At 36.9% G+C, this 54616-nt stretch overlaps 2 protein-coding genes and 1 long non-coding RNA gene across 3 annotated transcripts; 1 reads left to right on the top strand and 2 right to left on the bottom strand.

Annotated features, from left to right (window-relative positions):
- Nucleotides 1-20110: 20110 nt before the first annotated feature.
- Nucleotides 20111-48849, bottom strand: epsti1 (epithelial stromal interaction 1). The gene is made up of 10 exons (XM_055015633.1): nucleotides 48628-48849; nucleotides 46925-46983; nucleotides 46767-46850; nucleotides 46614-46687; nucleotides 46380-46463; nucleotides 40599-40672; nucleotides 36001-36079; nucleotides 29224-29300; nucleotides 28709-28878; nucleotides 20111-24455 (listed from the first exon to the last, which is right to left on the bottom strand). The coding sequence occupies exons 1-10, from the start codon at nucleotides 48780-48782 to the stop codon at nucleotides 24310-24312; spliced, it is 1002 nt and encodes a 333-aa protein (XP_054871608.1). The 5' UTR covers nucleotides 48783-48849; the 3' UTR covers nucleotides 20111-24309.
- On the top strand, nucleotides 31263-43433 carry LOC129350105 (uncharacterized). The gene is made up of 4 exons (XR_008603346.1): nucleotides 31263-31717; nucleotides 33735-33891; nucleotides 35493-36290; nucleotides 40421-43433. It is a non-coding gene; the product is annotated as an uncharacterized LOC129350105 (long non-coding RNA).
- Nucleotides 48850-50896: 2047 nt separating the features above from the next.
- On the bottom strand, nucleotides 50897-53153 carry LOC129350075 (epithelial-stromal interaction protein 1-like). The gene is made up of 4 exons (XM_055015528.1): nucleotides 52924-53153; nucleotides 51223-51281; nucleotides 51065-51148; nucleotides 50897-50985 (listed from the first exon to the last, which is right to left on the bottom strand). The coding sequence occupies exons 1-4, from the start codon at nucleotides 53076-53078 to the stop codon at nucleotides 50897-50899; spliced, it is 387 nt and encodes a 128-aa protein (XP_054871503.1). The 5' UTR covers nucleotides 53079-53153.
- Nucleotides 53154-54616: the final 1463 nt, after the last annotated feature.

Below are 54616 nucleotides of genomic sequence, written 5' to 3'. Positions count from 1 at the left end.
GGAACATGGTGGTGGCAGCATCATAATGTGAAGCATGGTGGTTGCAGCATCATGATATGAAGCATGGTGGTGGCAGCATCATGATGTTAAGCATGGTGGTGGCAGTATCATGATGTGAAGCATGGTGGGGGCAGCGTCATACATGAAGCATGGTGGGGGCAGCGTCATACATGAAGCATGGTGGTGGCAGCATCATGATGTAAAACATTTTGGTGACATCATGATATGAAGCATGGTGGTTGCAGCATCATGATATGAAGCATGGTGGTGGCAGTATCATGATGTGAAGCATGGTGGTTGCAGCATCATGATATGAAGCATGGTGGTGGCAGCATCATAATGTGAAGCATGGTGGTTGCAGCATCATGATATGAAGCATGGTGGTGGCAGCATCATGATGTTAAGCATGGTGGTGGCAGTATCATGATGTGAAGCATGGTGGGGGCAGCGTCATACATGAAGCATGGTGGTGGCAGCATCATGATGTAAAACATTTTGGTGACATCATGATATGAAGCATGGTGGTGGCAGCATCATGATATGAAGCATGGTGGTGGCAGCATCATGATATGAAGCATGGTGGTGGCAGCATCATGATATGAAGCATGGTGGTGGCAGTATCATGATGTGGGGTTTCTTCTTAGCAGCAGGTCCTCGAAGGCTTGTAAAGGCAGAAGGTAAAATGAATGCAGCAAAGTCTAGAGAAATCCTGGAGGACAACCTGATGCAGTCTGCAAGAAAACTAAGACTTTGGAGTAGATTTATTTTCCAGAAAGAGAATGAAGTGAAACAAGCAGACAAAACTACACAGAAATGGTGAATTGACAACAAGGTGAATGTTGTGGAGTTGCTTTGTCGGAGCAAAGACCTCAATCCAACTGAGAATTAGAGACTTGAAACGAGCTGTTTACTCATAATCCATGTGCAACCTGACAGAGATTAAACAAAGAACTCTGACATGAGGGAGTCTTTTTTTTGTGCATTTTTGTCAAAAAAAGTCACAATAAATTGATTTTGAAACACAATTAAAGGGGAAAACTTCCAAAGTGGATGAAAACGTTTTATATACCCTGTACATTCACATTCATACACCTGTTAAATCCAAATAGCTTTCACTTTAACGGAGCTTCTACGGATTACCGGGAAAAGTCTTATTGAAATAAACAAACTCTTTAACAAGAGCGTCCCGGCCAAGACAGGCAGCGGCACCATTTAACAGGCTACAGACACAGAACTATTTAAAAGAGGTTTACATAAAGCTTAACGGTGCATTACAGTATAATAAAATCACCAAACTATATGTCATAAGGCATCAGCGTCAATGACCCTGCAGTGTCAATGTGAGTCAGTCGTAGCGTGTTCAGCTCAATGTTCCTCCAAATCGTATAAACTTGCTTTGAATCCATTTAGTGAGATCAGCTCTTTAGGATTCGGGCAGTTTTGCAACTGATTCCAAGCAAAGAGGGCAGCTTAACTTAAATGCCCTTTTCCCCAGTTCACTCCGTCCTCTGGGAGCAGGTTACAGAAATAAGTTCTGTGGGTAAAGACAATGGTTTTCCATATTTTTCTGACGGATAAAGATCTGTACATATGAAGAATGCAGACCAAGACAAGCTTTGTAAATAACAACATACCAATGACTCAGAAAACAGGAGCTCAGTCGATCACCAACACCCACCATGAATCCTTAACAAACATGAAGCAGAATCATTTAAAAATGTCAGCAACTTTTTTGCATCAGCTGGAAAGCAAAAACACACAAAAAAATATTTTTTATTTAATTGTAAATAAATTCAGACATCAAGGGGTTAATACAGCATCCAGACAGGCTGTGATTTAGTGCAACAATGGAAGCGTTGGTGGTGAAATCTGTGTCTCTTCGTACATTTTTTCATTAATTAGTTAATTGAGAAAATAGTGACCAATCAATCAACAATGAAAATAGTTCATAGTTGCAGTACTAAAGTGCCGTTGATTTAAAGTTAAAGAGCAAACATCACAATGTGCTTCTAAAAAAAAGACAAAACCACAACAGAAAGAGGAGCAGAAACCATAAACTGAGATTTAAAGCTGTAGAGAAGTATGTATATAAATCACACATGCAGAACTGGATTTATCTGTAATACAAGAGATTAAAATATAATTAATTTAATTGGCTCATTGGTACAAGATTTAGTAGCAACCCCATTTACACAATCAGAGAACAATTAAAAAAAATAGTATAAGAAATGTACAAATATAAAAATACATTAAAAATATGTTCAAGTGTACAATGTAATAATGTTTTTTTATTAAGATTAGTAATGTATTGTGAATTTATACATACACACACTGTAAATATACCTATACACCCTATATATATATATATATATATATATATATATATATATATATATATATATATATATATATATATATATATATATATATATAGTGTGTGGATATACATGATGCTGCCCACCATGCAATATACCTGTTATTCAGTTTAAGAATTATGTGTATACATAATAATGTGGCATATAAATGTCACATCCCAGATATAGAATATCAGAACCAGGATATTATTGTCCATACAACCCTATAAAAGATGATTCCTGCAGGGTGAACTCTCCCCAGGAAAGAGTTTGTTTGAAATAACATGGAAAACCTTCCACACCCATCCACTAGAAATCTGCACAAGTGTCTCCATTTTCCCCTCAGACAGACCCTCACACAGAGACAGCAGTCTACTGCCCTAAATATCTGATTTAGACAAACAATAACCACACAAATAAACACAGCAAAGGGACAGAAGGGAGGGCAGACAGTGAACACAATTTCAAAACTCATCAGCATTCTTAACAGAAAGTATTTGCATAATGTCGCCAATCTAGTACTGGTGAAATGAGACCGCAAGAAAATATACATCACAATTATGCTGTAACATTTGTGATTTATTGTATGAGATGGATTCGGTGGAACGAGGCTCTTTGTGCAGAGCAGTTGGACAGACGGAGTCTTCGGAGACCTGTTTTTGGTAGGAAGACCATAATTGCTTTGCATTGGCTCTTGCGCAAATGTAGCCGGCTACAGTATGCTGAGAAAGCATTATAGTGTGTGTGTGTCCGTTTGGGGGTGTGTGTGTGTGTGTGTGTGTGTGTGTGTGTGTGTGTTTTGTTGTGCAGTCTCCTGACTTGATGAAGTGGGTCCACTGAGCCAAAGCGTTGCTGAGAGTTCAGAGTCATCAGTGAGGATCCTAGTGAGACAGCAGGCGACCACAGGTTTGGTCAGGACATGGTCAAGCCTGGGTCAGGGCAGGGTCCGAGGGGAACGGCTATATTAAGTCACTGAGTTTGTTTCAGGGAATGTTTTTAGGGAAAGGAGCTGACCCATGTTTTTGGGTTCATTGTACTGTAAGTTGTTTGTGCTATTCTTTCTCCTGCTCCTGGGCTGCCTTTCGATCTCGCAAATCATTTAGAATTTCAGGGTGAGCGATTCTGGACGTTTGGAAATGTTATCAGGCTTCTGTACAAGAGTATTTGTGCAGTTCTAAATCTTTCTGAATCATTTCTGCTTTCACCGCAGAAACTGGGCAAATTGTTTTCCCACAGAGGTTTTTTTTTTCGTCTTCCATTAATCCTTCATAATGTGCAGCCTGATATGGAATGTTTCTGCTGTGCCACACCGCTGTTACACAGGGAGAAATTAGCCTTGTTTCAACACAGGAGATGACAGCAGGGTAATTTGTCATCTTTCTCTGTTTTAATTGAACTCCTTTTTAGCCACATTTTCATATAATAAATGCAACAAAAATGCGGTTTTCTTTTCTGACTCATAGAAAAAGTTTTTTTTTTTAAAAATCTTGTTTCTGTTGTTATTGTTGCCATTGAATTAATCCACACCCAGGTCAGGTGTGGCTGACAAAGAGCAGATAACCTGATATACACTGTTTTATAGAAGGATAAATTAACCCTCTGAACCCCAAACGGAAGTGTTTTTCTTTTGTTCCTGCCACAATTTTTCCTCAGTGTGAGCTTATTTTTCACAGCAGTATAAAGTTCTGCACCTCTATGGAAACAGCAACACCATGACTAGACGTAGGGAGAACTGAAGAATGTCTTTAAAACAGTATGACACAATTAGAATGTCATAAATCATAAAAAAAATGAAATAATTAAAGTTGAATTTCTTTAATTTATTTTACAAAAAAAAATAATCCTGGAATCACATGCACAAAAGCTCTACATGCTATGAATATTTTACTATTCACATTTTTATTTGTGTCCTCATTGCTATGCCTGCACACACAGCCTGCAGTTCAGCCAAAAAAAAAAATCCCAAATTTTTGTTTGGTGACTGTTGGTCAAACCTGAGTCACTCAGTGTTTTAGTTGCAGTGAGGAGTGTAGAATTTTTATTTTTATTTATTTTTTTTTTTTTTTACAGAATGTGGTTATTGCAAACTATTTATTTTTGGCATTTTTAAAAACTGAGACATGTAGAATAAAGCTGTATTTATTAAATCTCATGATTTGAAGCCTAGGTTTAGTACATTTATCCAAAGGATGTGTGACTAATGCCGGAAACTGGAATCACGAAATTCTTTCAGTTTTTACAGTTTCTGGCTAAAATAATTGGTGCATTTGTGGTGGTAAGAAGTTACCATGCCTTTCAAATCCACCACCTGGTTTTGGGGTTCAGGTGGTTAAAATGCAGGTTCTTTCAAATGACATAAATGACAATGAAAAAGACAAGAATGAGCTGTTGTCATTCTGGATTCTGCCATGTTTGTAGGGCCACTTCAATGTCCACAACTCCACCATTTGTCACCTAAGAAATCGTGTCAGACGGCATTGTACAACAGACAATCTGCCACATCATCTTGAGAATACCTAGTAATTGGCAGCGTTATCAATCTACAGTCAATTAATCATTAAAACAGATGAAGTACAGTACAGTGAACCTTATCCTAAATGCCTATAAAGCCATATATAACAGCAGAGGAGTGGTTGTGTTAGCCCCTTCCCATAATAAAGTCATTCTCTTAAACTCTGGTTTATCTTGAGTACATGAGTGCAGCCATAAAGTCATTAACCTAAAAGTCTTTGTCATGGTGTCCCTTGCTAGCTTAACCCTCACAATGGTGTCTGCTTTCCAATACAAAACTGCCTGTATAGTGTGAGAGACTGCTTCCTCTTGTTGTTAGAGTAATAAAACACAGAGGGCAGCCCACATAGGTGTAGGACTTATGGCATAGGATTTGCCACTGACAAGATACATCTGTGTTTTTGTAATCATTGAAATTGATAAAGAACAGTAATTATAATTCCATATTTTTAGAGCTGTTTGTACTACAGACACATAGTTGAATTAGCCCTTTGGCTACAGTAACACCATCCCTTTAGACCCTAGCCAGCAGTCATTAACCACCACAAAAGACTTTGTCTTGATGCCGTGTTGCTAGCTAGCAACTACCTTTGTGTGTCACTACTGTGTTTAACTGAAACGGACTGTTGTCGTCTGTCTCATTAAACAAAAAGAGGCCCCACCTGGTGGTGCAACCAGTTACTACAGCAAATCTACAGTGCATTTTTTGACATGCACATCCTTATCATCTTCTACCTTCTTGGCTAATATATTTAATCAATCAAACTATCAATCAGTAACATCCCTACACTCCAGACTTGCCACCCATCTTACATCTGTGGGATACTCTAGATGTGCGACAATGTCCGACAGCTTCACCAGGACCTTCAAAAAAAAAAAAAAAAAAAAAAAAGGGACAACAATTCACAAGCAGCATCGACAACAACATGAACTCTATGGCCAGACGTCTCATGACGTCTACTCTGTGTGTTGGAAGAACAAATACCTACGTCCCTACGTTTGAAAAGAATGGATAGAATTTAATGAAATATCCCATGCTGTGTTTGTATTTTTCTTCGGTATATTTGAGCTGCATTGCATAATTCCAGCTACCAAACGGCGAGCACTGTTATCTCTAAAAATATGCAGTGTGTCAGTGCAACAACCAGCTGTGTGCTTCATGTGCACATTTGCATCCCGTGGGATTTTCCCAAACTTCTTTCCCAGACTCGAGGACAGCTCGTGTACATTACTCGCTGCAGTACAGTAGGCAAAATGCTCATCCATTCATGAGGAGGACCTCCAGTGTTGTCCTAACCTCCCATTACACGCCATCAATCTGTCACCGTCACAGCCTTGTTACTGTAAGGTCTGTTCCACTTGAAACAAGCCTCTAATTACACTCCCAGTCAACTCCCACTGGACCACATACTGTACGCTGCGCTAACCAGCCACACTGCACTGTAGGTCTGCATCCATAGTCGCTGTGCAAACGTTGTCGTCTCACTTGGCCTTTCCCAAAACTCCACTCAGAATAGCATATAGGACAACACACATTAACACCCTCCTCAACAGGCTGATGATTGAAACAACATATGAAAAGTCGACCACCGTTTTCTATGTTTGGCTCTCTAAGGATATGAAGACTGGTTAAACAGAACAAACAACTCTCTCTATGTCTTTTTTTTGTTGCCATGTTTCTCTCGGCCTAAAGAGTGGGAATTGACACAGTGGCCCTGAAATGATTAGTGGTTTAAGTCATTTTCATCCCACCGCATGTGTGTTAGTGTGTGTTTGTTTGTGCCTGAGTGTAAGCAATAAAATAGGCACCGGGCAAACCAATCTGTGGGTGGAGGAAACTTAGAACCAAAGCGATGATGACATTGCCTTTGGTCGCCCTGTTGACAGTTGCTAAGCTGGAAAGATGTTATTTTGGCTTTCTTGCATGAGGGGTAAATTGCGAGAACACGTGTTTCTCCAGTATCAGCAGAACATGTTGACCTTGTGTGAAGCTTTTGTCGCAGCGTGCATGTGTGCGAGCGTGAACCCGGCAGCCTTTAACCTCTGTTTAACCGCCTCGAGTATTTGCATCTTTTAAGGACCTGAACTTGTAAACCTGCCTTAATGCCGAAGATTAGCCTGGAGTCTGCCATTATAAACAGGGTGACTCACGTTCATTAGAAGTGAATGGATGCACAAATCAGTCTGAGGTCAGGGCACCGGCGATTAAAAAACACCCGTTGACAGAGCAGCTCCCCGTCACCGCTTCTGTTATTCTTGATCCCCGCACAGCCGCCTACCGTTTGTGGGAACTTTGCTATAAATGCAACAAGGCCAAAAGGTTCTCGTTTTATTTCCTAGGGTTATGTCGTATTTCTTATGGATTTTTAGCCGTGAAACTGCACTTGGACGCATCCGAGCACCAAAAGATTCAGCGAAAACAGATGAGCATGTATTATCTTACTGTTCTGCATTTTCTGAGATGTCACAGCGTTATGAATTAGCCCATAAATCATCATTACGAGGGTAATATCTGCGCTCTGACCCCGGTTTCATCTGTGTAATGGGTGCTGGATGAGACGAGGCCTGTGTAACGCGAGACATAAAATATGGACCACACAGGAAACCGGGGAGGACGAGGAGCCACAAACTCTGCATACTTTTGCTTCAGGATCCGTCGCATCGCTCCAAACTCCAAACATGACCTCCTCATGTTTACTGTTCATGTGGTTTCTTGTGTCTTATCAGGCTCGTGTAAGAGTATTTTTTTGGACTATGTTGCAGATGCTGATGATTTATTTATTTTGAAAAATTATTATATACACTGAATAGGTGTGTAACTGTACACTGTAAAAAAAAAAAAAACAATTGCTGGGAAACTGTCAGGAAGTGGGCTGGAAAAAATATGTAAATAGAAAAATGATGGAATAATGTAACATTCAAACACTGGGGAAAACACGGTAAAAATAAGAGCAAATATGAGTAAAATGACTTTAAATACAGTAAAACTGCAGTTTTACAGTCACAATATGAATGAAGAATACAATATTAGTAAAACATAGTGCAAGTTGATTTGGACATTATTTACAGTTTTACTTTTAAAATTTTTTTTACAGTCAATGTATAAAAAATACTTTTTTTCAATGTGATTTACCAAATTTAACATTATAGACTAAATCTATGAAATACCAGTTTAAATTAACTGGTAAAAATGTTCCCATTTTTCAAACCTGAATATACTTAATTTTTACTTATTTTTTTCTACATAATTTATTACATTATTTACAGTTTTGGCCTTATTTTTCTTACAGTCAACATGTAAATTAATCCTTATTTTCTGTGATTTTACTATATATGCTCTGTAATTTCACAAAACAGGGCAAATCTGGAAAATAACAGTTTCAGTTCATTATTAAATTATTTACCATTTTCCTTAAAATACATAACTTTCTTAATAAATAGCGAAAACTATCTGTAATATAATATTTTCGCAGACTTGGTTACAGTAAAACGAGTGTAATTTTATGGTCAAATGTTAGAATAGAATGAATTATCATCACTATACCACATCAGTTACCAAAATGCATCTTTTAATGCCACAGTTTGGCCTTTTTTCTTTCAATTAACTTTTTTTTCTCTTTTTGGACAGACAAGGAGGGAAAATCTGTAAAGTAACAGTCTAAAATAATTTATTATTTTAAAATTCATAATATTCATACTTTTTTATTTCAGATAGGCAACAATCTGTAAAATAACAATATTTTTGCTCTTTTAATTGCAATTTGCACTAGTGTATTTTTACTGTCCAACATTTTAAAAGAAGAAATTACAAGTTTTGCCCTATTTCCTTGTGGAGAACATGTAAAGTAATACTTTTTTGTGATTTTATTGATTGTCATCTGTAATATAACAAAACGGAGGAAAACTGGACAATAACATTAAACTGTTCAAAAAAAAAATACAGTTGAAAGCTGTTATAAACTTTCATTTTTCTTCCAATGTACTAAAAGTAAAGTGGTGTTTCACCTTGTTCCAGGGATCTTGGAAAAGCTGCCAGGCTTCTGTTGTGGATTTATTCTGTTTCACCGTCTTCTATGTCTACATGTAATCCCAGACTGACATCCCAGACATGATGATGAGATCAGGGCTTGGTTTCCACTGTATCATCTGCTGCAGTATTTCTTCTTTTGGCTCGAGATGCTTTATGACTCTGGCTGAATGTTTTGATCAGTGCTTTGCTGCAGAAAGAATTTTAAATGATCAGAGGCTTCCATGACGGAAGAGGAATCTAAACATCAAAACCCCCTGTAACTTCTACATGGTGCTAGAGATGTCCCGATCAAGTTAATTAATATTTATCATTTAATACGTAGTATCTACTTATAACTGTTTTTGTTGATAATACACATTCAATTGTTGTAGATCACCTGTAGTTTTGTACTGTACAACCAGTGGAGGTGTTTCGTTCCATGTTGGCAAATGGAGAGCATTGTGAGGGTTTAGCTAGTAAAGGGGCACCATAACAAAGACTTACATGACCTTTAATGACATCAGACCAGTGCAGAAGCACATTTGTAGCTCTGTGGGATTTTCCAGACTTCTTTCCCAAAGGTGGGTAGTTCCATGTTTGCAAATAGAGAACAGAGTGAGGTTTTACTGAATAAGGGGGACCATGACAAAGTCTTCTGTGACACTTAATAAGCCAATGCATCGACATTAATTTAAGTGCTGTGGCAATGGTTTCGCATACCAGCGACATATGATATAGTTGGTACAAGGGCACAATGACGAAGTCCTCTGTGATGCTTAGTGACGACCAACTAGCACAGAAGTGTTATACAAATATTATTGTGGCTTTTAAGGGTGTTAAGGGTGTCTTCTGTGATGCTTAATGACGTCCAACCGGCACACAAGTATCATACAAGTATCTTTTTGTGTGCTAACCCAACCAGTGGTTTTACAAGATCTGGCTTAAATTTCTGCTGATACTGATCAATTAAAATAGCTGGGATCCTCTTAGCTACCAGCGGAGGCAGCCAGTTCCATATTGACAAGCAGATTGCACTGTAGGGGTAGTAAAAGGGCACCATGAAAAAGTCTTCTGTGGCACTTAATGACGTCTGACCAGCACACAAGTGTTATTTTAGGTGAAGACAATAACTTTACATCGCAGTGGCACATGAAACAACTGTTTTTGCAGCTTTTTCATGTACTTGACTTCACTTTTTGCCAATACAGATCAATTAAAAGCATGTTACATCCTTGCATGTTACTACAAATTTAGAGTTCTAGGCCGTACATGAACACACGGATGAGGAGTGCCTTCGCTGCCCTCCTTGTGGAGCCAGTTTCCCCTGAGGAAGCAAAGTGACTCAGTTGTGGTTTGACATTGTTTGCGAGTACATATTGTGTATATGTGTGTGAGAACCAGAGGAAAGAGGGAGGGAACGCACAACGGCAACGGCAGCAGCGTCTGTATGCGCATCGCATGCTGGCATTCCTGTGTGCGTCTATTTGTGTGCTCAAACATTTTCAAGTGATTACACGATGGAGCTGCATGGACTGGCATGCTGTTCCCAGGTCAGCCTGAGGTTTCTCCTGAAATATTCCTCCCATTCCTCACTGCAGGACATGTTTATGACAGTTGGTACAGACTGCTACGCCCCGTATGTAAAGTCTGAGAGCAGTAATGCAGGGTGCTGTCAAAACCAGACAGCACAGAGCAGGACTTGTCTGCTGGACGCAGAAATACTTTGAATGTAGGCCGCAATCAGTCAGCTACAACCTAAATAATTTAAAGGGTCAGTGCATGAATCACACAAAAAAACAAACATATTTACTTGCTTGCAGCTAGCGATGCAGATAGTTTTGGTTTTTATGTGCTGAAGTGTTGAAATATCCTCCTGTGAGTTTTCTTGTCACCACCCCCGACGCAATGATGGAGGTGCCTGGAATTCTGTTTTTGTGGTGTTCAAAGTGTTGAAAAATTACAATTGAAAAACTTTAGAGGTACATCTATTTGTAGAAAGAATGCCTCGGTCGCTCTGGATAATCCACAGACCTCAATCCGAACAGTTTTCGTTGGACCTACTTTCTACTAAAGAAATAGTCCCAGTGAAGCTGTCCAGTGAGGTCTGTGGATTAGCCAGTGCAACCAGGACATTGTTTCTGGGAACAACCGTTGCTGCTGATGTTTTTCAAATGTCATGTTTTTCCACTTCTGTGTGTTGTGGTGGAAGTGTAAGAGGCTGATATCTTAAGAACTGGACTCTAAGACCTAGAAAACCTGCTATTATCTGCACGGATGGACATCGCTACGCTACAGGAACCCATTCAAAACCAACATATTAGCAGACTACTGGCTCTTTTCTGGTACTTTGAAGAACTTATTCAGGATGGAAACTTTCTCTCTGTCACTTAAACATGTTGTATTAACCCTGTGAACTCCATGCAGCAGTTTCTGGGTGGTTTTTCTTTGCTCCCGTCACATTTTTTCCTCACTGTGGGGTCATTTTTCACTGCAGTATAAACTTCTGCACATCCATGGAAAAAGCACAATCATAGCTAGACGGAAATACAACTCAGAAATGTCTTTTGTGCAGAATGACAGTTAGTGACAGAAATCATCCAAAAGATTAAAAAATCTGAATTTGTTTGATTATTTGTTCCACAAAAAATGCAAAAAAATTGATATTTTGATAGTTTTCTGTTGTGTTTTTGATGTTTTATGTCATTTTGTGGTCATTTTCTGTCCGTATCCTATAGATTTTTAACAATTTACTCATGCATAACTTTCATGACCTTTTTCTCTCTACTCTTCTATCAACTTGCTCCTCTGTTTTTGAGCCATGCTGCTTTTATTTTATTGATCCAGTACATTGTATTTTTCCTCTGTCTTCCCTTCATCTCCGCTCTGCTTTGTGGAAACACTGCATGCAGTTCAACTGAGAAGTCTTAGAATTTTTGTCACCTCAATGTTGGCCGCAGCTTCGTCAGTCATGGCTTTACAATTTCAATAAGAAGCACAGTTTTTTCAGTTTTTACAGTTTCTTACTCAGATAAATGATGTAATTTTGGTGATTTTTTAAAGAAAGCACACCTTTGAAATGCACTAGCAGGTTTAGGGGTTCAGAAGGTTAAATTAAGTCATCTTCTTTTGCTGTTTAATAAGGTTCTGTTTATTTAATCTGTTCTTCAGATTCTTAACATCAGGTGTGAGCAGTTAAGAATAGTTTTAGCAGCATTTTGGATAAAACCCTTCAATCATTTCAGCGATAAGTCAACTGTTGACTGTAAAACAAAGGGTTCAAAGTTTTTTTGTGTGGAAAAACTGATTTGTGGAGATGATAACTCCACTTTGTTAAACCCACATACTGGTCTTGTATACTGCTGTGACTGCTGGGATCTTAAATCTTATCTTTCTTTGTAGCTTTGCTGCTGATTCACCTTCGCTGACCTGCACACAGTGATTTTCTGGCAGTCAGTGTGTGACTTTGACATCACTGGTCACACATGAGCTCATGCAGTAACTGGGTGCGCCATAGCCTTTCAAATAAGCGATCTCTAGAGCTGTAAAAACAAATGGGGGTGATTTCCGACATATCAAGATACTTTATGCTTCTCAAACCGATATTTAATATTCTCCAGAGCTGCGGGGTTGAGTGTGACTGTCGGGGTGTATCTGAAGTGGACATATTTCAGCGTATTTTTCACCCAGAAGTTTTGGGGTGTGTGTGAGCAACACTCCAGCTCGAGGTGACCTCATTCTCAGTGTGAACCACCCTCTGGGAATCCCCCGACTCTCAGCCTCACACATGTTTGCAGGCCTCTGCATCCATGCCTGTGTGATTCTGAGCCATGCGCTGAGGTAATGGTCGTCCTCGCGGGACGGTTCATCCTCAGACAGCCGCTGGGTGGTCGCAAGACTTCACAGTGACAATAGCCTGAAGGTGGAACAAACACAGGGAAATGAAGCTTTAAATGCTGCTGCTGTAAGAGTAAAATATGCACTGTTAAAAGCTAATCCTGTTAATAAAAAAAAGTTTGAAAATCTCGCAGCAAGGGTGTCTGAAAAAAGGTGGAATCTGTAAAATAATACTTTGAAAAATGATTTACTATTTTTCAGTCTTTCATTTTTCAACAGATAAAAAATAAATATAAAACTTTTTTCTAATTTAAATATCCTAACAATAGTGTCATTTCACTGTCAAACATTGTAAAATAACAAATTGCCATTTGCAAAAATAGAGATTTCTGACAGACTATGTACATTGTTGGCAATATTTTTTTCTGTCAACATCAAAAAATCTGTAAAATTAAAAGTACATTTTTTAAAACCGTCTTTCAATCTTTCATTTTTCAAGATCTTTAAAATAACAGGATTTTTAAAAAACAATTTAAATACTTAAAAAACACTGTCATTTCATCGTCCAGTGCAGATTTTTAATGGGAATGTTGTGTACAGTTTTAGCTGTCAGTTAACTGTCAATTTGTAAATGAATACTTTTTCTGTGATTTTACTCAGTATTATCTGTAATATAAAAAAAAAACAAGGGCAATCTGTAAAATAACAGGTTTATTTAAAAAAATAAACAAAAATTTTTCATATTCCAGTATTTGTAAAATAATACTTTTTACTGATTTAAATAGAGTAGAAAATGTGTAATTTGTGTTCAGTTGCTGTAGAAAAGTGCCAAAAATACCATCTATAAAAATACAGTTTTTTGATGCAGATTTTCATTAAATTAATATTTTAGGTCTGTGATTTTACTAAATATTACCTGTAATTTAACAAAATGACAAACACAGCAGTTTTTAAAAAAATACTATTTTTTAAATCTTTCATTTTTCAATAAAAAATGCGAAATAATGAATCAACTTGTGTAGAAATATTTGTTTTGGTTAAGGGTGTTATTTACAATTTCTTCTTGTTTTTTTTTTTTTTAACAGTTAACGCATAAATTGCACTTTTGTTCTTGGGATTTTGTCTGCAATTCAACACAACAGGAGGAGTTTTAATATATATAATTATTCTTTTAAATAATGGCAAACATTTATAAAATAATGCTGTTTTTGTTGATTTAAACACTGTTAAAAAATAATGTATTTATAGGCCACTCATTGTAAAAGGATGAATTGCAATTTTTAGAAATCCAGATTTTACAGTTACATGTATATAAACTAGGGCTGCACAGTGGCTCACTGGTTCATGTCCGGGCCTGGGACTGGCATCTTTCTGAATGGAGTTTGCATGTTCTCCCTGTGCTTGCGTGGGTTTTCTCGGGGTACTCCAGCTTCCTCCCACAGCCCAAAAACAATTGATAATTCTGAATTGTCTGTAGGTGTGAATGTGAGTGTGATTGTTTGTCTCTATATGTAGCCCTTTGGTGGACTGGTGACCTGTCAGTCAGCTGGGATAAACTCCAGCCTAATGAGGATTAAGTGGTGTATAGATACTGGATGCATGGATGTAAATTAATACTTTATATATGATCTTATTGTTGTCTGCAATTTAACAAAAGAGGGATGATCTGTAAATCATCGGTAAACTGTAAAAAAAAATTACACTCAAATTTAATTTTTTAGAGTGCATTAAACTGAAGCTAATTCCTTAAACAGACTAAAATGTTTGCTTTCGCTCTCAAATCCACAGTGAGGAGCTCAGCTGCGATGGTTTTCACAGCTGTGAGGCCTGACAGAGATGCATGTAGGTAATAAATGCAAGTTAAAGCCTTTGAGTTTATTCAAATAAATTCCACTTTGTTTTGATCTCACTGGAGTCCATTTATCACACGCACACACACACCAACAGACGGAAACGGAAGAGCTGAGTATTAGCATGAGAGTGAAAAGGCAGTTCATCCTGTGCATTGACTCATCTGAGTTCAACAATAACAGAGTACCAGCACCGGCCAGCAGACAGGAAAGGATCAGTATCCTTCACTCCGCTGGGACTGCTGTGGGTGTTTTTGTGTGTTTACCTCCACGTGTGTCGGCGCTCTACATGTGTGTCAAACATGTGTTTGTTTTGTGCAGTTTGGATGTTGTGCAAGCAAAAACCTCCAGCTTTGAAGCTCTGGGAAAGAGTCGGTTTCCTCCTGCACCTGCCTCCTTCTTTCTCTCTCCTGCTGGACCAACCAAAGCTCCTCCTGATCCTTAGTCGAGTCTTTGTGTAAAAACTATTGTTCACATGCAGGACAAGAAACTTGCAGCGCCTACAGGCCAAAGTAGGTCACTTGTCAGGGCCAGAATGACTCATATGAGCCTTTTAGAAGCTGCTGTGGTTGAGGTCTGACTAAAACTACAAGGGTGAAGCTGAGCTGAGGGTGAGTCGCTGTTTAGGAAACCACCTGACAGATAGATACTAATCAGACACGAAGGACAAATCCCTCTTCAAGACATTTACAATGATTTGTTCAGACAAGTACAACTAAGGGACAGCAGAGAGAAGCTGTGAACAAGGGGTGGTAATGATTAATCTGTAAGAACTTAGGCAATTAAAAAAACATTAACGATAATAAAATTGTGCGTGTTGATTACTTTTTGAAGAAAACAAATTCATTTCTGGTTTTTCGTATGTTTCTAATCAATCAATCTTTATTTGCCTATATGTTACTGCTTCATTGTCTCTCCTTTTCAGCCAAACAATCATATGTTAAATGGGGCGGGACTTGTCACCATGGTAGCCCAAAAAATGGAGGAGAAGCGTGTAGTGCATGTAGTGAAAAGGTCGTATTTTAACCAAAACCATGATGTTTTTCCTCGCGCTAACAAAATTATTTTGCTCTCTAACATTAACTAAACTTTTAAGTTGTAAAATCATTCAATAAAGCGTGATATTTACTTGAACATAATCTTTTAGTTTTGGTGCCTAAGCCAAACTAGAAAGCAAGCGAAAACCAAAAGCGAACAAAAGAAAGCAAAATTTGATTCACAGGATGCAAACTCTGCTGTCCTCCAGATTTTGTTGCTTTTTCAAACTGACCGACTTTCCCACCACATGAGAGATCACAGATTCCACTCATAGCTTCAGAATATATTTAAGAATTAAGCTTAGTTGTATAGGTATGTAATTTTGAGGAGACTAGGTTCAAAGATGTAGGACATGCATGTCAGGAAATGTGTTGTAGATCAGCTGTGTACCTTTTGGAGCCTTTTTCTGTTTTACACTGTAGAGACCCATGGAGGCATCCATTGGATTGCATTGTGGGAGTCTGGCTAGCAAGGGGCACCATGAGAAAGACTTCTGTGACACTTAATGACCTCCAGCTTAAGGAAGTTCAAGCTAGCTGACAAGCAGAAAACATTGTGGGGGTTTAGCTAGCAAGGGGCACCATGACAAAGACTTCTGTGGTGGTTAATGGTTGCCACTTAGCATATAGATATTAAAGTCTACATTAATGAAGGTGAGTGGCTAATCAAGCTGCTTCTGCTGTGAATTCCGGGTGTATGTGTTTAATAAAAACACTATAATCATATATAGTAATATCCACTATACTTGATTAATTTTTTTTATTTTTTACAATTATTGGATTATTGATTGATAACGCTGCCAACTGTCAGTTGAGAAAATTTGCTTCCCTGCTGTAAAGAGGGCATTGACACGCTACCTTTTTAGTTCATACATGTTACGTGAATTATGAGTGGTGGTTTACTGCACAGTCAAATCTTTCTAGGTCTTTAGTTGGAGTGCTTTTTGGTTGTTTCTGTGCAAATATGTGATCTGCTTTTGCTTGTTCAAGAACAGCACAATCTCTAACTGCATTGTATTACTTTTCAGATTTTTGTGAAGGGCTGCAGCTAAAGTTTATTTCCATTGTTGATCAGTCTGTTAATGATTTTTTCAATTAGTCTTCATGTCAGAAAATGGTGAAAAATGTTGATTAATGTTTGTAGACCAAGATCAAAACAAGAAAAACAAAATGCAATTTTTAATGTAGAAAAAACTTCTTCACACCACTACAACTAATGAATTATTCCCATTGTTGATCAATATGTAGATCATTTTCTTGATCAATAAATTACTTATTTGGTCTGAAAATGCCCACAGCCCAAAGACATTCAGTAGAAACCAGAAAATATCCACATTTCAGAAGATAGACTCTGGGAATTTAGACTTTTCTGTTCTTAAAAAGTTATTAATCGATTACTAAAACAACCGGTGATTGATTTAATAATTGACAATTGACTGGATAATCTGAATCATTCCAGTTCTTTTCCTGGGTAGATCTATGTGTCTCTGTATTTTATGACTGATACTCACAAAACTTTTAGCTATCTACTCCGCCTTAAATGGCAAACCTACCTCGGTTTTATGAGCGTTCTGCTTGGTTACGTGAACAATCCAAAGAGCTGTGCAATATTAGAGAAGTTGCACATATTTCTGTTCTTCCCTTCACCTTTACATAGTGTTTTAGTGTCTTTTTTACATATTTAAATCTACAACTTTACCGTTTTGGTTCACTGTCGCTGCTCTCGTCTGTGTTGGTTCCATCTGTCGGTTGCACAAATTCTGCTCTGGTTTTGGTCTCCAACTACTAGGAAGAATATTTGTAGATGGTTTCCCTCATATGCTGTTCATTCATTTTGATCTGTGTGCCGTTTGGTGTGGGCTCCAGAATACATTACGGGGGATAAAGTGGCTAAATAACACCCTGAAACAGGTGTTTTCTGTATGACTGGTACATTAATCTCAGCTAACCACAGCTATCTTTGTTTCATCAGCTAAAGGCCAACTCCAGTAAACACAAGAAACATTTGCTTTGTATCAACTGGACGACAGAACATCTGAGTAAAATTTTCTCCTTTAATTAACTTTTTTTTCTGGTGTGTTTTGGTGCTTCCCCCTGATGTTTCTCAGAAGTGTGAAGCAACCTGACGTGTCTGTGGAGCTGAAGTCAGGCTCTTCCATCCATCCCAGCCTCCTCCCTAATATAAAAGTCACGCTACCTTCCGCTCTGGCACCGAACGTAGACATAGCTGTCTGAACAAATGACTAATGCTGTCGTATTTTTCATCGGGACCTTCTCAAACAGACATTAATTCATCGCAGCAGACACAAAGAATACCCAGTGTCTCCCCTCGCAGAATACTACACATGATATCATGACTTGCACAGCGAGCGCAGCCAAGTTCAGGACCTTTTTCAAAGCGAAACACTCATCTACATGTGTCCATGTAACAAATCTGAGGGGATTTTAGCTTTTTTATCCAGATAACTCGCTAGACTTCTTTCTTGGAACGGGCCTTGGATGTGCCAGCTCCCAGGGATGTTTCCATTTGAGCTGATTGGACCGTCCTGTAAAAGATCCACGGGGCCCGAGGAGACATCACCCGATACCTTCCCACACCAGCGTCTCATCAGACAGGCTCGACAGCGAAGTATTGATTAGGCGACAGTGCAGCGGTGCGTCCCCACCTCTTGCCGGTTCATCCCGAGGTTTTTCCTGTTTACCAGATAGTGATACCCTCAAAAAAAGGCGCCCTGGATTTTGCAAAACACACACATTTGGTGTAACTGTACTGCCTGATCTCATCTTTCCCCACCCAACATAAACCCTCATTCCAACGTCATCAAAAGTTTCATTTCGGCCCAACTGAAGTCCAAAATTGTCATGTTTGGACCTAAAATGGCGTCAAGTAACTGAATAAATGTACTCGAGTGTTGTATTTGAGGTACTCTACGACATTTCCAAGGGAAATACTGCACTTTTGTACTCCACTGTGCCGTAGTTACTTTCCACATGAAGATCTGGTGGATAATATAACAAGCTTTTAAAATACCACACATAGTTAAAGATTAAATTGGTGGTCCCCAGGCTTTTCTTCCGAAAAGCAGTTGGGCTCGCATTTCAGATGAGTTAACAGCTCCACCAAATAGTGATTTTTCTCTTTTTCACATGGTTTCGTTTTAACAAAATGGTCCAATCTCTCAATGAAATTTAAAGACTAGAGAAAAACTGAAAACAGATTTGTGGAACTGAATTTTCCTCTCCTGCTGACCATGTTTGGAGCCGTCAGATTTATCTGCTGTTCCTGTGTATAAACCTGGATATAAGTAGCTGCAGCAACTACAACACTAAAATGCTGCTGACACTGATGCCTCACTGTCAATAATCTAACATTTAGCTTCTGTAAATTTGCTTAAGTAGGATTTTTCATGCAAGATTTTTACTCATAATAGAGTGTTTTCTACAGCAAAGTAAGAAAACTCTATTTTATGAATATTTATTCAATTTAAAGTGCAGCATTCAAAACTTTTTTAGCTCAGGCTAAAGCAAATAACACGTGAATGACTGTGTCTTGCAAGAGTTTGTTGTGGTTCAGATTAGATTAGTGTTGGTAACAGAACTGTAACTGAAGTATTATAGATCAACTGAAGCTACCTTCCTGATATGTAGGTAACGTTTGGTAAACTAGCTAGCATTAGCTAACTTTGTGGCATGTGTCTACACAGTTACCATGTGGAAAGTACACCTCATGCACAATTATTTGCTTTAAGGCTGCAAACTTTATTTTCTTAACTGATATTCGGCAGCATGTTTAATCAATTATCAATTAATAGAAAAAACAATTATGTACATTAACATGTGATGTGCTGCAAAATTGGTCTGAGTGCATTAGTTATGGAACGGTTTCCCTACTTGTCTTGGATATGTGCTACTGTTCAAAAGTTTGGGGTCACCGAGGCAATTTCATGTTTTCCATGAAAACTTATATTTTTATTCATGTGCTAACATAATTGCACAAGGGTTTTCTAATCATCAATTAGCTTTGCAACACCATTAGCATTACAACACAGGAGTGATGGTTGCTGGAAATGTTCCTCTGTACCCCATGTAGATATTCCATTAAAAATCAGCCGTTTCAAGCTAGAAAACTCATTTACCACATTAACAATGTCTAGACTGGATTTCTGATTAATCCAATGTTGTCTTCATTGGGAAAAAAAGTTGTTTTTTTTTTTTTTTTTAAATAAGGACATTTCTAAGTGACCTCAAACTTTTATGAATGTATGAGCTGCGGTCGGAAGTCATTAACAGCCGCAGAAGTCTTTGTCATGGTGCCCATTGCTAAACACCCTCAGTGCTCTCTGATTGCCAACATTGAATTGAATGTAGTCTTAGTGACCAACTACTTGGGTTATTACAGTATTAAACACAAACTGCAGTAAAATGTTAAAATGTTCCCCTTAGTGGTGCAACAAGGCACTGCAGGTAATGTATAATAAAGTATAAATAAAGATAGTTCAAGAATTTGCTGGCAAATATTTTTTTTCAAGATGTGTTTATTGAAAAGCCACAAAAAACAAATATCTGAAACACAAAATTGAGAACTGAGTACCTACAAAAAATGATCTGAATAGTCGAATATTCAGGTATAGGCCTACTTTAACCCTTTGATGCGCAGTGTCGCTCAGGAGATACTCATTTTCCATTGGATTTTGGTCACTTTTGACCCATGTTGCGCATCAGCGGGTTAAGAATGACAAGTTCTGTGTTTTTCCCCTCCTTTCCAGGCTTTTCCTATGCTAAAAAAACTAGTCACCAACAAGTTTTGTTCCACACAATGCTCAACAAAATCCAATATTTTCTCCAAAATGTCACAATATTCTGTTAACCCATTCATGCTCACAATTACACCATAAAAACACGAAACTTTTTAGGTTAATTCGTAACACCAATTAGGTTGTTTTATACTGGAAAGCACTGTGGCACATTGGCTGTTGTTTTAAATTTACATGACTCATACTTCACTATTAGTTTCATTTTTGGCCATTGAGGAAGTAAAGACCTTGGTAATTATGTGCATTGGTATTTTTCTAATCATTTCCCAAAAGGTTTACTTGGAAGAATCTTTCACATCAGTAACCGTAAGAGTCTCTAGGTCAGATCACAGCAAGTCTGAATTGAGTTACTGTTTACTTTGGTTTAAGGGAAGGAGTTTGTTTTCCTGGCACTCATTACAGACATTTCCAGGAAATTTAAATAGTAAAAATATATCCATCCATTATCTATACACCGCTTAATCCTCATTAGGGTCGCGGGGGGGGGCTGGAGTCTATCCCAGCTGACTCGGGCGAAGGCAGGGGACACCCTAGACAGGTCACCAGTCTGTCGCAGGGTTACATATATAGACAAACAAGCTCTCACACATTCACACCTACGGGCAATTTAGAGTAATCAATTAACCTCAGCATATTTTTGGACTGTGGGAGGAAGCCGGAGTACCCGGAGAAAACCCACGCATGCACAGGGAGAACATGCAAACTCCATGCAGAAAGATCCCGGGAAAGCCGGGACGCGAACCAGGGATCTTCTCGCTGCAAGGCGAAAGTGCTAACCACTACGCCACTGTGCAGCCCTGTAAAAATATATTTCTACCTTTATTGTCACAAGAGAACTACTGTTAACGTGTTGATTTGATCAATTGAAGGAAGAAATGAAGTCACAAAACACTTCATGCCAAAGCAGAAAGGGATTTTCAGCTGTTTGTGTTGCACTACTATTTGCTCTTTGTTTCTTCAGTGAGGTATGAGGCCACTGAACACCTGAAACCCAGACTGACGTAGCTACTGTACCTAATCTGTGATGAACAGAGGTAACAAGTAGGCTTTTTCTTGTCGTTGCCCTCTTTAGTCATCATGACTTTGCATTGAAACCAACCACAAAAGGCCTTCCTGAAGAGAGTCCTGAGTGGATTTATATCTTTTGTCGTCTTGTTCTAGAGACATCACACACGACTTTGATTATAAAAAAAACAAAACGCGTTGTGTATTTGGGTAGAGCTTTTCTTTTTTCCCCCATCTGCACACACTGTTTTAATTAAGAGAACCAAATATGATCTAAAGATTATGAGTCAGGGCGATGACCTTCAACCAAACTGGTGAAAACGAACATCAATTCAGCTCCGTGTCAGGCCAGAAACCCGCCATGACTCACCAGTGCATGCAGACAGATACAAGACACCAAACAGTCGGTGATTAATAGCGTAATCGAAAACAGATCACACAAAGCACATTCTACTCTGTAGGTATCTGTTGGCATTGCTGTTGTTTACACTCGACCACCAACAACGTAGAACTGACTAATTCCAGCTCTTTCATCTACTTATACAGTCAAGTCCATATATATTGGAACACTGACACAATCTTTGTTATTTTAGCTTTTTATAGAATATATTCACAGCTACATACATTATATATAGCAGACATGGGCTTTAATATGGTGCAGATGCTCAGCCTTAATTTGAGGGTATTTACAGCATTATTAATCAATTAATCATTTAAACAAATGTATATTAAGCACATTCCATTCATTAAGCGCTTTCTGACCACAAACGTGATGTGTGGTGCAAAATTTGGCCTTGTTGCATTAGTTACTCGATGATAGGAAAGTTTCCCTACTTGTGTTGATACACTAACTCTGGCCAGAGGGCATTAACTACCAAAGAATTCTTTCTCGTGGTGCCCCTTTACTAACTAAATGCTCACAATGTTCTCTGCTTGTCAGCATTGAAAAGCATGTACTCTTAGTGTCCAACTCTTTGGATTGCTGCAGTATTAAACAAACAAACTGCAGCATTTCATCTCATTAAACAATAAAAGTTTCCCCTGGTGGTTCAACCAGTAACTACAGGTAATGTAAAATGCAATGTCTGACTTGCATGTTCTTATTCTTGTGTCTAATCTGTTGATATGTTTTTTTGCACGGTTAAGTTATTAACAGCAATTCATTGGGTTTATCATGGAAATTCCTAATTTTCACATTTTTACAGTGCAATCACAAAGTATAAATATTGTACAAGAATGTATCAGTGATTAAACGCATGCGCTTACGCTCATCCACCACCAAGGTAGAACTTCTACAGTTGGGTCTATATATATTTGGACTCCGACACAATTTGTATCATTTGAGATGTTTATAAAAATACATTAGTGGTTATAGGTATATAACATTTATGGGCTTAAAGTGCAGATGGTCAGCAATAATTTGAAGGTTTCTGTGTCCCATCTAGAGGACTCACCAGTGGGAACGTTAGACATAAAACTGCCATCACAATTTAACCCAACAAGATCAAATATTGAGATTAATAGCCTACAGTGTTGTTTACCTGAGTATTGTCAACATTAGGGATTGAAACCCTACCAAGGATGACAAAAAATGCAACTTTATCTGACTACAATACATATTAACATTAGACCCTAAAGTATTATTATTATTAACGGAGAATAAGCTAACTTATTTAAACATCAAACCAAGCAAAGAATGGTCTCCAGGAGGTAAAGATATTGTTATCCAAGCCTATCACAGAGAAAACTTGATGAGCGCAAACACAGAGGGTTCACTACAAGGTACAAACCAATTTTAAGCCTTAAAAAGAAAAAAAAACAAAAAACAGACTAGACTTTACCTAAAAACATCCAACAAGGCCAGACCAGTTCTAGAACAAGATTCTTTGGACAGGTGAACCTAAGAGTAACCTGCACCAGAATGGCGGGAAGCAAACAATTTGGCAGGAAAACACAGCATAGGCAGTGTGATTTGGTGGACATGCTTGGCTTCTAGTGGCAAAGGATCATGGGTGTTAGTGTCTGACAGAAGACCGAATTAGCAGGATGAATTCTGAAGTGTAAAAGTATATAGTGTATAGTGTCTGCTCAGATTCAGTACATCCCTATATGTATGTCAGAACAGAAACACATCATCATCATGGTGGTAAAATCCAGGCCAGTTTGTCATGAATTGAGGATGTTGTGGCATTATGACATGCAGAACTGTGCCCACAGCTGCACTGCCAAGACTGAAGGTTTGACATATTTTTGGATATTTTAGCTTTAACCTAGTGAAATCGCCTCGCTGTGGCTAATGTTTGGATGGCGGTTAGTCAAGAATAAATGGAAAGGCAAGATTTTACAGTACAGATGACCGAAAACCATACTGCGAGACCAACCCAGGAGTTTTTGAGGGCAAAGAAGTGGAATATTTCTGCAGTCAGTGCGTTAATTACCTGATCTCAACCCCATACATGCATGCATTTTGTTTCTTAAAGACAAAACTAAAGGCAGAATCTGAAAACAGCTGCAGTAAAGTATTGGCAAAGCTTCACAAAGGGGAAACCCAATCTTTGGTCATGTTCCAGACTTCAGTCATTGCCTGCAAAGGATTTTCAACAGACTATTAAGAATGAACATTTTATTTATTACCCAGATCCATTTAAGCCCGTGAAAATAGGAGATTCTGGGGAAAAGTTTTTTAAATGTTTCATGTGAGCGATATTTTGTTCAACCCATTCCATTAAAGTCTGCCCTTGTGTCTATTGTGGTGGTGCTCACAGCCACAAAAATGCAAAATGTGTCACCATTCAAATATTTCCAGATCTAGCTGTATGTTTTCATTTGAATCATCTCTTAAAGTATCAAACACAACATCAAGGCAAGTGTTCCTACATTGAAGGTGCATAAAATTCAACTGAGCGAGCAGATGAGAAGCGTTAAGGCCTCCTCGTAATCACCGTTGCACTGTTGGAGGATGTCTTCAAGGAAGTCTTTGCTGCAGTCTGGAAACCTGTTCGTCAGTTTTATCAAAGCCCAGTTGTAGTCAGGCTCAGAGTCTGAAAAAGAAACACAGGAAACAAATCACCCACATATGGAAAGCACGATTTATTCCTTATTGTTCCCACGAGGAGCTGAGTTCTTTGATGATCCTCACATACAGGACTTTATATCACCTCTGATGTACAGTTGGAGGTCTGACATCACGAGTTTTATTATTTTCTCTGTGTAGATCAAATAGAACGTTGTAAAAGAAATAAAAAATTTAAAAAAATCGGAAAAAAATGGTGAAAATCTGGCAGAAAGAGTGCTAGGGAAAAAAATGTTTAAAAAATGATTTTTTTTGTAATTTTTACAATTAAACGTCATAAAAGATTTTTAATTTGGAAATTATTTACCTTTTTTGTTTCCTGGCTTTAAATTAAAGTTAACATGTAAATGTCTTAATTTTTCTGTGATTTTACTTTATCTGTAACTTAACAAAATAGGTAAAATCTGCAAAACAACACTTTAAAAATTTCCTTTTTTTAGTCCTTAATATACTAAATCAAACAACTATAAAAAATTCTACATAATAATTATATTTTTTACCATTTTAAATATTGTAAAAACAGTGTAATTTTGTAGCTAAACATTTTAAAGAAGAAAAAACTATTTGTAAAAATACAGTTTTTTGATGTGGACATTATTTATAGTTTTGACCTGTTGTTTTAACGTGTAAATTAATATTTCTATTCTGTGACTTTAACTAGATATTGTCTGTATTTTGACATAACTCAGAAAATCCTAAAAATAACAATTTCAAATTATTTACCATTTCACAATCCTTAATATACATATATATTCTTACAGATAACAGCAAATACCTGTAAATATACAGTAAAAAAAAAGGTATGTGGTGATATGTTGTAAAAGAACAAATTACTGTCTGTGAAAATACAGATTTTTATGGACATTATTTACAATTTTGGCCATTTTTTTATGATTAATGCGTAAATGAAACTTTTTTTTAATTTAATTTTTTTTTGCTTTTAGTTACTGTGTAATCTTACAGTCACACTTTGTAAAATGGCAAATTACAATTTGTAAAAAATATTGATGTGGACATTATTTATAGTTTTGCTCCTTTTTGATAGTCAAAATGCAAATTAATTTTTTACGAGTTTTTATCAGTAGAAAATCTGTACAATAACAGTTGAGATTTATTTACTATTTCACAACCCTTAATATAAATATTTATACTTTCAAATAACATCAAATAAATGTAAAATAATTAAAGTCTTTGCTCACTTACATAAAGTAAAAAAAAAAAGTGAAATAGACAAATGTTGTAAGAGAAATTAATTAATTGTGAAAATATAGATTTTTTTAAAAATGTGGACATTATTTATAGTTTTGCCTATAAATAATGTCAGGGACCAAACAGGGAAAATCTGAAAAATAACACTTTAAAAATGTACTTTTTCAGTCTATATACATAATTTTTTTTTCACATAATGGCAAATATGTATAATTAGATTTTTACCCTTTTAAGTACAATAAAACACATTGTGTAATTTTATGGTTAAACATTGCTTTTTTAATAGTATCTGTAATTTAACAAAAGAAGGAAAATCTGTAAAATAACAGTAAATTGTTCGATAAAATACCTAAACTGTGAAGACGTAGATTTTTTTATTTAAAATGGACAGTTTATTTTGATAAAGGTCCGTCACCAAAGTCTGTCAGTCAATCGCCAAAATGCTCTTTCCTTTGCTGTTTGGTTGAAAATCCACTAAAAGAAGGGAGAGGAAAAAGGGGATTTGAGGATTTGCAGTAATTTCTTCCAGACAACTTGAAACTACTCGGTACACCGTCCAGAATCAGACTCCTGGTGGTTCTGTCCATCATGATCTGGACCGGTTCTAAGGCCAGAAACTCTGAAATGCTACACTGAAAAAACAGTGAGGGACAGAAAGTGAAGGCCGTCAACCGACCAGGCAGGATTGGTTTGGGCAGTTTTTGGCAGAGCAGAACGACATGATCATCATATTGGTGAAATACAGGCGGCGGTTTGTCATGGACTGAGGATGTTGTGGCGTTGTGACATGCAGAACTGTGCCCACAAGACTGAAGATTTGAAATATTCTCGGGTATTTTAGCCTTAACCTCAAAGACGAGTGAAGTTGTCCGGCTGTGGCGAGTTTTTCACATGGCAGCTAATCAAGAATGATAGTCTCCGGAGAGGCAGGACGAGACGCTTTGTAATCTGGGTTTTGAGCTGGATTTTAAGAAAACCAAGACCGGTTTTGATGCCTCAACTCTTCCCCTGTCAGTAACAAGTCAAATCCAATACCAAACATCTCAGTTTTTCCAGATTTTAAATGTGTGCCTCAATGTGATTGGACTTTTCTGTACAGCAACCAGATGTTGTTGAGTTGAGTTTGAGGCCTGTCATAGATGAATAAATGGAATTTAGAGAAGAAACACATGAGTTTGTATCAACAAGAAAAATAGCATCATGCTCAATGTGATTGATAAAGTCATATAGCGGAAAAATAACAACTATTTTGATAAACAAATAATCGTTGCAGCCGTTTTTTGAGGAAAAAATACGCAAAAAAATATGAAAAAAGTTGTGATTTTCACCATGGGTTTTAAATTTTGATCAGATGAGGCATTTGCAAATTTCAGTGTCTAAAAGGGCTGCATCACTTGGGTTGCAGCTCAACAAACAACTTTATTCATTTATTATTATTGTCATTCATTTTGCCAAAAGTTGACATATTGCCGATCACCGGATGTGGGACTAATGGTGACCGAAATCCTAACATGTTGCTCAACCCTGTAATGGGTGTTTTGTTTTTTACATTTTGTTTACACTCTGAATCTTTTCTTTTTGACAGTTTGCAACAACGCAGCGCCTGAATTGTTACAATATGTGACAGTTTGTGGTTTCACATCAGTCATACAGACTACATATGACTTCATACTACAGTAGATGCTCATTGGTTTAATATCATTGCATTACCCTTCATATAAAACACACTCAAGTCTCCTGTGCATGTTTCTGAAAGGATATGACTGCATTTTTTAAGGATACAACAGCTAGTTACAATGTAAAACACAGTGGGTTGACATAGCACAGGATACCTGGAGATTTTACAACCATGTTTGGGTTCTGCCAATGGAAAGAATGTGAAAATCAAAGCACCTCCAAAGTCCTGCAGCATCTACATCAATTCCAACTCTGTTAGTGATGAATTATAAAAGCATGGACGTTGGAGAGTCTGTCGTCACAGTTTTCCTTGCACATGTGCAGCTGGTGTACTTGCAGTATGTACATTTGACATGGTCACAAATTTTGGTCTTGTGTGGAATCTGACAGATTTGGATAGATGCCTAAATTTACATCATGTGTACCCTTTTTGGATGCAGAAAGTGTGAATTGGCATTGAAAATGATGTGTTTATTATTGTTACTCCCCACTCTCTACTGCTTATACATGACTATTTCTGAATTTGCACATCACTAAACTGTAGTTGGAAAAATTAATTTTATTCCTACAAAGAGTGAGTTCTTGATTGATTGAGATGACGACGGAGTGATAATTCAATAATTAAAACACTTGTTCTTTGCATTTCTTAATCTAAATCCCTGTCAGCTTGTGCACACTGAAGTTAAACAAACTTCACGAACAATGAACGAGAACAATGAGTTCCATTACGTGCAGCTAGAGTAGCAGGATATGCTCCTGTGCAGCAGCTAATGAATTTGACATTTTGCGCTGTGAGTTGCAGGTATTCACATACGTGCATGCAGTCAGGTGTCAATACAGGTGAATTATTAAAGGGTGGAGCTGATTCTTCTGGTATGTCTGCTGGCTGCAGGCCCAGAGTCTGTCAGTGCTGCCTGGTTTCCAGAAAAACTCCCTCCCTGACTGACTTAATAATACAGCATGCGAGTGTCCAGCTCTGGTGATCTCTGCGACCGGGTTGCAAACTCACTCTCTGATATCCAGGAAATAGTAGGGAAAAAACGTTCTTACTCACCTATGAACGCACTTTTTCCCACATGTATCAGCAGGATTTAAATGCCAGGAGCGACTGTTTCACTACTCATAACTTCCGGCCTGCATTTTTGACGCACGTAAAGCCTTTGATTTAACGCAGACTAAACACACAATCAGCATACCCTTAAAAAAGGATGAGGTGGGCAACGCTTGTCTGATGTAGGTTTGGTTAACCAGCATTGTGCCAGGCTTTAAAAAAAAAAAAAAAAAAGGCGTGAGAATCAGCAGACTGGGGGGTTATTTATTCACACATCAGCTCACCAGCTCCTTCAGTCCAGCTCGGTTCTGGTTTCAGGTGAGGAAGCTGGACGTGGCCAGTTGTCGTCTCTGGTTTAAAGTTCTCCGTGGCCACAAATGGATGCTCTGCTTCTTTTTTCGTCTCGCTCCCTCTGGCTCGACCCTCAAGTTTGTCCAGAAAGTCCGAGTTCACCCTGTCAAATTATAAAAATGGCTTGCATTAAACTTTCCAAGTTGACGCGCCTGCAGGCTCCAAATGGCGGTGAGCGAGCAGTGTTTGACAGCTTTTTAAACTCCTCTACCCACTAAAATATAGTGAGGTCAGTAAACTGCTCGCAGCCACTTAACATTCAGCGACCTGGCCGCTCTACGCTGGTTTTATTCCAAAGGGATGAACAAAACAAACAATTAATCTTGCCGAGTCCGTTTCTGCCTTATTTAGCTCCAACTTCTCCTTCAGAGATCTCAAGTGTTGTTTCTTCCAACTTCTGTGCTTTTTAAAGCTAAATATGTGGAGATGTACAAGTGTTGTTTCATACCTCTGGTGTTCCAGCTGCACTTCTCTCTCACTTCTTTTCGACTCCTTCGCTCTCTGTTTGCTCTCCACGTCCTCGCCCTGACAATAAACATAAATCAAACCAAAGTCTGGTCAACAGCGGAACAGCTTACATTGTAATGTTCCCTCGGGAAAGTGAAAACAAGATAAAAAATACAATCTTATCGCAGTAAAGGTTATTATCAGGTTCTACAGTATTCAATTATAACCACTAAAGAGGCTTTTGGAGCTATAGTTAAAGTGACATGGAATTATAGTCTGTGCTGGTTTTTATCAGCAGGCATGACCACCATGGATAATGGATTATTTAGTTCTCAGCAAATGTTGAGTTTAACTGTGTATTTACAGTATTATGACAGCTTTATGTGTACGCCATGTATTACGCCTTGTATCAGAGCCAGAAACTTTTTGTAAAAACAAAAATCTGTGAATCCTCAACTCTCTGACAGTCCTTAAACGAATCATGTGTGACTTTTGGTTTTATCACATCGAAGCTTAAACTTAACATCTCATTGCAAATTTTTCCAAAAATAAACCAGATTTTTCATAAGACAACTACAATGAGATACAAAACTACAAAGGCAAGAGACAAAACAAGTAAAAGTCACACAATACATGAACAGTAAGTCACAAAATCACTAAAAGGGATGTAAAATAACAAAAAGACACAAAACTACCAAAAGGAGTTAAAGAATGATCAAAATTGGGTACAAAATTACAAAACTACAAAAGCAAGGGACAAAACAAACAAATTGAGACACAAAATGACAAAAAACTGAAAAATTAGACACAAAATGACTACAACAAAACATAAAACACCAAAAACAAGACACAATATAACCTAAAAAAGTTAAAGAATGACCAAAATGAGGTACAAAACTGCAAAAGCAAGAGACAAAGTTGATTAAATGTAACACAAAATGACCGAAACAAGTAAAAGTAGTCACAAAACGACACAAAACAATAAAACCAAGACGCAAAATTACACAAAATTACAATAACCAGATACAGAACAACCAAAACAAGATACAAAATGACCGAAAAGAGTAAAAGTAGTCACAAAATGACACAAAACAACAAAACCAAGACACAAAATGATCAAAACCAGACACATAACAGCAAAAACGAGGTATAAATGAGATACAAAACAATCAATGAAATACAAAACTACAAAAGCAAGAGACAAAACAAAGATAAAGACGAAATGACACAAATCAACAAAACTAAGACACAAAATGACACAAAACTACAAAACAAGACACAAAATGACCAAAATGAGATCCAAAACTAGAAAAGCAGAAGACAAAGCAGACAAAATGAGAAATAAAAAGACACAGAACAGCAATAGTAGGTCAGAAAAAGGTACCAAACAACCAAAACAAGATACAAAATGGCCAAAATGAGATACAAAACTAGAAAAGCAGCAGACAAAGCAAACAAAACAGGGAATAAAAAGTCACAAAACAACAATAGTAGGACACAAAAAAGGCACATACAACCAATGCGAGACACAAAATGACCAAAATGAAACATGAAATAACACAAAATAATAAAAGCGAGATACAAAATGGCCAAAATGAGACAAAAAAAAAAAAAAACAGGAACAATGAGACAGGAAATGACAAAAAACAAGAACCAGACACAAAACAACCAAAATGAGCTTCAAAATCACACTAAATGAAAAAAATCTAGACACAAAGCAGTTTCCATTCAGGTTTCATAGAGGTACAGGAGCTTATGTTGCAGTGAAAGATTAGCCCACAGTGAGTACAATTGTGACAGGAGCAAATACAAAAACAAAACAAAAATACCGCCACAAACCTCTTGGAGTTCAGAGAGTTAACATTGACAAGGGCAAACAAAAAACAGCTTTCAAAGCTTTCTACAAGGTTCTTAACATGTTATTGCTGAATGTAGAACCAATACTGTGACTTTTACTGAGAGAAAAACTCTAATATCTCACTGTTCTCACACTTCTCTCCCTTATTTTCTTTGTGTTTTCCTTCCCAGCAGAGTTACTGGGTTCAGGGAGGCAACCAGCCCACCTGTGTGAACAGCATCAAAGCTCAGCATCAAATCTCCCACTCACACCCATCACACATGTGCACACGCCTACAAATAGAGGATATGGAGGGAGATCAGTCTGTCTTATGGAGCCATCGCTGGAAGAACAACAGATCCCAGGGTCCTGGTCAGAACCACATCAAGAAGTTTGACTTTTGCTGCTCCGCCACCGCAAAGCTTTTCATCTCCTAATCTGTGACGTCTATCTGACAGAGCCTGGGAGAGTCGGCGGAGGGAAGGAGAGGCAAGATAGGGAAGGAGTGGAGAGGGGAGGAAAGAAAAACCAAAGGGAAGAAACTATTGGAGGCAAGCGAGGCGAGATGAGACGGGAAGGAAAAAGACAAAAAGAGAACAAGAATGTAGGCGAGGACGAGATAAAACAAGGGGAGACGGGAGAGTTGAAGACACAAGAGGTGATGAAATGAAATGAAGAAAGAAGTGAGATAAGGAGAGTTACTGTTACTGTGTGAAACTATGACTTCATTCACTGACCTGAATCATCGATTTAATCTTTGTATTTGTCGGTCACACCTTAAAACAGACACTTCGTTATTACTGTAACTGGTTCTAGAGTGTTCTAATAATGTCTCGTTTCCTTTCTGTTGCTAGCTGTGTTTCAAATGAAGGATGTTCGCAAAGACATGTCCGAAAACGTATTATAGATTCGATGGGTGATTCATGTTGACAGAGGGCATTGTAGGACTTTAAGTTGCAAAGTAGCACCATGACAAAGACTTTTGTGACACCTAATGGCCTCCAGCTACAGGCAGTTCATGTTGGCAAGCACAGAGCATTATGGGAGTTTAGGTTGCCAAGCGGCACCATGACAAAGACTTTGGTAACTAGGTGGAAGTTACAGTTGCAAGATGAATCATTGCGAACCAGGAAAGTTTCTGTGGCTCGATGGATTATGTAACCAAGCCACAATAGCAGCCGTGTGTCCATTTTTAAAGGAATTCATATAATGCCCAGATGAAGTTCTTGCAAAGACAAGATCCAAGTCATTAAATATTTACCTTCTGCTGATACTATTTTCCTCACTAATGCACAGTTCAAGTATTGTAGATCAACCTGAACTACCTCCTTTTTAACACTGTAGTGACCAAAGGAGACATTACTCAGACTAAAGCAATTCATGTTGGCAAGCAGAAGGCATTGTGGGTCTTTAGGTTGTGAAGGGGCACCATGACAAAGACCTTTGTGGTGCCTAATGGCCTCCAGCTACAGGCAGTTCATGTTGGCAAACATGAAGCGTGGTGGGGGGATTAGCTAGTAAAGGGGTACCATGACAAAGACTTCTATGACTGTAAATGGACATGAGGCGGAGGTTCCAGTTGTCTGATGAATCATAGTGAATTGGAAAATTTTATCTGTGGCTCAATGGATTATGTAACCAAGTCATAATAGCAGCCATGTGTCCATTGTTAAAAGAATCCATATGGTATAAATCGGCAAAGATGAGATCCAAGTCATTAAATATTTACCATCTGCCGGTACTATTTTCCTCATTAATACACAACTCAGGTATTGTAAATCAACCTGAGCTACCTGCTGTTTAACATGACCAGAGGAAGCATTTAGACATCATGATGCTGCTACCACCAAGCTTCATGCTCCATATCATTATACTGGCACCACCATGCTTTACATCATGATGCTGCCACCACCATGCATCACATTATGATGCTGCCACCACCATGTTCCACATCATGATGCTGCCACCACCATGCTTCACATCATGATGCTGCCACCACCATGCTTCACATCATGATGCTGCCACCACTATGCTTTACATCATGATGCTGCCACCACCATGCTTCAAATTATGATGCTGCCACCACCATGTTCCACATCATGATGCTGCCACCACCATGCTTCGCATCATGATGCTACCGTCACCATGCATCACATTATGATGCTGCCACCACCATGCTTCACATTATGAAGCTGCCCCCACTATGCTAATATACAGTGTTTGATGTCCCCCAAACATAGTTTCAAGTCTGATGGACAAAAAATGACCTCATTAGACCAAAGAACCTTCTTCCAGCTGACTTCCTCCCACATGCCTTCTGGTGAACTCAAGTCCAGATTAAATGAGATTTTTTTCAACAGTCCCTCTCCCAGGTTTAGTATGTATTGGGACATACTTAACCTGATACTGACGTACTACATAGTAGTACATATTCTATATATCATTACAGTCAGTCAGTTTAGCCTGTAGCGCCACCTTCCGACAACGCTACACAGCCTAGTTTATTCACTCCAAACAAGTTAACAACAAGTCTAATTCATATTTCCTTTGTTTTGACAGTTTTATGGACACACACATTTCACTTGTCTTGTAAAAGGTCTGCATCAGGTCTTCGATGTGAGAAAAAGCACCACAACGAGAAAAGCCCCTGAAGAAAATATTTCCTCTGTCCACAGATGGAACTGTGTTTGCAGCTTTGACAGTGTTGTCAGTCAGCAGGGAAACAGTGTCCTCAGGCTCTAACATCACTGGGTGGAGGAACACCAACGCTATTATTATTATTAGCAACACGTCTGACTTTCCAACAGAAGCTGTCAACACTCTCCAATAAACGTATGTTTTCTGAGCTAAGAATAACCGTGACCTCTTCACTTTCAAGATTTACAGCAGCCATTTATTCCAGGATTTATAGCAGCAATTACCGCAGAAAGAAGGCTGATTAAGACCAAAGTCATTTACAGTGAGAGCAAGTGGTTTCCCTATGGAGGCCCATTAATGCCATATTTTAAAATATTCAAAAGACATGAATGTGAGATAATTCAGGTTGAATTATGAGTTAAAAAGTCAACATTTTCAGTCAAAATAATCAGGTTTAGTTGTATTGTTGAATTTTTATCTGACAATTTTCACTTACAAATGCAAAGTTTAGCCATTTTATTTCATTATATTATAGACTTGGTAAGCCAAAAGTTTGAAGTGTAATCTTCTAATTTGACTGTATCTCATAATTCTTAGTTTTTACTTATTGAGTTAAAGCTGTTTTTCATTTTATATTGTATAATTTTCAACTGTAAGTCAGATAGTTTTATATATACATATAGTTTTGACTTTTTTAAAATCTCATTTGTTAGGTCAATTTTTTTTTAACATTTTAGCTCAGTGTTTACTTACTAAGTTAACATTTTGACATTTTATCTTGCATTTTTTTCCTTTTGTTTTTTTTGTCATTTTAACTTTTTCCTACCATAGTATTGAATAAGTGAATACATTTTTTGAATTTAAAATTTTGACTTTATATCAAAATTTCTTACTTCCATTGTCAAAGGTTTGACAATTTATCTTGCATCTTCTATATGATATTGACTTTTCCTCTTCTCATAAGTTGAAATTTTTGGACTTTTTATCTCATAATTTATTCTTTTTACCTTAATCTGAATGCTTTTATGTTTTTTTTTTCTTATTTCATCAACATTTTGAATGGTTAAGCTTATTTTTCTGCTGTATTCTTTTACAGTATTTGATAATCCTCTCTTAGTAAGTCAGTGTTTTGACTGTTTATCTTAAAATTTGCTTTTTATTTAAAGTTTTAAGTCTTTTTTTTGCATATTTCATTAACATTTTGAACAATAAATCTTATAATTCTGATACATTCTCATAATGTACTTATGAGAATGTATCCTTATATATATTTATATGTATTCTTATAATTTATTTTTATCTCATCATTTTGTATCCTGCAAGTTTTACTTATGACTTTTATGGACTTATGACCTTTTCATATTGATTTAAGTCAGTTTTAATAGTATTGAATCAGTAAATTTTCTAATTTTGGAGTTTTTATCTCATAATTCTTTCCTTAACAGGTCAAAGTTTTGACACTTAAGTTGCATAATTTGATAATTCTCCTTATCTTAAAATTTGCTCTTATTGTTACAATTTCAACGTTTTTATCTCTTTTTTGTGCTTATTTCATCTAAATTTGAACAGACAATCTTGTATTAGATAGATGTAGATCTTACATTTCAAATGTATTCTCATAAACATTCCTTATTACCTCACTTTATTGATTGAGAAGTCAAAACTTTAACTGTCTAACTTTTTCATTTCTAATGTTTTTCACTAGGCAGACCTTGGTTTCCATACTGCATTATGTAACCGGTAAGGAATGTGATTGTTTGTTGATAATTTGGGGCTTTTTTTCTTTTTCTCTGCAGGTACTTTCACCATGGCAGGTTATTCCAGTTTGTTCTACAGAAACTCGTGTTGCGTCTCGGCTCGCTGTGAACTCTGGGAAGTCCCTTGAACTCTGCTGGCCCTCGGCTCCTCCTTCCCTCCCAGGAAAACCAACAATCGGAGAGGAAGAGCGGCTGAGAAATGGAGAAAAAAGGAAGCAGACGGAGGAAAGAAAAAACAGTGAAGCCGAAGCGAAGGCAGCAGACAGACGGACAGACAGAGGCCTGAATCTCGGAGTGTTTTCCTTTGATCCCGCTGAGCTCCGGCTCTGACCAGGATATAATTGCCGAGGCAGCATCGCTTTTAAAGCCTTGGACGATGAAAACCCGGCACATGAAAGTGTTTGCTCAGAAAACAGGCGAGAGAGGCCGATCAGTCGGTGCGAACTACCGCAGAGAGTTGACGCCACAGATATGAGCCCCGAGATCCGACGTGTGTGATGCTGCGATGTATACAAACACAACGGAGGCCTTGTGGTCGCCGGCTCACCCTGGATGACGTATGTGCGGCGCTGCTGGACGCTGCCACATCTCGCCGCTCAAACCTCTGAAGAAAAGCCTCCCGCGACCTGAAAATAAAGGCACACAGAAAGCCAGAGTCATGAGTCAGGCCTGACGAGGTTGACCAAGTTTGTTTGTCTGCAGAACGTCTTTTCTAAACATCTTCACTGTCTCCGGTTTTTGTTTCTCTTGACAGGAAGCCAGAGATGCTACTCGACAAGCCATTTCCCCTCGGAGTCGGCAACGTATCACGTTTCCAAAAACACCGCGGCTGTCGGGGTAATTGATTTAAAGTGGCCTCACAAACCGAAAATCTGTGTCTACGTCCAATAAAATACATCATTCTGAACTCTTTAAAGGCTCCTCCACTGGTTTTTAAATGTCAGAGACGCTCACCATGAAGAGTTTAAGCATGTTTCTCAGCTCTGTAGTCCATGTTTTTTGTAGAATTTGGTCTTTTTTTAATCTCAATTTTAACGGATTTTTAAAAATGTATTTCATCAACATTTTAAACAGTTGATCTTATAATTATGAGACACTGCCTGTCCCCCCCCCCAAAAAAAACTTGCACACTCTAATATTTCATTGGACCATCTTTAGCTCTGAGAACGACACACGTTCGCCATGGCATCAGCTTCTGCAATGTCACAGCATTTATTTCTGTCCAGAGTTGCATTCATTTTCTACTAAGATCTTATATTGATGATGGGAGAGTTGGACCGCTGCACAAAGTCTTCTTCAGAACATCCCAGACCTCAGAAACCATTGAAGATTCTCAATGGGGCTGAGGTCTGGACTCTGTGGAAGCCAATCCATGTGTGAAAATGATGTCTCATGCCCCCTGATCCACTCATTCTCAATGTGACCACATGAATCCTGGCATCGTAATCTTGGAACATGTCCATGTCATCAGGGACGTGAAACTCCATTGATGGAAAGACCTGGTCATTCAGTGTATTCAGGTAGTCAGCTGACCTCATTCTTTGGGAACATAACGTTGCTGAACCTGACCAACCCCAGATCATAACCCTAACCCCCACAGGCTGGTAGGCACTAGTCATGATGAGTTCATCACTTCATCTGACTCTCTTCTTCCTCTTCTTCTTTGGAACAGGATAAATCTGGACTCATCAGACCACATGACCTTCTTCCATTGCTCCAGAGTCCAATCTTTTTGCTAGCAAACAAACTGAAGTCTTTTTTTCTGATTAGCCTCACTGATCAGTGTTTTTTTAGGACTTCACAGCTGCTTGGTCCCAATCCTATGAGTTCCCTTCACATTGTGCGTTTTGAAGTGCTCTTACTTTCACTATTAAACATAGCCGCAAATTCTACTGTCACCTACAATCATCTAAGAGTTTGTTCTGACCACATTTGTTCCTCGAAGATGATGGTTCACCACTATCCTTCCAGGTTTTAATGATGCACTGGACAGTTCCTAAACTGATTTTAGTAGTTTCAGAAATCTCCTTAGTTGTTTTCTTTGCTTGATGCAGGCCAATAATTTGATCTGTCTGAGACAGATTAACATCCTTTCTTTGACAACAAGATATGTCGTCCAACACGGTTGTTTAAGAAATGAGAAGCTCCTCACTGCATCAGCTAGGATCTAATAAGCTGTTGCAACTGAAATGTATTCATCACTGCAGTAATAATCCAATGGAAGACTCTTACCTATTTGCTTAGTTAAATCCAAGTGGCCACTTTTTTTTGGACAGGCAGTGTATATTCTCATAATCGTTTCATAGGAAGTCTAATTTTTGACTTTTAATCTCACAATATTTACCTGGTAAGAATTTAAAAATCATGCCTCACTTTGCAGAAATTTGTTCTCATATTGTGTCACAGGTTTCTCAGCTTTGTAGGTCACATTTTTAAGGGAAACTGTGCGTTCAAGATGAGCGTTGTGGCATCAGAAAGGTCATGGGCATTTCCCAGGTGGTAAAAGACCGTCATTCTGCCCACTGTCATGGTTTTTTTGAGCCTTCCTGTGTTAACCTGCTTCCAGCAGGTTAACATGCGGCTTCGATCCCCTCAGGATGAACCGTAAATAACTCGGTGATCCCTGACGTGACTCATCTGCTGCAGTCATCGGGCCTGAATTTAATTTTGTGCACGACTGTGGTCGAAAACTAAATACCTGACAGCTAATGATATTCTTTAGTGGTATCTTGTTTTTAGCACTAATTATCAAATGTGAGCGTGTTCACACCAGTAATAATTAACCTTCTGAACTCCCAGCAGTTTCTGGGCGTTGTATTTATTTACTCCTGCCACTTTTTGACTCACTGTTTTCTCATTTTTCACTGCAATATAAAGTCCTGCACCTCCATGGAAACAGTACAATCATCAGTATAAGTAGAGAGAACTTAGAAATGTATTCTGTGTATGACACAGTTCAACTGCCATAAATCATTTAAAAATATTAGTAAAAGTTGAATTTCTTTGGTTATTTCTTTTTTGAAAATTTAAACCAAAAAAAAAAAAAAACTGGAATCGACGTGGAACATTTTTCCAGAAGTCCACAGGTGTTACTGAAAAAAAAGGTGACTCTATACATTATAGATATTTGACTACTGACATTTTTAATTAGTTTCCATACGTATATCCTCTCAACTTTGTGTGAACGCTGCCTGCATTTCGGCTAAGAATCTGAGAATTTTTGTAATATGACTGCTGGTTACAGCTGTTCAGCCTTGGTTTCTCAGCTGTGTTGAGAAGCGCAGAATTTTTAGTTTTTTTCAGGATCTGGTTAGAGGAAATGGTTTATTTTTGGTGTTTTTTTTAAAAAAAGAAACTTGTTCAATGAAGTGACTTTGATTAAACATGATTTTAAGTCACAGATGAGAAGTTTAAGGACAATATGACTGATCTGACAATTTTGTCTCTTTTATCGTTCCTAGCTGATAAATGGACTCATTTGGATTTCTGGGGGGGGGGGGAATGTGAATATTTTCAGGTTTCTTTCCTCCTCTGTGACAGTAAACTGAATGTCTTTGGACAAAACAAGACATTTGAGGAATCACTGATGAACTTTTTCACCATTTTCTGACATGCTATAGACCAAACTACTAATTGATAATCCAGAAAATAATCTGTAGATTTATTGACTATAATCACTAATTTTAAAGGATTGGAAGAAGTGTAAGTTAGCATTAGAGCTGCAACCAATACTAATTATCATTACCAGCTAATTTGTGGATTATTACTTGTTTCGTCCATAAAATCTGAAAACAGCAAAACATTTTCAAATTCCAAGATGACAAATGTGTTGTTTAGTCCACAATTCCAATATATTTATATAGTTTACGAAATTCTATGATTGCAGCTTCTTAAATGTGAATATTTTCGATTACTTTCAATTACTAATCAATTAATCATTTAGTTTTCCATTTTACCATTAAACAGATTTGCAATGGTTTAAGGGCTTTTAAATTTAAAGGAGGAAAGAAACAAGAGCTGCAATCAGAGAATTTAGACTTTTTTCATTAAAAATCCCTGAAACCAGTGGCAATTTGCTTCATAGTTCACAACTAAATGATTAATCGATTAATTGTAGCTCTACTGGGTTTCAACAAAGCAAACCAAGTAGAAATGGAGGCACAACTTGACAGAACTCCTAAGAGGAAAGACACTGGATTAACAGTAAAAATATTTCAATGTAAGAAGCTAGGTTCAGAGAATTTGGACATTTTTTCATTTAAAACCATTTAAACCAATGGTGATTTGCTTAATAGTTGACAGTTCAATGATTAATCGATTGATCACTGGGCTGTCAACTATTAAGCAAATTGGCATTGGTTTAAGTGATTTGAAATTTAAGAGAGGAAAATATTGGAAATACTGGAAAATATTCACATTTTAAGAGCTGGCATCACAGAATTCAGACTTTTTTTGTGAAAAAAATCACTCTAACTAATGGCGATTTGTATAAAAGTTGACAACTAAATGACTCCTTGATTGATTGTTGCAGCTTTAGTGGATTTGAACAAACCAAAACAAGAATAAATGGATTCACAGCTTCACAGAACTCTTCGAAGAACAAATATTTAAACGTAAGAAGCTGGAATCAGAGAATTTAGACTTTTTTTTCTTGTAGAAACAATGAATCTAATGTCAGAATAGTTGCAGAATAATGTAAAAGTTCACAACTAATGTATTGATGGTTGCAGCTCATGAAGAACTTCAGAACAGACACTCTGAAGTTCTCCATCTTGTAAAAGGTCTGTTTAGCTCAGAGTTTTCCGGTCAACCTGCTTTATACAGTTGCATAACTTCTTGTTTTTTACATGAGCAGAGTTACAGCTGCTGGAGGTGAACGAGGGCTTTTAGAGGTGAACCTGGTGTCACACTTCCTCTGATATTTACAACCGATTCCAACGCTCTGTTTTTCCTCTTCCTGCCAGCAGAACTCGCAGCTCGCCGCTGATAATTATCCTGCAGGTCGGCAGGGGATTAGACGCTTCCTTTGTAAAGGTCGGCAGACGGTGTCACCTGATGCTGCTGAGATCCGCCGCGGAGCAACAAAAACAGCACAATAACCGACCGCAGGGCGACGGTGACAAGTGAACCTGATCCAGGCCTGACCTGAGGTGATCCGTCCGGAGATGATCCTTCCTCCGCTGCTCCTCCTGCTGCCGTCGCTGCTCCAGACGCTCGGCCTGCAGCACAAAACACACCAAACGTTTCCACACATGCATGAGTGACGGTGAGCTCATGACCACTGGAAGGAATGATGCTGCTCAGGAAACTGTGAAAGATCTCAGGCTGTGCACCCAATTAGGGCTGCAAGGAATACAGGATTCAACAACTCAGACTTTGGATTTGCTCCGAATTAAGGAGTTTTTATGTTTGGTTGACCTGCAGGATCCACACTTACAATCAAGACACAAGAGAGAAACTCTGAAAGATGCGAAAATAAAGCAGTTTCATGGAAATATTAGACTTCTGTCAACCACAAACAGCACAACGGATTAATCTGACCGTTTAATTCAGCAGCGCAAAGCTCTGTAAAGCCAATCCAAAGCAAAAATAACTACTTAGGAAGAATTTGTCACTGTTACGTCACATAAAAACGTTCCAAACTGCTTTTTTTCAGCTTTTAAAATTTTTGGTGCTAATTATCTTTTTGCTACAACTTTTTTTGCTGCTTTATACGAAAGAAATCACAAATCTACAAGAGAAGTCTGTTTTAAAGAGCATCATTTGCTCTAATTTAAGAAGTTTTTATGTTCTGTTGACCTGCAGGTTCCACATGTGCACAGTATAATGATCAGAAAACAGAAGAAAAACTGTAAAAGTTGTAAAAAGGAATCAGTTGCATGGAAATATTAGACTGATGTCGACCAAAAACAGCACAATGGATTAATCTGACCGTTTAATTCAGGAGCATAAAGCTCTGCAAAGCCAATCGAAAGCAAAAACAACTATTTAAGAACCCTTTGTCACGGTTACACCACATAAAAAAGGTTCCAAATTGGATTTTTTCAGCTTTTTAAAGATGTTTGCTTTTTGTTTTTTTTTAAATTTTTGGTGCTAATTATCTTTTTGCTACAACTTTTTGTTTCTTGCCTGATACTAAAGAAAATTGCATGATGAATCTACAAGAGAAATCTCTGGTAGAACATCATTGATTCCATTTTAAGGCTTTGGTGGAGGTATTTTTTAAACTTTATTTAAAAGACGCAACGTTTGTTGACATGCAGACTCCATTTGTGCACAGAAAAAGATTTTTTTAAAGACTTTTTTTGTATTTTTGGTGATAATTAACTTTTTGCTACAACTTTTTTGCTGCTTGATGCAAACGAAAGCACTAATCTACAAGAGTAGCTCGTCTGGACATCATTTACCCTAATTTAAAGCTTCTTGGAGGTTTTTTTTTAACTTTATTTAAAAGGCACTAAATTTGTTGACCTGCAGGTTCCACATGTTTGCAGCCAAATGATCACAAAACATGAGGGAAACTGTAAAAGTTGCAAAAAGAAACCAGTTGCATGGAAATATTTTGGTTACAGAAAGAAGGATATTGATCAAAAACAGCACCACAAAGTTCTGCAACACCCAATCTGAACGCCATCCAAAGAAAAAACAACTATTTAGGAAGTATTATCAGTGTTACACCACATGAAAGAGGTTTTTACAAAGATTTTTTGTTTTTAAGTTGGTGCTAATTAACTTTTTGCTACTATTTTTTTTGCTAAAGAAATGACTGATCTACAAGAGTAGCTTGTCTGGAGATCATTTAGTCCAATTCTAACTTTATTTAAAAGATGCAAAGTTTTTTGACTTGCAAGTTCCACATGTGCACAGCAAAAAAGATAAAGAAACTGGACAGAAACTCTGAAAGTTGCATGGAAATATTTCAGTTATAGAAAGAATATATTGACTAAAAACAGCACAACTGATTAATTTGACTGTTTAAATCAGCAGCACGAAGTTCTGCAAAGCAAATCCAAAGCAAAAGTAACTATTTAGGAACCTTTGTCAGTGTTACGCCACATGAAAAAGGTTCCAAAATGCATTTTTTTCAGCTTTTAAAAGCTATATATTTTATTTTTGGTGATATTTAATTCCGCTAAACATGCTCTGGAGTGATTTTTATTTTAAATATGGAGTTATTCAAGCGATTTGGTGAAAATGATCTGAGGTTTGTCTTCTAGAGAATCTATATTTACAGTTCAGTGACCAGGGTTTTCCTTCTTAAACGTGAATATTTTCTTGTTTATTTTCTGTGTCACATAAGAAACATTCTGAACTGCTTTTTTCCAGCTTGTTAAAGATAGTTTTCTTATCACTAATGCAGATCCACTCCCCTACAAAATCAGCCCAATCACTCTAGAATGATTAATTCCTTCTAAATAGTTATTCAAACAGTCTGGTGAAAATGAACTGTACTTTCTGTATCACAGAAAATACCGTTTTTCCAGAATTGTGCAGCTTTACATCCTACACATCATGATTATTACGGGCTCTAGTGATTCCTGGAGAATGTATTTACAGTATGATGATGAGGTTTTTCCTGCATAGAGCCTCCCAAAGAGGTTTTAGGCAATACCAAAGAATAATCACAATTAATTTAACCAGTTTAATTGCTTAGGATGTCATTAACTGCAGCATAATTTACATTCTGTCAATCAAATGGTCAGAAATGTCAGGGAAATCCACAGATTTTGTCAAATGAGGTCACACAGAGCAGGAAAACCCCGACTAATGCTCTCTAATTACAGTCATTAAGCTACTTGTGCTTGTCTGACATGAAAAACATGACTGACATGATGGTTTCAGTATGAAAGCTGCCTTGTTGTTGTGCCAAGAAGCAGTGACTTTTCAATTTTTAAGTCTGTAAGTGCTGCAACATCATCCCAAACATTATTTGCAACAGTACAATGTTAATGAGTCAATACAATCCTACTTTCCTCTGAATTTTCCTTGCTTTCTTTGCCTTTTTTGACCAGAAACAAGCACCTTAGAGTCTGAATTTCATTTTATTTTCCAGATTACACTGTGGAACTGTATGGGATCCAACAGGACAGGCAGAAGAAGTCAACTCATGCTATTCCTACATCACTTTTAAAACAACTGACACTGAGCCAAAGTGGTTTCAAATAGAGAAATAATAAAAAAACTGTCCACATTTAGTGCAAAAAAGCGAGATCCAGAAGGTCTTATTTGACAAATAAAGTGCAGACGACCATGAAATAAAATTATTAATTCATTATTTGAGCCTATATGTTAAAAAATACATGTATTGAATAAAACTGTGACAAACACCTCATCAATGTGAATTAAACCAGATTCTGTTTAACATATGGGATGAGATATACAACCTATAGAGGGCGCTGTGGCAAAAGCATACAGTTTCAAGAAACAGTATGTGAACCCTTTGGGATTACTTAGATTTCTGCATAAATTGGTCCTAAAATGTGTTCTGATCTTCATCTAAGTTTGGTTGAGATTATTGCTGCCAAAGGAGGGTCAACCACTCATTAATTCCAAAGGGTCACTTACTTTTTCCACCCTGCACTGTGAATGTTTCCATGTTGTGTTCAATAAAAAACATGAAAACATAAAATTCTTTGTGTTGTATTAGTTTAAGCAGACTGTATTTGTCTGTTGTTGTGACTTAGATGGAGATCAGAACACATTTTACTGACTAATTTATGCAGAAATCCAAGTAATCCCAAAGGGTTCATATACTTTTTCTTGCAACTGTATATGCCCCCCAAAAAGTAAAAATAAAGCTACAAATATGCTGGGAATAAGTGTTTTACAATAGGTGAAAAAAATCCAGAAAAAACAACAACTACCCATAAAAAATATGTAAAAACCAACAAAAATATGTCCATGCCTCCGAGTGTTGGGTGGATTTAGTTTCATTTGGTTTTTGGTTGCAGATATTTCCTGGATCTTGTTTTTTCTCGCACCGTTAAGTATTTACAGTAAAGCAGTTTGCCTCTGCCCTTCCTAATAATTCCCTGAGAGGTGTTTAACTGCTGCTGCTTTGTGTTAAACTCAAACCAAACAGCGTCGGGATGCATTAATGAGCCACAGACGGCAGGTTTCTGCCAGTCAGAAGAAGATGCTGCTTTGTGTTCATGTGTCGAATTATCAGGTTCAGTCCTTTGACCTTTAGAGGTCAGCAGTGAAACATCTGCATTAATCAGCTGCAACTAGAACTGCAACAGTCCATCTGAGAGGAGCTGCAAACCCCCAACATCTTTAACCCTCCTGTTATGTTTAAAGTACAAAAACTACTAATAGAAAAATGTTAAAAGTATCTTTTTCTGCATGAAACTTCTTCTGCTTGGCTTAACAAGTGTAATCAACATATAAAATGAACATGCATTTTTTTCATGAAAAACAAGTGAATTATCCTCATTGAACCATGATCTGTGAGAGCTAAAGATCACCCTGAGCTAAATATTGATAGAAATGTTCAGTAATGGAGTTACAATGAAACAGAAACAATGTTTACCGAGACTTTTGTGGTTTCTGGCATTTTTAAACATGCCGCAGGTCAAACTGACCCAGGAACATCATTGTTGTTCCTGAGAAAGGAACCGAACAGCAGGGTTGATCAGGCGGTTTAACGTCGGCTGTAAAGGAAAACGCTGCTGACATCTGCAGGCTGAACGTCATATTAACCCTCACTGAGCGATTACAGGTTCATGAGAGCAGCATCTTCCTACAACTGCCAAAAAACACATAACCAGTCTTTCTTATTTATCTTCCAGTCACATCTGTGAGTTCTTGTGTTTAGCTGAAGTGCATTTTATCACATCAGGGAGGATGTTTTCTTAATTTGAATCTGTTTTGTCCGTTTGCAGGTGTTATCTTTAGCTCTCATTATTGAAGACAAACCTCAGTCTTCTATTATTCAGATCCAACACATCTAATCTGCTATAAACAGAGATCCAGAGTGACTTTCAAAATTCTTTTGCGCTGATCTTTATTCATTAAGCTCATAATTTTGGTGCATCTACATTTTTATTGCCTTTTTTTGGTGCTGAATAATCCATTTTAAGTGTCAGATTGACCATACGTTGATCATTTCTGAACACATTCTGTAAATATGATTGTGATTAGGAGCAAAGGTTCAGATTAATGCTCTTTCTTCTTCTTCAGTAAGATCTGGTAGCTCTCCTTTAATTATATTACAAGGAATGTTGAATTTAATTGTCATTTCTGACTCCTCACTGCTTCAGCTGAATCTGTCACAGCACAGGACGAGTTTTTTTGACACTTGAGTTCAGAAAGTTGATGCACCCACAGAAAGAAGTTCAGTTTTCTTCACAGCAAATGCATCACATTGGCTGCTTTATCATATTTCAGTGTTTTCTAAAACTTGAGAGTGATGCAGAGTGGCCAATGTGCAGTCACAGATCAATGCAGTTTAGAGAAAAGACTGTATCCAGGTAGTTTTTCTGAATTTACTGATTTTCCCTGAAAGTCTCACATGCAGATTGTTGCTAGAAGCTAAAATTAGCTGATCTTCCATAAACACATCACATTCAACTGTTCAATATTCCTGCAACTGGACCGAAGCAGCCTTCAGTGTACTTTATTACTCCGCCAAGGAGGCGGAGTTATGTGATGATCGGAGTTGGTTTGTCCGTCTGTTTGTCTGTCTGTTAGCAACATTACTCAACAACAGACAAACGGATTTGGATGAAATCCTCAGGGAAGGTCAGAAATGACACAAGGACCACCACATTAGATTTTGGCAGCGATGCAGCTTATAGTCTAGATCCATGGATTTGTTAAATATTTCTATATGCTTGCAAGATAACGTCACGGCGTCACTGTAACTATGACTTTTGCTAACAGGCTGAAAAAAAGCCATTCTTGTTGTTTTATTCTTGCTCTCACCTTCTCCCTCTGCTCGTCCTTCATCTTCTGCAGCTTCTCCTCTTCTTCTTGTCTCTTCTTTCTGTCCAACTCTTCCTTTTTCAGCTGGAAACAACATTCAGCATTAAACTTCTGCCATCACATACGACAAAAGCACGAGGTGACGCTCAAAGCTTCTCTGCACTACATTCTTGATATCATACGACTTTTAACTACATTTAAAGCTGCATTGATGTTGTGCTAAATGTTTTTTACCTTTTTCTGCAGTTTGGAGCCGCGAAGATTCGCCAGCTGCTTCTGTCTGGCTTCAGATTCACTCACATGACCACCTGCATGAATCAACACGTCAGTAAGTGAAGATAATTACGCAAAGTTCAATCTGATCGGGAGAAAATGACAGAATATTACCGAGTCTCTCTGGATTGAGATGCACAGCAGAAGGTCTGTTTGCTTCTTTCCATCTCCGAAGCTCCTCCTCTTCTTTCTGAGCCACTGGAGAGAAAAAAAAACTGTTAATTTGGAGAACATGATAAATGATTAGAGGTCAAGTTGGATATTGTAGTTACTTGTTTTTATCTGGCTTCGTCGAGCTTCGTTTGGTGGGATGATGGTGAACCCCCCTGCACTGAAACACAGACAACTTGTTGGTAAGCAGCTTCTGTTGTAGACCGTTTGACTTGATTATTTACTTTTATTGTAATCTTAAATTAAACTCTGCTGCATTTAAGGAAGCTGGTATTCCTGCAAAGTTGATCTAGAGTTGAAAAAATCTGCTTTTTCTGACATTTTCTTGATGTTTTCACCATCAAAACAGCCACTCGAGCTGACATTAGCGGTGGAGCTTGTGGATTTGAGGGGTTTCGATGTCCAGAGCTCTTGGTCGTGTTCCTCGAGCAGTTTTTGAGGTGTTGCAGGACAGAAAATTCATTTAGTGTAAAGGTGGAACAATGTTTAAGTTGATCAATATGGACTTTTCAGAGCCAGTACTGATTATTAATCAATAAAGTGACTGAAAATCTAATGTTTTAAAATGATAATACAGTTGAAAATCAACCGATATGGATTTTTCTGGTGATCAAGGAAGACCAACAACTGATATGTTTTATTTTAACAACATGTGATAATAGGAAGCATCTTATTCTGAAGAGTGAAAGAGTTTTTTTTTTCAGAATAATGAACTGACATTTACTTAAAATCTGCTCATTTGGACCTTTAAGTCATATATAGTACTGGAGAGTTTAATGAAACAAATTGCATTATATTTTGTTGTTAGTAAAATTTAGTGTCTATGAAGGGATTTGCTCAAACAATTGCTTTCTTTTTCTGTAAATAATCATTGTAGTTATTTAAATTCCAATTATACACTACAATATACAACAGTGATTGGTTTACAATAATGTCCATGAAGAGTGCTGCTCAAGAATCTTTATTTATTTACAGTATGTATGAAAAAAATAAAGCCATTTTTATCTGTTCCTACTTTTTCTTCACTCAAAAAAAAGCAAAAAACCAAAAGACATTTTAGAAAGTACAATAAGAGTACTCTTTAAGTCCCGGATCAATAAGCAGCATCAGTAATAGTAGTATTACGGTTAAGATAGTTACAATAAGAGTAGAACAGAGTAGAAACAATAAAGTGATATTTGGTTTGGGTTAAAACTTCAGCCCTATTTTGACTTTCTTCAAATATAAAACAGCGTAAAACACATTAATATATAAGAATTTTCAGCTTAAACTACAAACTTTCCCTCAGTTTATGGGGAAAAAAATAATATACAGTCAAACAACACAAAAGAAAAGAAAAAAATTCTCGCATGTTGCTGCGTTCAGGTGAAATTGGAATTGGGAAAACAACTCAAGAAGTTGCTGCTGCTTTAAAATGATTAATAATGTTGTGGGTTTTTTTTATTTCTATCAGCCCATTTTTTGTAGACAATATTTCAACTATTTCTGTGTCTTTTGTTTTCATCTTGGTAGAAAAGTAGCCTCTTTTCTTCCAGACTTCACTACAGCAGCTGGGATTTACAGGGTGCAGTGAAGGCAGCGTTTCTGTTTCCAAACCCATGAAATGAAACTGAAAGTGGAGTTATATCAACTTGTAGATAAACACAAATAATGGAGCAGAAATTAAGATATAACACAAACAGAGAACAAAACAGCCAGAATAGAGATTTTAAAAGTTAATTCAGGCTCTTTAGTGGAACTTTAATAAGCAGCAGAGCCTGTTTTTCTCAGATTTCACATCATTTTAGTGGAACTTGAGACTTACTATTGCGGCTGCCTGGTTGCTGGTTGTGTGTCGCTGCTGTCAGCTGTAGTTTTGTCCACATTTCCAGATGTTTGGTTGTTTCCGGACACATCTGCTGCTGTCTGGTCAGAGTTCATGCTGGGGTTCAGCTGGTTTCTGCTGTTATAAGGATCCATTGGTTCAGCTGTGCAGGCTGCTTGTTGCTTGTTGCTCTATTCTTAGTGCAGTTTTCTCTTCCAGGGATGGTGTAGTGACTCATCAGATGTGTAATCATGCTTCCATGTACAGAAGAGAAGAGGGATTTAATGCAGCAGCGCCATCTGCTGAGAAAACAGGCAAAATACACCCAATATAACCACTCAACCACAGTCAACCAATCAAATACTAGATTTAACTTTAAAAAGCAGTTAGAAAAACACACCATTAAGTACTCGATTTTATTATATTGAACGCTTAACGTCCTATTTATTAGTTTTAATTACTTTTCCTTATGTGTTGAATGCAAAAATCATGTCATAAAGCACTGTAAGTTTATTTTGAAGGGAAGTTTCTATAGAAATAAATGTATTATTGTTGCTATTTATTTTTTATTATTATAGTTATTACTCATGGCAGCAGACAGCATAACATTCAGTAAATTTTCAACAAGATAAGCTGCAAATAGGTTCAGAAACATCAATAAAATCACTTTATTTTGGCCACTAGCTGCTCAAAGCAATAATAAAAATTTAAATATTCAATATTTACTATGAGCAAAACTAACAAAATTATAATGATGTCTTGTCTGGTCTCCCCCCAAAAAACATATCTCTATTTCAACTGCTTAACAATTCAGCAGTAATCAACAAGTGTTCACAAAAACATTTTTTTCTTGAATTTTATTAGATATTACAATTTTAAAACTGATTTTGAGTATTCATTTCTCAGTTTATTTATACTATTTAGTTGATTTTGTGTTATTATGACAGACAGCTACAGGTGGTTCAGAAAATATCATTAATTGACATCTTCATTATTATTTTTGTTAATGTGACCTCAAAGATGGGACTTTTCATGACGCCTTCATTTTTTTTTCATGTTTCAACTCACCCACAATCACAGATTATTATTATTATTTATATGATGAGAAATAACATTAAAAAAAATCTAAGGCTTTAATCCTTATTAATTCCACTGATAGTCGTTCAAACAGCTTTGAATTTGTACAAAAAAACCTGCTGAAAGTAGGTTGACAGGCAATTTTTAAAAAAAGCATAATCAATACACTTAAAATTTGACAAATCATCCATATTTTATGTTATAAAAATGTAATGTAAATTTGCAATAGTCAAGGAATACATTTCTATTAAAAATTTTTTAAAATAAGCCTTTAATGATTTGTGGCATGCAGAGAAAGTCTTTATGTTGATTATTCATAGAAATTAGGTAGGTCAGCAGTTTTTTCCATATCATTTTAAAGGAATTATTGTCTGGTACATATTTAATTACATAATCATGAATGCAATTTTTTTTAATTAACAAAATTAACTTGTTCTTACTAGACTATGTTCATCAGTTTATGACTGTTTAATGTTTTTGTTCCTGAAGTAGATTCCATTGAATTCATTATTTAAACAACCAAATTGTTAGTAATTTTTGTTGCTGTTGTTTGTTTTGCAGTTGTGTATTTCAACACACTACAATTAAATCTCAAACACAAAAACAACACAAATTTAAATTGGGCCACAAATTATGAATCAACATGAATGGCCTCAGACTTGTTAAATAAAACTTTTAAAAAAAATTTTATCCACTAGTTTGATAAACTGAAAAGTAGGATGCCAAATTTCTCATTTTTCAATTTCTAAATGACCAAAATTAGCTACATGCAGTAATACAACACAAATAATTAACTCTATCAGCAGGTGTAGAATAAATTCTGTACACTATTGGTCATATTCACATTTTAAATACCTCCAAATGCATTGCTTTAGTGGAATTTATTTGTCCTTCAAGCCCACTACAAATTGAATTTTATTTTAAATCAACAAATACAGAAATTTGAGTTTAAATTACACACAATATTAAGTTAATGCAACATTATTATCTCATCAAAATAAGGTTTGCAACTTAACAGATTTTTCTAAATCAGTAAATTAGAGTTTTGACTTGCAATTATGCATTTAATTAAGTATGAAAACTTCTGCCATCACATACGACAAAAGCACGAGGTGACGCTCAAAGCTTCTCTGCACTACATTCTTGATATCATACGACTTTTAACTACATTTAAAGCTGCATTGATGTTGTGCTAAATGTTTTTTACCTTTTTCTGCAGTTTGGAGCCGCGAAGATTCGCCAGCTGCTTCTGTCTGGCTTCAGATTCACTCACATGACCACCTGCATGAATCAACACATCAGTAAGTGAAGATAATTACGCAAAGTTCAATCTGATCGGGAGAAAATGACAGAATATTACCGAGTCTCTCTGGATTGAGATGCACAGCAGAAGGTCTGTTTACTTCTTTCCATCTCCGAAGCTCCTCCTCTTCTTTCTGAGCCACTGGAGAGAAAAAAAAACTGTTAATTTGGAGAACATGATAAATGATTAGAGGTCAAGTTGGATATTGTAGTTACTTGTTTTTATCTGGCTTCGTCGAGCTTCGTTTGGTGGGATGATGGTGAACCCCCCTGCACTGAAACACAGACAACTTGTTGGTAAGCAGCTTCTGTTGTAGACCGTTTGACTTGATTATTTACTTTTATTGTAATCTTAAATTAAACTCTGCTGCATTTAAGGAAGCTGGTATTCCTGCAAAGTTGATCTAGAGTTGAAAAAATCTGCTTTTTCTAACATTTTCTTGATGTTTTCACCATCAAAACAGCCACTCGAGCTGACATTAGCGGTGGAGCTTGTGGATTTGAGGGGTTTCGATGTCCAGAGCTCTTGGTCGTGTTCCTCGAGCAGTTTTTGAGGTGTTGCAGGACAGAAAATTCATTTAGTGTAAAGGTGGAACAATGTTTAAGTTGATCAATATGGACTTTTCAGAGCCAGTACTGATTATTAATCAATAAAGAGACTGAAAATCTAATGTTTTAAAATGATAATACAGTTGAAAATCAACCGATATGGATTTTTCTGGTGATCAAGGAAGACCAACAACTGATATGTTTTATTTTAACATGTGATAATAGGAAGCATCTTATTCTGAAGAGTGAAAGAGTTTTTTTTTTCAGAATAATGAACTGACATTTACTTAAAATCTGCTCATTTGGACCTTTAAGTCATATATAGTACTGGAGAGTTTAATGAAACAAATTGCATTATATTTTGTTGTTAGTAAAATTTAGTGTCTATGAAGGGATTTGCTCAAACAATTGCTTTCTTTTTCTGTAAATAATCATTGTAGTTATTTAAATTCCAATTATACACTACAATATACAACAGTGATTGGTTTACAATAATGTCCATGAAGAGTGCTGCTCAAGAATCTTTATTTATTTACAGTATGTATGAAAAAAATAAAGCCATTTTTATCTGTTCCTACTTTTTCTTCACTCAAAAAAAAGCAAAAAACCAAAAGACATTTTAGAAAGTACAATAAGAATACTCTTTAAGTCCCGGATCAATAAGCAGCATCAGTAATAGTAGTATTACGGTTAAGATAGTAACAATAAGAGCAGAACAGATTAGAAACAATAAAGTGATCTTTGGTTTGGGTTAAAACTTCAGCCCTATTTTGACTTTCTTCAAATATAAAACAGCGTAAAACACATTAATATGTAAGAATTTTCAGCTTAAACTACAAACTTTCCCTCAGTTTATGGGGAAAAAAATAATATACAGTCAAACAACACAAAAGAAAAGAAAAAAATTCTCGCATGTTGCTGCGTTCAGGTGATATTGGAATTGGGACAAACAACTCAAGAAGTTGCTGCTGCTTTAAAATGATTAATAATGTTGTGGGGTTTTTTTATTTCTATCAGCCCATTTTTTGTAGACAATATTTCAACTATTTCTGTGTCTTTTGTTTTCATCTTGGTAGAAAAGTAGCCTCTTTTCTTCCAGACTTCACTACAGCAGCTGGGATTTACAGGGTGCAGTGAAGGCAGCGTTTCTGTTTCCAAACCCATGAAATGAAACTGAAAGTGGAGTTATATCAACTTGTAGATAAACACAAATAATGGAGCAGAAATTAAGATATAACACAAACAGAGAACAAAACAGCCAGAATAGAGATTTTAAAAGTTAATTCAGGCTCTTTAGTGGAACTTTAATAAGCAGCAGAGCCTGTTTTTCTCAGATTTCACATCATTTTAGTGGAACTTGAGACTTACTATTGCGGCTGCCTGGTTGCTGGTTGTGTGTCGCTGCTGTCAGCTGTAGTTTTGTCCACATTTCCAGATGTTTGGTTGTTTCCGGACACATCTGCTGCTGTCTGGTCAGAGTTCATGCTGGGGTTCAGCTGGTTTCTGCTGTTATAAGGATCCATTGGTTCAGCTGTGCAGGCTGCTTGTTGCTTGTTGCTCTATTCTTAGTGCAGTTTTCTCTTCCAGGGATGGTGTAGTGACTCATCAGGTGTGTAATCATGCTTCCATGTACAGAAGAGAAGAGGGATTTAATGCAGCAGCGCCATCTGCTGAGAAAACAGGCAAAATACACCCAATATAACCACTCAACCACAGTCAACCAATCAAATACTAGATTTAACTTTAAAAAGCAGTTAGAAAAACACACCATTAAGTACTCGATTTTATTATATTGAACGCTTAACGTCCTATTTATTAGTTTTAATTACTTTTCATTATGTGTTGAATGCAAAAATTATGTCATAAAGCACTGTAAGTTTATTTTGAAGGGAAGTTTCTATAGAAATAAATGTATTATTGTTGCTATTTGTTTTTTTATTATTATAGTTATTACTCATGGCAGCAGACAGCATAACATTCAGTAAATTTTCAACAAGATAAGCTGCAAATAGGTTCAGAAACATCAATAAAATCACTTTATTTTGGCCACCAGCTGCTCAAAGCAATAATAAAAATTTAAATATTCAATATTTACTATGAGCAAAACTAACGAAATTATAATGATGTCTTGTCTGGTCTCCCCCCAAAAAACATATCTCTATTTCAACTGCTTAACAATTCAGCAGTAATCAACAAGTGTTCACAAAAACATTTTTTTCTTGAATTTTATTAGATATTATTACAATTTTAAAACTGATTTTGAGTATTCATTTCTCAGTTTATTTATACTATTTAGTTGATTTTGTGTTATTATGACAGACAGCTACAGGTGGTTCAGAAAATATCATTAATTGACATCTTCATTATTATTTTTGTTAATGTGACCTCAAAGATGGGACTTTTCATGACGCCTTCATTTTTTTTTTCATGTTTCAACTCACCCACAATCACAGATTATTATTATTATTTATATGATGAGAAATAACATAAAAAAAAATCTCAGGCTTTAATCCGTATTAATTCCACTGATAGTCGTTCAAACAGCTTTGAATTTGTACAAAAAAACCTGCTGAAAGTAGGTTGACAGGCAATTTTTAAAAAAAAGCATAATCAATACACTTAAAATTTGACAAATCATCCATATTTTATGTTATAAAAATGTAATGTAAATTTGCAATAGTCAAGGAATAATTTTCTATTAAATTTTTTTTTTTTTAAATAAGCCTTTAATGATTTGTGGCATGCAGAGAAAGTCTTTATGTTGATTATTCATACAAATTAGGTAGGTCAGCAGTTTTTTCCATATCATTTTAAAGGAAATATTGTCTGGTACATATTTAATTACATAATCATGAATGCAATTTTTTTTAATTAACAAAATTAACTTGTTCTTACTAGACTTTGTTCATCAGTTTATGACTGTTTAATGTTTTTGTTCCTGAAGTAGATTCCATTGAATTCATTATTTAAACAACCAAATTGTTGGTAATTTTTGTTGCTGTTGTTTGTTTTGCAGTTGTGTATTTCAACACACTACAATTAAATCTCAAACACAAAAACA

The sequence above is a fragment of the Amphiprion ocellaris genome, chromosome 11 (assembly GCF_022539595.1).
Source record: "Amphiprion ocellaris isolate individual 3 ecotype Okinawa chromosome 11, ASM2253959v1, whole genome shotgun sequence".
NCBI lineage: Eukaryota > Metazoa > Chordata > Actinopteri > Pomacentridae > Amphiprion > Amphiprion ocellaris.
The sequence above is the reverse complement of the archived record's forward strand: the minus strand, read 5'-3'. Positions and strand labels throughout refer to the sequence as shown.

Excerpts from the sequence above, each read along its gene's own strand:
- LOC129350075 (XM_055015528.1), bottom strand. The coding sequence starts at position 53,078 with ATGGATCCTTATAACAGCAGAAACCAGCTGAACCCCAGCATGAACTCT. Across the intron at positions 51,149-51,222 it reads ACGAAGCCAGATAAAAACAA|TGGCTCAGAAAGAAGAGGAG; the intron begins GTAACTACAATA and ends TTTTCTCTCCAG. Across the intron at positions 50,986-51,064 it reads TCTCAATCCAGAGAGACTCG|GTGGTCATGTGAGTGAATCT; the intron begins GTAATATTCTGT and ends TGATTCATGCAG.
- epsti1 (XM_055015633.1), bottom strand. The coding sequence starts at position 48,782 with ATGGATCCTTATAACAGCAGAAACCAGCTGAACCCCAGCATGAACTCT. Across the intron at positions 40,673-46,379 it reads AGGACGAGCAGAGGGAGAAG|GCCGAGCGTCTGGAGCAGCG; the intron begins GTGAGAGCAAGA and ends TTTGTGCTGCAG. Across the intron at positions 29,301-36,000 it reads CCGCACATACGTCATCCAGG|GGCGAGGACGTGGAGAGCAA; the intron begins GTGAGCCGGCGA and ends GTTTATTGTCAG.